Genomic DNA, 72,089 nt, shown 5'->3' with positions numbered 1-72,089 from the left:
CCTATCATTGCTACTCTACAGAGAGGGCAAGGTCCTGTAGAGGCCCACAAAATGGGCTATGATGGTGTTTCTGGGTGACCAGTAATGGTGGAGAGAGGGATCTATTAGAGGTATAGACCCATCATATCTATTTGGGAATCTGACTAGTGCCCCAGATGATGGGGTAGCCTGATATTGATGAAACTGTCCACCAAAGTTAGATTTAAAGTTATTGAGGGAAGTGAAGTTGAGGGTAGGAGAGGAAGATGTCTAGACCTAAGTAGTAAATATTTTATTGTGTACATTATGGTGTCTTATTCTGGTCTTTCTACTTGCGTGCTGAATTTATTGAGTCTAGGTCTGCTCACTGCAAACTACTGAGAAATTTTACTTTGAGGTATATAGTTTCCCCTAATTTATGGATACATGTGCACATTTACCCTGCCATTTATACCCTGGTCTATATCTAGGATCTGTAACTTTTTAGGGTATGTAACATTTGAAGTGGAACTTTGGAGTCCTATGTGTTAGGAAAAGTTTCACCAGATTCTTGGAATTGGGAGGGTTGAAATCTCAGGCTTGGCATATCTGGATACAGTCCAAAGTGAAACATGCTATGGTGGCACAGATTAAATTGATTTAGTTGAAGTCAGCAGAGGCAGTATCATAGGGTAGGGGATCAAGAGGAGAAACATGAAGAAATACAAGCAAGGTGCTAGAGATTCTAGGACTGGAAGAAATACATATTTTAAAGATAACAAGGGAGGTTCCTTGCTGTCTTATTAGAGCTTAAAAAGGCAATAGATACTTATTATGATCAAGTTATTTGGGAGATCGCTTTACGTGGGTTTACTCTGAAAATTTCATCACTGTGATTTACTGTAGCATACATGACCTCACCATGATTTATTTCATTTAATGCTATTTACAAATAACTGTAGCTTAGATACTGACAGGTCCAGTTGTTCTGATCTATCTGGCTTATTTTCTTTCTTTTTTTAAAAAATTATTTATTTATTATATGAAAACACTGGCAAGAGCATAGGATAAGAGGGGTATAATTCCCACCACTAGAGCTCCATATCCCATCCCTTCCCCTGATAGCTTCCCTATTCTTTAACCTCCTGGGAGTATGGAGCCAGGGTCACCATGGGGTGCAGGTCTGCCTTCTGTAATTGCTTCCCTGCTGAACATGGGCATTGACAGGTTGATCCATACTCCCAGCCTGTCTCTCTCTTTCCCTAGTGGGGCAGGGCTCTGAGGAAGTGGAGCTCCAGGACACATTAGTGAGGTTTTCTGTCCATGGAAGTCCGGTTGGCATCATGGTAGCATCTGGAGCCTGGTGGCTGAAGAAGTGTTAACATATAAAGCCATACAAATTGTTGATTAATCATGTTCCTAATGGCTGGAATATTGCAGATGAAGATTTGGGGTTTCCGTTTTGGAAATAGCTTTATTTTCTAATGTTGTTCAGTATGTAAATATATTTGAATTCAATATGTAAATATATTTGAATTTGAAAAGACTTATCCCAGATAACTGTCATTAAGTTTTGAGAGACACTGGTTGAAAAACCCTCCATCTAGTTTAAAAATTCAGAGCTAGTTTAGGGTCAATAATAATTTTTTTACTTTTATAACATTCTGCAATGAAGTCAAGGATTATTTATGTTTCCATATATGATAGTTACTATGGTAAATTAGCCATCTTATGCTAACACTAGGACATGGCTTATGACACTTGTCTGTAATTAATATAATTTCTTTATAAAAGATGGAAACAACTAAAGTAATCTGTTCATATCAGAGTATATAAGAGACTTAAAAGCTAAGGTTACTGAAGTCTTTCATTAAAAACTTCCATCATCATTTTCCAATGCTGAGTTTATGATATATATTTTATATATTGTTAAATAATGTCAAAGTATATTGCTAATTAAACATGAAAAGCAATTGACATGTAGTTATTTCTGAACTATATTGTCTATAGTTCAACAAATTCAGCTTCATGAATATAAGCTTTCACTGTCGTAGGTACTGTATTAAGTAATAACTTTATTAACCTAATGGAATAATGGTTTCCAGAGTTAACACACTAAGATTTGGGGAAAAAAGAAAAACCATATCAGGGAAAAAAATATTTTCACAATCTATATTTTCAAAATTTGCTTTCATGCACACTTAAAGATACTAAAATGTTTATTCTGCAACTTCTAGAAAAATGCACTAGTTTATTAATGATGTAGATAAACTTGCATCCCAAGTGGAGTACTCCATTAATTTTGAATTCAATTTTAATTCAACATTTGTTTTAGCCAAAGTGAAAAAGAAATTTGCTATACAGAATTTTCATTCTGAGAATTGTCAGCAGGTTTGTGAATCAACAAATTCATCTTTAAAGTGGACTCCCTATGCTAGATATCCTGGTAAACAGTTTTCTGTCACGTGAAAACAAAAATTAAGTGATTCATTTATGTTTAGAAATTTGGCTAGTTTTTCACAGCTTGAGCAACTGGACAGAGAAATGTACCACAGGCAGAGATGAAATACTATAATCCTGTGCAGAGAACTTGATCATGAATAAGTAAGCCAGGCATTTCCCTTTGTCTTGCATTCTGTTCTCACACACTATGCCAACCTGTCTTCTGAACACATTAGATAACTGCGCAGCCAAGTTATAAGACCATCTGGTGTATTTAGCATTCCACAAAATGGTGAGATTCTGGGAAACAGCAGTCTTTAAGTGCCTAAATGAAACACTCTAACCTCAGTTAAAAACTTGACAAAATTATATGTGCATCCAAGAATCTATCATTATATTTAATTTTTGACTTCAATGCCTTTATCTTTGTATGTGTAACTGCATGTATGTGTTCTATAGCTGAATGTGCTTATGTTTGAGACTTTAGTAAACCATCTTTGTATAACTTAAAATATTTGAATCATATGTCTAGCCTACAAATACATACTACTATATTCTACACATTGAGAAGCTCATTTCACCTCAGAAAACTTGTAATTTAAAAAATGAAAACCTGAAATTTTTGTTTTCCACCTCCAAATAATATCTTTACTTATGTCTTCTCTCTTTCAGTAAGTAGCAGCTTATCTTCAGCTGGCCATTTGGCCTAATCTTTGGTATTTTTCTTTATTTCTTCTCTTTTTCATATGTCCTACATCCAATTATCAGAAAAGTAAAATTTTTATTTCACTTTTTAACGTGTCTTTTTACTTTTACTGATGGAGTAAAATATTTTGTAGTGCAGTTATTGAGATGCGTATTAATTTCATTGTGTTCCAGGGTCTCAAAGTTCCTTCCCACCCTACTCTCCCCATCCTTCTCCACGGTCTTTTGCTTTGATTCAACACTCTGATCCTTGCCCTTGCAGCTGGTCTTTATGACCTTAACCTTTTTCTCCTACAGATTATTTTTGATAATAGAAACAGGAGATCCCTTTAATGTATCTGATCATGACACTGAGCTAAACTCTTCAGGAACCTACCATTCACAGTAAAAAGAGTACTAAATTATCCTACGACCACTAATTCTCTAGTCTTATTCTTCACACACACATACACCTTCTTCTTCTTTTTTTTAATCTTTCTTTTTCAAAAAGTTTATTTATTATTGGATGTAGACTGAAATAAATTGAGAGGAGAAGGGAGATAGAGAAGGAAAGAAACAGAGAGATACCTGCAGCCTTGATCCACACTCTTTAAACTTTTCTTCTGCAGATGGGGACTAAGGGCTTGAACCTAGGTCCTTGTACACTGTAATGCATGCACTTTACCAGGTATGCATTGCCTGGCTTCACATCCACCTTCAATAAGTCTATTTAGATATTTCTCTATTTATACCAAGTATGTCATTTACACATCTGGTCCAAAAATTGGTGGTGAATCCAGCTACTGAATTACTATTTTTGTATGTTTAGTATCATAGTATTAGGAAGTCTTCAACTATTCATCTAAAGTACTTATTTTAAACCTCTATAAAATACAACCTAATTATATTTTTCTCCATAGCACTTGCCAGTGTCAGATATATATATATATATTTTTTTTTCCCTTTTTGTTGCCCTGTTGTTTTTCATTGTTGTTATAGTTATTATTGTTGTTGTTGATAGGACAGAGAGAAATGGAGACAGGAGGGGAAGACAGAGAAGGGGAGAAAAAGACAGACACCTGCTGACCTGCAGACCTGCTTCACCGCCTGTGAAGCGACTCCCCTGCAGGTGGGGAGCTGGGGGCTCGAACCCGGGTCCTTACATCAGTCCTTGCGCTTTACGCCACCTGCACTTAACCCACAGCGCTACTGCCCAACCCCCTAGATATATATTTTTTTATCTAGTTCAATTACATAAGCCATCATTAATTATAGAAAATTCCTTTAAATTATATAGTAAATTTTGTTATTTTTCTTTGTCATAACTTAAGCATTCTATATTTTATTTTAAGAAAGAATTGTTCTATGCATAGATGTATTTTGAATAATTTATTTGCTCTTATTTATATATTCATACAAATTAAAATAAACTGGACAGGGAACTCCTTAAAATTTCTCATACTTAGATATATATATAACTGAAACATTTATTCATTTTAGCACTTTTCATGTTCAAGTTTTTCCATAGAATGGTATACAGTTTTTTATTGATTTAATAATGATTGACAAGATCATAGGATAAGAGGGGTGTAATTCCACACAGTTCCCACCACCAGAGTTCCATATCCCATCCCCTGCATTGGAAGCTTTCCTATTCTTTATCCCTCTGTGAGCATGGACCCAAGGTCATTATGGAGTGCAGAAGATGGAAAGTCTAGCTTCTGTAATCCCTTCTCTGCTGGACATGGACATTGGCAGTTCGAAACATACGCCCAGCCTGTTTCTATCTTACACAAGTGGAGCAGGGTCCTGGAGAGGTGAGATTTCAGGACACATTGGTGAGGTCATCTGTCCAGTGAAGTCAGGTTGACATCATGGTAGCATCTGCAACTCAGTGACTGAGAAAACATTAGATAAAAAGCAGAAAAAATTGTTTAATAATCAGGAATTTAAAGTTAATACTATAGCAGATGAGATTTGAGGTCTCCATTATAGAAAAGGCTAGTAGGTCTATTTTAGGTATATTCCGAGGGGCCTGTAACTTTATTAATTTTTGCCTGAGCCCAACAGCTAACATGCAGGTTGGCTAAAGGTATTGTCTAGGGAGATAGTGTCAGACTTGGAAATAGGTCTAGAATAACTCCAAAATCTGTGAAAAGTATATAAATACTATTAACTGTAAATACCATCAATTTGATTTGGGACCCATATTCAGCACAGGAGCCTGTATAATATCTGCATCTCTGTAGGTCTGAGCTCACATTTTGTAGTCAGAGCTAGGAACATTCTAAGCTGCACTCTTTGCAGGATCCATCTTTCTCTCCTCTACTGGCAGAGTATGTTGACCCAATCTTGGATGGAGCTAGAAGGAATTATGTTAAGTGAGGTAAGTCAGAAAGATAAAGCATGAAATTATCCCACTCATAAACAGAAGTTGAGAAAGAACAGACAGGTAGAAGAAAAGTAGAATTTGACTGAGTTTAGAGTATTGCACCAAAGTAAATATCTCTGGGTGGAGGGTGAGGGTGGATTTTCAGATTCACTATAGGGAGTGGGGTAGGGACATAGACCTTTGGTGGCACAAATGGTGTTAATAACACTCCTATTAACCTGTAGTCTTATAAACCACTATTTAATCAATCTGAGAAGGGGGAAATAGATTGAAAGTCTTAAACTTTTTGATGCATAGACTCAATTCCTTCAATCTAAGCACTCAAGGTTTCAAATTGGTAACCTGATTGAATTTTAAGAAAGGTAAACATTTTAACACCAAGAAATGTAGATATTGCATAATTTAAAAGAATACTCTTCAGTGGCTGGGAGGTGTCTCATGGGACTATGTGCATACAGTGGCATTCACAAAGACCCTGTTAGAGCCCCTGCTCCCAGCCTGCAGGAGGTACACTTCACAAGTGGTTTAGCAGATTTGCAGGTGTTTCTCTTTCTCTCTCCCTTTCTATCTCCCTCTCCCCTCTTAATTTCTCTCTGTTCTATCTAATAAAATGGAGTAAGGGGAGAGAATGCTCTCTCAGTCCCTGATAAAATTGACCAACATCCTGTATTTGTACAGCTGCATTTTAAAAATGCTATTTGATTGTGGGTAGTCCCAATCTTCACAAAACATTTTCTGCTAATCAGACATTATGAGTAGAAATAACCAAAATATCTCAGTGACATACAAAACTGGAATCACATACAAAGTTAGCACTAGTGAGATGGAGAAGTATGCTTTTCTTATAGAAGTCAGACACAGTGATAATAGTGTGGAATTAAAATGACCTGGGAAATATTATTCACAGTAATTATACTTACTCTCATAATAGTAGTACTTTTTTGGATCTTTCCCTTGAGCAATTCATATTCATCAAAGATTGTTCATTCACTTTTGTTAAAAAGCAAAGACCTGGTTTCCAGTGCTGTAGAGATAAATGCATAGAATGTTCCAAGTGTCGATATACAATTTATTTCTTTTCAATGAACAGTCAAGCTGTAATGTGGTCTCTGTACCCTTGCTCTTTAATCCAGAGATTCACTTTCACTCACTCTAGAGAATAAAACTAGAATTTGGATCACTTGTGAAGATGGTAAGATCTGAACATCTAACTGGTTTTTACATAGGTGTTTGGTCTTCCTTTATTCTACTTTTTTGTTTCATTGTTACAGGGGGGCCTAGTTGAATCACTTTAGATTTTTTACCCTGCTGTAACACATCCCCAAACTTAGTGATATGAAAATGATAAGCATTTATCTGTTTGTGTTTCCAGGCTTAGTACTTTAGGCAAAGCACCATTGCGATGGCTCATTTCTTATTCATGTAGTATTGCTGGCCCTTCTGTTTGTACCTTCATTGGAACAACTTTATATTTCTCTGTTCCTTTTTTAATATACTTTTACTAGGGGATTAATGGTTTACAATAAATACAGTTGTTGGTACATGTATAACATCTCTTAAATCACTGTGTCTCTTTCTCTCTTTCTTCCTATATTCCTTCCTTCCTTCCTTCCTTCCTTCCTTCCTTCCTTCCTTCCTTCCTTCCTTCCTTTCTTTCTTTCCAACCATGATATCATCTCCCCAGACAATAACTTGGATCCACCTGCATATCAGATTTCAGGCTCAGAGGAAAAAAGAAAAAGGAAAAGAAAAAAAACTAGTATAGCCACAGGCCCTTTGGAATATGCCTACTAGCAATCTACAAAATGGAGGAGGCCCCCCCCCCCCCCCCACACACACACACACTCTTCATCTGCACTATTCCAGCCTTTAGGTCCATGATTGGTCAACAATTTGTTTGGCTTTGTATGTTAACTCTCTTTTCAACCACCAGGTTCCAGATGCTAGCATGATGTTGACCAGACTTCCCTGGGCAGACAACCCCACCAATGTGTCCTGGAGTTCCACTCCCCAGAGCCCTTCACCACTAGGGAAAGTGAGAGGCAGGCTGGGAGTATGGATAGACCTGCCAACGACCATGTTCAGCGGGAAGCAATTACAAAAGCCAAACCTTCAACCTTCTGCATCCCACAATGACCCTGGGTCCATACTTCCACACGGTTAAAGAATAGGAAAGCTATCAGAGGAAGAGATAGGATATGGGATACGGAGTTCTGGTGGTGGGAACTGTGTGAAGTTGTACCCTTCTTATCCTATGATTTAGTCTACGTTTTCTTTTTATAAATAAAAAATTTAAAATTAAAAAAAGAACAACAGAATCACACATGTGAGGTCCTAGCTCTATAAAAATAGATAAATCATTTGATATTTCTATGTTGAAATCTGGACAATTATTTTCTCAAGGCAGGATCTAGAAGGCAGTAGAAATTACTTAACCTCTTGTAGTGAATTGTGCTGTCCAGAAAGAATGCATTTAACTATGTGTTGGCACAAATAAATAAATAAATAAAACTATAGGGAATGATGGGATTCTAAAGGCACTGAAACTCACAGATAACTGCAATGACATAATAAGTAAATAAATGCATATATATATGCACAAAAGTAAAAAAAAAAAAAAAGAGAGAGATCCTTATGCTGATCTTCATGCTTCGCGCCATGTGCACTTCACCTACTGCGCTACCGTGTGGTCCCTAAATTATTAATATGAAGTGACTTGTGTAAAAGAAATGAGGTGTTGTCCAGATTTCCCACACCAACAGAAAAAAAAATCAAAATTTTAGTTCTAACCTAGTTTCCACATGCTCATTGGAGTTTACAGTTTTCGTCAGATTTTTCTGTTGGTTTTTTTTTTTTTTGCAATTGTATTCATCTGGCTATATATCAATTCCTATGTCCCAAGGTAACAGAGCAGAAGATTTTGAGTGTCTCATTTATGTCAATAAACTGCAGGGAGAAAGCAGATTTAGTATGTGTCTCAAATCTCAACTTCATGATAGACAAGCTATATTGCCTTACCATATTTCCTAGGCTCTTAACACCTCCACTTCTCATAGAGTTTTTAAGAACTGAAAGAATTGATACATTTAAATTACTTAAAACAATGGCTAACACTTATGGAGAAGTCAGTAAGTCCAATTCATTTGTTTTATGTATTTGACTCTGAATGAAACCACAAGACAAATTAGTTAAGAGGCTCAGAACTTACTTTTTTTAAAAAAAAAATTCTATTTATAAAAAGGAAACACTGACAAAAAACATAGGATAAGAGGGGCTCAACTCCATGAAATTCCCACCACCAGAACTCCATATCCCATCCCCTCCTCTGATAGCCTTCCTATTTTTTATCCCTCTGGGAGTATGGACCCAGAGTCATCGTGGGGTGCAGAAGATGGAAGGTCTGGCTTCTGTAATTGCTTCCCTGCTGAACATGGGCTTTGTCAGGTTGATCCATACTTATTTTTATAAGCCAAATGGCTTGCAGTTTCATCACTCATTATTTCATATACCTCACAAAATCTTCCAGTTAACAATACTACAATCTGTTCTCTCAACTCATGACTGTTCTTGGATGCTTTGCTAATGAATACAAACTTGACACCCAACCCATCTTCCCTAATTCAAATCTATTTGTATGCAATAATTAAAGCTTACACTGTCTCTGTACCAAACTCTGATGATACAAAAGTATTATTCAGGACCTCAAAGTCAAAGCTATTTCTGGTTTCCCCTTAACTCTTTCACTCAGTAGGGTATAGTCACACTTCACTTTCAGACTGACTGTCAATGTATTCATATGTTTTAGCAGGTTAGCACGATTAAGATCAGACATCCATGGTGATGTCCACTGTTAAAAGATAAGACTTGCTGAAGCTGACAAGTAAAATTTGTTGTTAGGCCACATCTTATGTAAGAAAAACTGATTTTTCCTTTCTTTTTTTTTTTTGACAATTTCTTTTTGAACATTTGAGAAGTATCTTGTATTTTGTGAGGTACCAAGGGAACTACAATCCATCAGATGTGAGAATTTGTATGCACAGGAAGTTATCCATTAAATGCTGAATACATATGAACTGAGTACTTGGGTTTCATGTTCTGGTTTCTCTGTTTTTTATATCAAAAGCTTTTGTCAAACATTTTTTTAGTTTGTATGGACCTGTTTAAGGATTAAATTGTTTTCTGTCAAAATTCATATGTTGAAGTTGTGACAGCCATTCTGTCATGTTATCTTATTTTGAATATGGTCTCTACAGAGATAATCACGCTAAAATCAGGCCATTATAAAAGAAAACAAGATCAAACATTACAATCAGAAGAGCAGCATGCATAAAAGAAGACTGTGATAAAGTGCTGTCAAGCTTTGTTGGTTAATTGACTGCATAAAACAAAGCAAACAAACAAAAATCTTGGCTGCTCTAATGATTTTTCACCTCCTAAGATTTAAGATATTTAGAAAATCCCTTTTGAAATAAATTTTAGTTTTTTAAAATAATTACTACAGAGGAATATAGCTATATAAAAATATCTGTAATGTGCACTCTGTTCTATATTGCATTTATAGCATTGATTGCAATTTGTAGAAATTTTCACCTGTCATCTTCATTTAAGTGTACCAAGGGAAGCCATTTTTCATTAATATAAATGCATTAAGTCAAAATTCTCTCATTATATTGAAATTAAACCATGTATGCTCTTTTTTGTTCCTGTTGTTGTTGTTGGGGATTCATCACTGATTTTTTTTTTTTTTCAGAGAGAGAGGGAGAGGGAGACAGAGAACCAGAGAGAAGGGGTAGGAAACCCCTAGCAGTGAGACTTCACTTCATGCGGTGGCTCCAACCTGGGCCCCATATATGGCAAAGCACCACAATAGCAAATTAGCTATTTTGTTAGGTCAGATTATTTATTTTATTCTTTAATTTTACCAAGTGTATTAGAATAGTAAATTCAATAGGAAGTTTTTTCTAACCATATTTTTATAATTTTTAAAAATCAGTTGTTTTTTTTCCTTTACTTCTTATCAGGTTAAATTAGTTGCATTTGAAGTATGTAGTTATAATAAATATATACTGACTTATCTCTACAGTTCTAAATAAAATTAAGAATGCAGTTCATGGATGGTGAAAGTAAACTTAGAAACTATAACCATTTAACTGAAATAAATGCTTTGTCAACATAATTTTTCAAATACAATATATTGCAAAATTCTTATTTAAGATGACTTCTTAAATATTAAGCCATCTAATGGAGATTAAAATGATTAAAAATGATTTTAAAATCTTTTCACTAAAGTATGACAATTAAATATAAGCTAAAGATATTTTTGTTTTGTTTAAAGGATATCACTTATGATCCATAATACTGAATATTTATATCTCAACATATATCCAATTTTATTGGCTATTATGAATTTTACACATTAAACTATCCAGAATTTTTGTAATTAGAGATTTAATGATTGACAAGATTGTGGGATAAGAGAGGTATAATTCCATACAATTCCCATTACCAGAGTTCCAGATTCCATGTCCTCCATTGGAAGCTTCCCTATTCTTTTTCCCTCTGGGAGTATGAGCCAAAGATCTTTATGGGGTGCAGAAGGTGGACTGTCTGCCTTTTCCACTGGACATGGGCATTGGTAGGTCAATCCATACCCCCAACCTGTTTCTATTTTTCCTCAGTGGAATAGGACTCTGGGGAGGTGGAGTTTCACCACACATTGGTGAGGTCTTCTGCACAGAGAAGTCAGGTTGACCTCATGGTAACATCTGCAATTGGTGGCTGAAAAGCATCGAGATATACAGAAGAAAAATTGTTTAATAATCAGGAAACTAAAGGTAAGAATATAGCAGGTGAAATTTGGGGTTATTCATGTTGGAAGAAGCTAGGAAGTCTATTTTAGGTATATTCCAGGGGACCATGACTTTCCAAAATTTTGCCAGAGTCAGACAGCTAACAGGCAAGTCAGCTAAAAGTATTGTCTGGGAGATGGTGTCAGAGTTAAGGAATAGGACTAGAAAGCTGGATCAGGGCAGTGAGAAGCTCCCAAACTTGAAGAAAGTTTATAAATACAGTGAATTATCTACCTCATAGATATGACCCTGGGCCCATATACATTCATATTTAGCACAGGAGCCTGTATAACCTCTGCATCCCTGTCAGTCTGAGCTTGCAGTCTATAGTCGCAACTAGGAACATTCTAGGCTGCACTCATTTCAGAACCAGTCTTCCTCAAATGGCAGAATATGTTGACTCAACCTCCCTTTGAAGAGTGCGGCAGTTTCTACCATTGTTGTTATAAACTGAAGCAAGGTGCTGTACAGGCCCACAAGAGGGTTTATGATGTTCCTGAGGGAGTTGACCAATGATGGTGGAGAGAGGGATCTGTTAGAGATCTAGGCCCATCATATATATGTGGGAATCCAAGAAATCCCTAACTGGGACTCAGTTATCCAGAATTTTAGTTGGCTTATGTATGAGGAAAAAAAATTTACTATTTAAGTTTTAGTGATTCAGACTTGAAAGAACTGCATTTTCTTAGACTACCACTCTAGAGAGTCAGGCGGTGGTGTGCCTGGTTAAGAGCACATAGTACACAATTCCTTTGGCACACCTGTATGTTAGCTATCTAGCTCAGGTGAAAACCAAATATATATATTCTAGTCATGGGCCCCTTGGAATATACCTAAAATAGACCTACTAACTTTTTTCCAAAATGGTGAACTAAAATCTCACCTGCTATATCCATGCCTTTAGGTTCCAGATTATTGAGCAGTTTGTTCTTCTTTATATCTTAATGCTTCATTAGACACCAAGTTACAGATGCTACATAATGCCAACCTGATTTCCCTGGGCAGAGGACCTCACCAGTGTATCCTGGAATTCCATCTCTCTGGAGCCTTGCCCCACTAGGGAAAGATAGACACAGACTGGGAGTATGGATTGACCTGTCAACTCCAATGTTCAGCAGGGGAAGCAATTATAGAAGCCAGACCTTCCACCTTCTGCACCCCATAATGATTCTGGGTCCTACTCCCAGAAAGATAAAGAATAGGAAAGCTTCCAGTGGAGGCGATAGAATATGGAACTCTGGTGGTGGGAATGTTTGCAATTTTACCCCTCTTATCCTATGGTTTTGTCTATATTTGCTATTTTTTATTTTATATAAATTAAATTTTTAAAAAATCAGATAGAAAGCACAAGAACCCATGCAAGAATCCTGTTCAAGCCCTTGGCTCCCTACTTGCAGGGAGGGACATTTCACAAGTGGCAAAGCAGGTCTACAGGTACCTGTCCTTTTTTCCTCTGTATTGCCCCCTCCGCTTTCAATTTCTCTCTGCCTCTGTCCAATAAAATGAAAAAATAAAATAAAATAAAAGTCCTCCAGGAGCAGTGGACTGAAAGTGTCAGCACAGAGCCCCAGTGATAGCCCTGGATCCAAAAACAAGAACAACTGTGTGAGATACGAAGAGTTTGTGTTTTTACTATGCTCCTGAAGCACTTGAAGTACTAAAAGGAGTTAATATAACTTATGCGATCAAGTATCAGTATTGCTTTATAACTAGTTTTGTCTCCTATTGGTTTACTGCATGTTTCAAGAGCTATGAAAAAGTGCAAAAGTAAAGCCAAACTATAGTTTGATAGCTTTAAGAAATGAAAATATTCAACAGATAGTGCTTGTAAAAATCGAAGGTTGGCAAAACATTTTGTAGTTTACTTAGACAAATACTATCATAATAATGTCTTATTATTATTTATATATATATGCCTTTAGGGTTATCATTGGGGCTTGGAGCCTGCACTATTAATCCATTGTTCCTGGTGGCCATTTTCCCCACTTTCTTTGTTGTTGTTATTAATTGATGTTGTTGTTGGACAGGACAGGGAGAAATCAAAAAAGGTGGGGAGGACAGAGAGAGGGAAAGAAAGATAGACACGTGCAGACTTGCTTCACTACTTGTGAAGCAACCCCCTGCAGGTGGGGAGCTGGGGGCTCAAACAGGGATCTTTACCGTGGTCCTTTGCTTTGTGCCATGCATGCTTAATCCTCTGTGCTGTCACCGGGCTCCTCATAATAATATCTTTAAATACTATTTTCAGAGACCGGTGTTAGTTCACTTGGTGGAGTGCACACATTATCATGTAAAAGTAGCAGGTTTTAAGACTTCAGGTATCACCTACAGAAAGAATGCTTGAGCAGTGCTGCAGATAATCTTTCCTCTGTGCTCCTTTCCCTCTCTACCTCTGTTTCTCTCTCTTTTTTAAATAAGTATGTTTTATCTTTATTTATTTATTGAATAGAGACAGCCAGAAATTAAGAAGTTGGGGGTCACACACACACACACACACACACACACACACACACACACACACAGAGAGAGAGAGAGAGAAACCTGCAGCCCTACTTCACCAGTTGGAAAGCTTTCCCCCCTGCAGGTAGGTCCTTCGAATTGTAATGTGTGTCCTTAACCAGGTGCACCACCACCTGGCTCCCTCTCTGTTTCTCACCTTTATCAAAATACATATGTACATACATACATACATACATATGGCAGTTGTCATCAGCAGTGGTGGAGCTGTGCAATTATTGAGCCCCAGAAGTAACCCTGTTACAAAAGAAAAACAATCATTCACATTTCATTTATATTGGTTTTATTATGTGTGTGTGTGCTTTATAAAAGTTTTCATTATCTCAAAATCACATGAATAGTTCAGACTACCATGTCAGTCAAACAAAACAAAATTTAAATAAATTTCCTATCCCATTAATCCTCCCACTCCCTTCTGAGCAAACCAGGGCATATTCAGTACACTAATTTCTAAATGTCAAGTCAGTTCTAGATGTTCTCACATAAGATAATACTAACTATGCTGCCCCAGCCAAACTAAAATTCTCTATTTTTTTTCTTTGTTATTCTAACACTTCTGATATCTTATACAAGTTTCCTGCTTCTCAGTCCAAGAGACACTCTTCACTTCATAAAGTTTTAAATGAATACTAACTTAATTTTTAATGATTTTATAACAGTTATTTTAGCCAAGAAAATTAGCTCTGGGGCTGGGGGTTAGCTCAGACTATTAGAGCATTTCTGAGGCCCTGTGGCCGCAGATTATATCGAAGAGCTAAGAACTATTATATTTTTTTTAAATATAAATAAATATGCAAAAATAATTTTTGTTTGTTTTTACTTTTTTTTTCTTTTTTTGTTTCTCTTTTTAAACCAGAGCTTTGCTCAATTCTGACTTATATTAATTTTAGGGATTGAACCCAAGTGCTCTGAACCTCAGGCATGAATGTCTTTTGCATAACCACTATGCTGTTTTCCTGGCCAGTAAATAAATCCTTAAAAAAATGTTGTTAGAAAGAAAAATGAGACCTAAAGCTGACATGCCCCTGGGACAAGGAAATACACAAGCTAAATGAATTCCTGTATCTATGGGATTGCACAGTACTACCAAGAATATTTACTTCTCAACGCAGTTGAAATCTAACAAAATATTTGAAAGAATTTATTTGACTGACTATATGGCCAGATAACTCACTGAACTGGGATCTGATATTCTAAGAGTGATGAAACATTTTCTGGGATTCTTTTACCCTACGTTTAAATGAAGCAATATTGGGGCCAATAAGTGGTGTACCTGGCTAAGCGCTCTGGTTACAGTGTACAAGGACCCAGGTTCAAGACCCTGGTCAGTCCCCACCTGCAGAGTTTCCTCTACAAGCTGTGAAGCAGGGCTGCAGGTGTCTCTCTGTCTCTCTTCCTCTCTATCTCCCCCTCACAATTTCTCTCTGTCTCTATCTAATAAATAAGTAAATACATTTTTAAAAGGTGAAAATATCACAGAGGAAAAGCATCTCAAAAATTACCAGTGCTCAGGTCTAAATCTAACACATAAGAATTTTTTTGATTTCCATCTTAGTTGAAGTGTTCCTTCCTAATGTCAGAAACACATACAGCACAATATAGTGGGACAGGCTGTCCACACCATTGGTATAATTCATACTGTAATTCAATTATTTAAAGGTTTAAAAACAAGAGTCCTTCAGAGTTAACTAGTATATCATGCCGAAAGAAAGAAAGGTCTTTCCCAAAACAGAAAAAAAAAAATCCACCTATAATTTTTATCAATCTCCAGGTCTCCATTTTTTATCTAAAAATATTTACAAACAAGATTTCTGGATTGAGAAACAGACTTGTCCTTGTATTTCTTCTGTGCTTTCTCCAGTATCTAAGGGCCATTTCCATGAAATGCAAACTTCAGGAGGGTAATTCTTTTTTTTTTAAATCAATTTATTAAGGGTTAATGATTTATAGTAAAGTAGTTGACACATGGGTATAATTTCCCATCTCCACATGATAGGTATCTTCATAACACTCTTACCTCCAGCTTTGGTCTTTTTTCATTCTCATGCACAAGGACCCCAATACCTTCTTCAATACTCCATTCTTTTCTTCCCCCACATCCTTTACTTTGGAGCAAAATGCCATACCAATCCTAGTTACTTTGTGTTTTCCCTTTCTGTCCTCATTTATTAAGTTTATGGTAGAACTTCTTATGAGAAGCAAAAGGAAGACTATCTTTATCTTTCTCTATGCAATGGCATCTTCATTATTTAGCTAGTGAAATGGCCTTTTCCCGGTCTTCTTCCTTCTTAATATTTTGGTGTGCTCATATTTCCATTGAAAAATTGGATATGAGAAAAAGTGATGTGTGTATGTTTTTGATTTGTATTTGAAATTATTCTTGCCTTCTGTTGTCTAACTTTTCACATGACAATCTGTTGAAGCAGTAATGCATTTATTTGAGAAGGCCAAACAATGAGAATGACAGCTAAGCATTAGGGAGCAAAGCCAGATAGTACAAAAAAGGGAATCTAAAGCCATGTGATTTTGTGGATTACAGCTAACATTTAGCGTTCAGCTTTGCACTGTATTTAGACAATTAAGTAAGAGATAAATAGGCTTCTATCCTATTTGAGCCTTTTAAAAAAATATTATTTTAAAAGAAACACAAATCTTAATATATTTATTGGTATCTGAAACTAGATACTACCACAAGAGAAACTAAACAATATAACTTCACTTGTTCTCAAGTTATAGCTAGCACAGAAACAGACATTTCTGGCCAGAAAAAAAGTTGATCATTATGCCATGGCAAAATCTTTTAATAATACTGTTACAATTTGGAAGATGCATCATCTGTCATTATTACGTAGTTATGTGCTGTTTGTTTTTACCCGTGTATTGTGGAAGTAGAAAAGTCTTAGGAAAGAATCAATATGTGACTGAAGGAGTGACTGAAGAGAGTTACTTTCTGCTAAGTGCATTTTCCCCTTAAATGGCAGTCTAAACCAATGGGATAATACAGCTAAATAAACAGTTTCCAAATCAAGAAAAGATTTCTATGAAGCATCTATCTAGCCACATTTCCATTAGCCATTCTTGGGTCATATGATGAGGATCAACTCAACATTAAGACAATTACTTCCAAGCTCATAATTTTGATTCCCTTAGAGTTGCCACAATTCAGATAAAAGATAATGGATAAAATACAGAAATCACTAACCAGAGAAGAGTCAGTGGGCTTAAAAATTTATATCCATATATATGGGTATAAATGGGGTTTTGAGGGAGTTAGTAGAATCTACAGGACTCTGGAGGGCTTTGCAGAAAAAAAAAATCCATATCTAAAATAAATCTTTAAGTGTGTTATTTTTTTGCACATGGGAATCAAATGAAATTAATAGATAGACTCATTTTTCTTATAAACATATCTCCTCCTCCCCTTCTTCCTCCTGCTCCTCCTTCTCCTCTTGCTTCTATTGAGAAAAATGTTGATTTACAGGGCTGTTGTTTACAGAAGGGTGAAATTCCACATCTTCCCAGGGTAGGTTCCAGCAAGCCTCAGGCCTCTACCAGATCATCCTTCTCTAATATAGGACACTGATTTGCAAACCTTCTTAGCATCCACCCCTCTCTAGTAGCTAGATCTGCTGTGATAACACAATTCATTAAGGCTTTAAATCAAATTTACTTTTGAAAAATATACTATTAAAACAGTACAAATATTGAAAGAAAAAAAAATACAGTAGTTTTCTACTACCCAAAGAAAACACGTTCCCAAACATAATTTAGCACTCTGAGGAAGCTATTGACTACCAAAAAAGACAGTATTTGAGAACAACTTTATGTATGATAATAAGGGCATGGAACAAGCAGGAATCTCTCAGTGTTCAAAGCCAAAAACCATGAAAATCAGATACCAGGAATCAACATAAACCAATTAAAGACTTGCTTCTTCTTCTTCTTCTTCTTCTTCTTCTTCTTCTTCTTCTTCTTCTTCTTCTTCTTCTTCTTCTTCTTCTTCTTCTCCTTCTCCTTCTCCTTCTCCTTCTCCTTCTCCTTCTTCTTCTTCTTCTTCTTCTTCTTCTTCTTCTTCTTCTTCTTCTAGCGTTTGCCAAAGACTTGCTAAGATAAAGAAATAGATCTATTTGATATATAGGTATAGAGCTAGCAATATAATCTAAATTTAAATTGACTGTATGTCTTAAGAATAATGAAAACAATAAGTGTTAGCTATGATAATAAGTGATTCAGCATATAAGTATTGATTAAATACTAATAAAATGTAAGGAAAGATACCTTAGTTATATCGCTTCTCGGCCTTTTGGCTAAAATCAAGTGTAGATACCTTAGTTATATCTTTAAACCCTAAACTATTCTTTAATGTAACATTTGTTGTTGTTGTTAATTCTCAATTGAAAATTGTGAAATAGTTTTCCATAGTGAAGATAGAAGCTAATAGTTATAGAATTTGAAATCATTTATAATCTCTAGAACAGAATTTTTCAGTCTTTACATTGTTACCACTTTGAACTGAATTACTCTTGTGGCAGGGGGCACTATGTACCATAGAATGCTTAGGAGGATCATTGTCTTTTATACACCAGATGCCAGTAAAGTCTCCCACTGTTTTGACAGCCCAAAATGTTTCCAGACATTGGCAAATGCCTCACAGGGTTTAAGTTACCTCCTGTCAAAAGTGAGTGTTCTAAAACATTTTAATCGCTATAATAGTTCTTCCATAGAAGTTATATTCATGCAAACAGACTTCCAGAATGTAGGCAATAGTTTATTTTTTGGTTTTCTAAGTGGATTTCTAACTGCATCCTATGTAGTGTTTTATTTTATTTACCTGATAGTAAAAAGAAATTCTTTTTTTTAAAACAAATTTATAATGTTTAAAATTTTCTTTGCCACATTTGAAATAGAGATATCTGAAATACAAAGGCTGAATTCTAAATATTTTCTACCTTGTCAGTTCTCACTTCACTGTCCACTGAAATATATGAGTTTAAAAACTATATGCATCATGGCGCAAAGCTCAAACAGCGGAGGAAGGATCCTGATTCAAGGCACCGTCTCCCCACCTGCAGGGGTCGCTTCACAAGTGGTGAAGCATGTCTGCAGCTGTCTCTCTCTTCCCCTCCTCTCTCCATTTCTCTGTCCTATGCAACAATGACGACATCAACAACAAGAACAATAATAACTACAACAATAAAACAAGGAGGGAACAATAATAACTACAACAATAAAACGAGGGCAACAAAAGGGAATAAATAAAAAGAAAAAAGAAAAGTTTAAAAATAATTTTAAAAACTATATGCATAAATGAGGTAAAAATAAAAAGGAAAAGAAAAAAATTAACTTGTGAATGCATGCTCCACTGTTTGTAGTAATAGCATCAATTATATAACAACCTTCTAGATGTATCTATATATTGGTTTGGCTTTGTTTTCCTGTACACATATTTCAAAAACACAGATTGAACTTTGAGAACCCAAATTATCTGCATTAAATATTCTGTGTTTGTTCTTATAGTAGAATAACAGAACCTTCACATTTCATATTTTAGGTATATAAGTTAGCAAATTTCATAACACTAGTCTTTGCTCATATAAATTAAAATAACAGGAACTAAATTTATACCAGCATATCATGATTTTTAAAATTTATCAATTATATACACTTGAAATAATTGTGCTGTGTCAGTTTTTATAGAGTTTACAGGTGAAAATTTAGACCTAGGAAGTGAGAAACTGACACGTTTTATTTTTTATTGTTATACAATGTGAAAAACACAGATAAAAACGTTTTGATTTCTTAGTATTAGTGACTAAATATTAGTAAAGACAAAAAGAAAACAGTGTTATACTATTTTAATTTACTTTAATCAATAATTACCAAAAATACTTAGATTTTAGAAATAAAGTCATTGATAACTGCATTTTCATTCTTATGATTAATTTTTATGCTTTTCAGGAATCAATCAATGACACATTACTTTTAACTGTTCTCAATGTTTCATTCAATTTTTATATCATGTTTAAAATACAAAAGGCTATAAAACAAATAGTAGCTCTTCCTTCCTTGATTACTTATATCCTCTCTAGTTCTTAACAGAAGTTAATCTTTTAGACTTTGGCAATAAAAATGAATTAAATGTAAAGATTTATTATCAACAGACACTTGAGAATGATATTCTCTATAATTTTAAAGTCTGTCAGAGTCTATGCTACTTACCAACTTACACAGGTAAGAGTTTCAAAGGTACTTTAGGGAAGAAGTTTCAAAAGGATCGATAAGTTATTTTAACTTTAAAGTTTGGAAAAACATTATTTGTTTTATGAATTTTTAAACATTTGAGCATCTAATAGGGTATACACAGACCCATTGTGATAAATTATATGAGAAAATAAATAGAACATGTAATGGAGAGCGACATGAGTATTATTTGTATAAAGTAGTCAGAAAACTCATGACAAGCAGGGTGGGGATTGGAGGATCAAGGTTGTCTTGTCCCTTTTACTCCCTAATTCTTCAGACTGACCAAAATTAACTGTTATTGCTTTTTCCATTGCTAGGTTACTGGGTGTCCTATCTATTGTGAGAGGAATTTGTTTCACTCTACCTCTTCCCTCCACTCTCCTTTCCTTTATCTCTCCTCCTAACTAATTTAAAAAAAAAAAAAAAACCTCTTTCCTTTCACTGATATTCTTTTTCCTTGTTCATGTCTTCTTTTCTTTTTCCTACTGCTTCTGCTTTCTGAATTCACTGATACTTGTTTGTAAATTATTTGGGTAAGAAATCTGACTCCAAGTATACTCTTCTGTGTGTGTGTCTCTCTCTTCTCTACTTCCCTTTCTCATCTTGCTATCCCAAGAATATCCAGTGAATAGTAGATTTGCATAATTGTCTATTCTTGATTTCCTTTTTTTCCTTTCTCTTTCTTTTTCCTTTGAATTTGGTTGCTATTTTTTCTCGGACTGGAGGCATTGTTTGGCTAACTGGTATTGGTTAAACTGTTTCAATCCTTGCTTCAGTTACTATTGTTATAATTTCCGAGGTTGGTGACTGCATTTGTCATACAGGCATTTAGTATAGCATGGCTTGTACTCAAAAAACAACAACTGAAGAATGACAGAACAGAAAAATAAAAAGCACATCAATAAAAAAAAGTTAAATCAAGAGAAAATAAAGCTGCTACCGCAATGAATCAAGACAGGAGCCCAGAAGAAACTCCAAATCAGTCAGAAGTAACCATAGATAAGAAAAGTATGCAAGCAGTAGTAAACTTAATAATCACAGAAATGAAGACAACTATGGAGGAAAGGGCTATCAGAAATAGGGAAACCACAAAAGAGACACTCAAGGAAAATACTAGCTACCTCGTGGTAATTACAGAACTGAAATCTGAAATAGGTGAAATAAAAGGTAATTAGCAGAACAAGCTAATAATATATCTGAACTAAAGAAAGAAGCTGAGGGAAGGGAAAGTAGGCTAAGAGAAGCAGAAAACAAATTAGCCAGACTAAGGATGAGCTAGAGAAAACTAAGAAATAAAAGAGCTCAAAAAGAGATTGAGAGACACTGCAAACAACAACAGAGGCATATGGGATAATCTCAAAAGAAATAACATTTGCATAATTGGCCTGCCAGAGGAAGAAAGAGAGGAAGGGGAAGCAAACATTCTACAGGAAATAAAAGAAAACTTCCCTGACCTGAACAACAGAAATGACATTTAGATTCGAGAGGCCCAGAGAGTCCCAAACAGAATCAACCCATACCTGAAGACACATCATAGTTACAATGAAAAGAAGTAAGGATAAAGAAAGAATCCAAAAGGGTGCAAGAGAAAAACAAAAAGTCACATACAGGGGAAAACCCATAAGATTATCAGCAGATTTCTCCACTCAAACTCTAAAAGCCAGAAGAGAATGGCGAGATATCTATCGAGCCCTGAATGAAAAAGGGTTTCAACCAAGGATAATATATCCTGCTAGACTTTCATTCAAACTAGATGGAGGGATCAAAACCTTCTCAGATAGACAATAACTAAAGGAGGCAACCATCACCAAACCGGCCCTGAAAGACGTTCTAAAATACCTCTTATAAACAACAACATCATGATAATACTTGCCATATATCAGAGCAAATAAAAAATTGTTGAATAATGGCACTACAATATATTCAATCCATAATATCAATAAATCTCAATAGATTAAATTCACCCATTAAGAGGCACAGAGTGGGAGGATGTATCAGAAAACCCAACCCAACCGTATGCTGCTTCTAAGAATCCCACACAGCAAGATAAACACAGACTTAAGAATGGAAAACTATCGTACAGGCTAATGGACCACACAAAAAGGCAGGAACAGCCATTCTCATCTTTGACACCATAGTCTTTAAATTAAATAAAGTATTAAAAGATAGGCAAGGACATTACATAATGATAAGAGGATAAATCAACCAAGGAGACTTAACAATTATTAACATCTATGCACCCAGTGAGGGACCATCAAAATACATCAAGCACCTAGTGAAAGAACTTCAAAAATACATCAATAGTAATACAATAATATTGAGAGACTTTAACACCCCACTCTTACACTTAGACAGATCAACAAAACAGAGAATCAAAAAAGAAACAAGAGAATTAAGTGAAGAGATGGTCAGACTAAACCTCCTGGACATTTTCAGAGGACTTCATCCTAAAAAACTGGAATATCCATTCTTTTCAAATCCACACAGCACATAATCATGGATAGAGCACATGTTAGGCCAAAAAGACAGTATCAATAAATTCAAGAGCATTGAAATCATCCCAAGTATCTTCTCAGACCACAATGGGGGTAAAGCTAACATTCAACAACAAACAGAAAATTACTAAAAATCACAGGATTTAGAAACTAAACAACATACAGCTTAAGAACTGCTGGGGCAGAGAGACAGTCAAGCAAGAAATTCAGGTGTTCCTGGAAACAAATGAAAATGAAGACACAAGCTATCAAAATATTTGGGACACAGCTAAAGCAGTACTGAGAGAGAAACTCATAGCCATACATAACATACTAAAAAAGAAGAAAAATATTAAATAAATGATCTTACTGCACACCTTAAGGACTTAGAGGAGGTGTGATAAAGGAACTGTGAAGCAACCAGAAGGGCAGAAATCACTAAAATTAGAGAAGAAATATACAACATCGAAAATAAGAGAACCATACAAAAGATCAGTGAAGCCAAATGTTGGTTCTTTGAAAAATTACACAAGAATGACAAACACACTAAAGAAGAAAAAAATGGGGGAAAAGACTCAAATAAATAGAGTTATAAACGATAGAAGAGATATCACAACCAACACCACAGAAATCCAGAAAATCATGCAAAACTTCTAAGAAGGAAGAACTATATGCCACCAAGCTAGATAATATGGAAGAAATGGAAGAATTCCTAGAAACATATGCCCTTCAAAACTGAACGAAGAAGAACTACAAAACCGAAATACACCAATCACAGACAAAGAAATCCAAACAGTTATTAAGAATCTCCTCAACAACAAAAGTCCTGGACCAGATGGCTTCACAAATGAATTCTACAAAAATTTCAATAAACAGTTAATACCTGTACTTCTAAAGTTTTTCCACAAGATCGGAGAAACAGAACACTCCCTTCCACCTTCTATGAAACCAGCATCATCCTGATACCAAGTAGATAGGGACACAACAAAAACGGAAAACTACAGAGCAATATCTCTGATAAATTATATTATAAGGCCATCATCATCAAAACATTCAGGTAATAGAACAAAAATAGGCACATAAACCAGTGGAATAGAATTGAAAGCCCAGAACTAAACCCCCACACCTATGGACATCTGATCTTTTATAAAGTGGCCCAAAATATTAAATTGAGGAAGGAAGCTCTCTTCAATAAATGGTGCTGGGAAAACTGGGTTGAAACATGCAGAAGAATGTAACTGAACCACCTTATCTCACCAGAAACAAAAATCCACTCTAAATGGACCAAGGACAGGGATGTTATACCAGAAACTATCAAATACTCAGAGGAAAACACTGATGGAACATTTTCCCACCGAAACCTCAAAGACATCTTTGATGAAACAAACCCAACTGCAAGGAAGACTAAAGCAGAAACATACCAGTGAGACTACATCAAAGTGAAAAGCTTCTACACAGCCAAAGAAATTATCATGCAAACAAGGAGATCCCTCACAGAATGGGAGATCTTCACATATCATATATCAGACAAGAGACTAATAAACAAAATATAGAAAGAGCTCATCAAACCTAGCACCAAAAAAGCAAATGACCCCATCCAAAAATGGGCAGAAGATATGAATAAAACATTCACTTCAGAGATCCAAAAGGCTAACAAACATGAAAAAATTGCTCCAGTTTGCTGATTATCAGAGAAATGCAAATAAAGACATCATTGAGATATAACCTCAATCTTGTGAGAATGGCATACATCAAAAATGACAGCAGCAACAAATGCTGGAGAGGCTCTGGAGACAGAGCAACCCTTCTGCACTGCTGGTGAGAATATAAATTGTTCCAGCCTTTCTGGAGAGCAGTCTGGAGAACTCTCACAAGGCTAGACATGGACCTTCCATATGACCAGTAATTCCTCTCCTGGTTTATACCCTGAGGACTACATAACACCCAACAAAAAATATGTGTACACCTATGTTCATAGCAGCACAATTCATTATAGCTAAAACCTGGAAGCAATCCAGGTGTCCAACAACAGATGAGTGGCTGAGAAAGCTGTGGTGTATATATACACAATGGAATACTACGCAGCTATTAAGAGCAATGAACCCACTTCTCTGACCTATCTTGGATGAAGTAGAAGGAATTATGTTAAGTGAGCTAAGTCAGAAAGATAAAGACAAGTATGGGATGATCCCACTCATAAACAGAATCTGAGAAAGTTTAAAAGAAAGGGAAACTCAAAGCAGGATCTGACTAAATTTGTAGTAGGGCACCAAAGTTAAAACCCTGGGTTGAGGATGAGGATGGATGTTCAGCTTCATGGGGCAGAGGGGAAGGGGTAAATGGAATGGGACACAGTCTTTTGGTGGTGGGAATGGTGTTTATGTACACTCCTATTAATTTGTAGTCATATAAATCACTATATTAGTAATATGAGAGGGGAAAAACTGATTGAATGTCTCAAACTTTTTAAAGCACAGACTGAGTATTTTCAATACATAGCCTGAGTCTTTGCTCTGTTGACTCTCTTAAAAGCTTAGTCCAGGGAGAACAGAAGCAACCGGTGGCATAACTATATACAAATAATGTCAAGGACATAAAATATGGTGATGTTGTGAATGATACAGAAAATCCTAACAGAGATTTTTCAGAGTTAACCCAATTTCCAAACAATGTGATAATAGCAGTATATATCTATTGTCTTCTTAAACCCAAAGATAGCAGGAACCTCTCCCCTCCTCTATAGAGTCTATATTTCCCCCAATCCTGGAACCTTTGGGGTGGGGCTCAATTTCCTGCATGCTTCTCTCAAGTCATACCAAATGATATTGCATCCCTTGATCCCAACTTTATCAATGCAACAAGTACTACCTCAGCATGCTTCACTTCAGACTGTCCAGAGACATCAGACATGAAATGCCAACCCTTCACACTCATCAGTCAGGTGAGACCTTTCCTTTCATGGTATTCTCCAATTCCATTCCAGGAGGTTCACTTCCTAACAAAGTCCCAAAACCTAGATATAGACCAGGTCCCATAAAATAGAGCATATGTTCACATGTATCTGTAAATTAGGGCAAAATATATACCTGAATGCAAAAATACACAATAGTCTGTAGTGAGTCAGTATCAAGTTCATAATGAAATAATATCTACTGAGACTTAGATACCCTGCTTACCTACTTCCTATTATAATTCTTTCACTCAATCCAAAGCTAACTTTATCAAAGCAAGGACTGCAAAAGCTGAATAAGGGCAAGAGACTGGCATACTATAATGATGACTCTTCAGTTGCTATCAGGCCATTCCATTACCTGGCGCCCTATTTGGGGAGTCCTGAGATTCCCAAACAGACTTGATGGACCTAGAACTCGAATAAATCCCTCTCTCCATTGTTACTGGTCATTTTATATCAGGAATAACAAAATAGGCCCCTTTGTTGGCCCCCATAGGACCTTTCCCTCAACTTGGATCAGCAATGGTCGAGAATGTTACATCCTCTGAAGGGAGGCTGGACAACATACTCTATGCTACATGTGAGGAAAGTGGGTCAATATTGGGGCAGCATGGAATGTTCCTACTCATGACCACAGAATGTGATCTCAGATCTAGAGGGATGCAGAGGTCACACAGGCTCTTAAACTAATTATGGGCCCCAGATCACATCAAATCGATGGGGTTTACAGTGAACAATATTTATACCCCTTTCTCATATTAGGGAGCTACTCTCTTCCCTGATCCAGCTTTCTGGTCCTTTTCCCAGCCATGACATCATCTCCCCATACAATAATTTGGATCCAATGGCATATCATATTTCAGGCTAAGGGGCAAACAGAAAAAGGAAAAAAAAAAAACAGCAACAAAAAACCTAGTATAGCCACAGGCCCTTTGGAATTTACCTAAAATATGCCTACTAGCTATCTACAAAATGGAGGACCCCCCCAACTCTTCACCTGCACTATTTCAGCCCTTAGGACCATAATTGTTCAACAATTTGTTTGGCTTTGTATTTTTTTTCCTAAATATTTTTTTATTTTCTCTTTTGTTGCCCTTGTTGTTTATTGTTGTAGTTATTATTGCTGTTGTTGTTGTCATCGTTGTTGGATAGGACAGACAGAAATGGAGAGAGGAGGGGAAGACAGAGAGGGGGAGAGAAAAATAAACACCTGAAGACTCACTTCACCACCTGTGAAGCGACTCCCCTGCAGGTGGGGAGCCTGGGGCAAGAACCTTACGCCGGTCCTTGAGCATCATGCCATGTGCACTTAACCCACTGCGCTACCACCAGACTCCCTGGCTTTGTATGCTAACTCTTTTGTCAACCACCAACTTCCAGATGTTAGCATGATGCCGACCAGACTTCCCTGGACAGACAACCCCGCCAGTGTGTCCTGGAATTCTGCTTCCCCAGAGCCCTTACCAATAGGGAAAGAGAGAGACAGGCTGGGAGTATGGATCGACCTGTCGATGCCCATGTTCAGTGGGGAAGCAATTACAGAAGCAAGACCTTCAACCTCTACATCCCACAATGACCTTGGGTCCATACTCCCACAGGGTTAAAGAATAGGAAACCTATCGGGGGGGGGGATGGGATACAGAGTTCTGGTGATGGGAACTGTGTGAAGTTGTACCCCTCTTTTCCTATGGTTTTGTCAGTGTTTCCTTTTTATAAATAAAAACTTAAAAAAAAAAAGGAAGCTTCTCAAGTAGTGAAGCAGTGCTATAGATGTCTCTCATTTTCTCCATCCCTCTCTCTCCCCTATCCTTCACAAATTTTCTTTGTCTTATCAAATAACATAATAACAATTATTGACTACAATTTCTGATATTTGATGGAGCAGGTAATTTGAAATTCTTTGATCACAAATTCCATAAGATTTTGGCTCAGCATTTATTTCACCTATCGAGATATTTGTGACTACTGTTATAAGATTGGGGGGAAAATGGTCAGAAATGAGGAAAGAATCAAATACAAATATTTAGTTTCAGTAGTATTGTCAAGTTTTTATCCAAATGACCACATAGAGAAATACAAACAAATTTTATGTGAATACTAAAAAAGATACCTGAGAGTTAGGCCTCATGTTAAAAGAAATTGAGCAAATTATGTAATAAATTTTTTAAAAAAGGTATTTCCTAATAAAGTAGGCAGTAAGAGAGGACCAGAATCACCCATTTGAGCATGAGGACCTGGTTTGAGTCCCCACTACCCATATGCAGGGGAGTGGGGGGAGCAGTAACAGATCTGTAGGTCTCCTCTTTCCTTCCTTACCCTAACCCTCTCAATTTCTTTCTGTCATATCAAATAAAATATATTTATTTTAAAAAGAAATAATGGCCTCCCAGGAGTGGTGGATTCATAGTGCTAGCACTGAACCCCAGTAATAACTGGGCAATAAATTTTTAAAAAATTAAAAAGGCAATAAAGGTGTTTGTTAACATCAAGTTAGATCCTGGTAAAGTTGGGAGGAATGAAAACTTCATAGTAGAATGGGTTGGCTTTCAGATGGTATTGACCTTAGCTTTTATGGGTTCTAGAAATTCATAAAAAGACAAAAAACTTAAATTATCTCAATTTTCCTAGGCATAGGGGGGAAGAAAAAGGAGATCCATTTAGAAAAAAAAAAAAAAAACAACCTCTAAGTTCATAACTTAATTGCTATTTCCATTGACCATAACAAGTACCAGCTTTAGCAAAACATAATGGTGATGCAAAAACCCTTTTATGCCTAAGGTACAAAGAGCCCAGGTTTAGCACCTTTAACCTACCACCATAAGCCACAGCTGAGCCATCCTTTGACCATGAAATATAAGAAGAATTAAATATGACAGGGATATTTGAAAAAGGCTAAAAAAAATCCAAATTCCCAAAGTCAGATAATAATGTCAATAATTATAGCAATTAAACTCAGAGGACTAATGGGGAAGATTTGACCAAGCTCATGAAGAGAGTGGATGAAGGATAAAAAATAGACCTAACAAAATTAGTCAAATCCAAAACAAAAAACAGTGAATTGGAAATATGAAGTTAGGATGAAGTATGTGATAGACCAAAGTAAGAGTAGTGAGCAAAAATTCAAGAAGAATGTAGAGACAACAATAAAGTGAAACAATTCTTCTATCAGTTTGGATATATTTTTGTATTTTTAAATTATCTTTATTTATTTATTAGAAATAGATAGCCAGATATCAAAAGGAAAGGGGGTGATAGGGATAGAGACAGGAAGACACCTGCAACACTGCTTCACCACCCACAAAGCTTTCCCCTGAAGGTGGGCTAGAGGTTTGAACTCCTGCCCTTTTGCATTATAGTATGTGCTTGCAATTAGCTGCACCACCACCCAGCCCCCTCATTTTGAATATTTTCGTAGTGACAAGTGCCAAGAGTTCAAAAAAAAATTAAGATCAACAATAACAGAAACTGAAGTCAGTGGAAAATACTTTCAGGGGAAAAAAAGTATAAAGATCTACCTAGAATTCCATAAACATATGTGAAATCAAATTTCAGGGGAAAAAAGGACAAATAATTCTGTTATCAGATTATAGGGAAATTGAGCTATTCATTAGGAACTTCTGTTGAAGGAAATTATTCTAAGAGAGAAGTTATGGATGCATGAAGAAATGGAGAACTAAGATATAAAGTATGCAAATACAAGTTTACCTAAACAAAAAGCATCAGAAAAAATGTAGAGCTTAGATATTAGACAATAAGTATATGTAAATTGAAGGATTAAAATTGAGCCCTTTAATAGTGCTTTACTTTATTATTATTTTGTTATCACCAAGATACACTTCTCCCAGTGAAACTATTTTCAAATAGAAAGAAACAGAAATAGTGTTGGAGTGAGAGTAAAAAATACATCACCAAAGCTTCCTTTAGTGTGGTAGAAGTCAGGCTTGAACATGTCTCATGTATATGACAAAAAAATTGGTACTCTTCAGGTGAGTTGTCTTGTCAGACTTAGTCCTTAAATAATGTTTTAAAGCTCTATGTAGAGAGATAGTTCATTGTGTAGATTGTGTACCTAGCCATATCTAAGAGGCTTATAGGGGAAGATTAAGTGCTATGACGTCTGTTCCTATATCTCTCTACTGCTGCAGGGTCTTAAAATTGTGCATGCAGAAAGTCCCATCTCTGTCAGAAAAAAAAAAAAAAGAAAGAAAGAAAGAAAAGAAAAGAAAAGAAAAGAAAAGAAAAGAAAAGAAAAGAAAAGAAAAGAAAAGAAAAGAAGAAAAATGTTATTGGCTTTTTAAAAAATTTTTGGTCACTGTGGTTTCACCTCTTCTGAATGTCTCTTTCAGTCAGAAAGATCAGAGTCAAAGACACCACAGCGCCAGACTCAGATCTACATCCTAGGCTATAAATATGACAGACAAGTGCACTACCCAATCAACCTCTCTTGCCTGCCCAAGAATTAGCTATTCCACTAATTAGCAGAGCTCCAGTGTGTGATTAATTTTGTTTCAAATTTACACTTAGATATAAGCATGTCATTTTCTTTTATACAGATTATAATGAAATATTAAGTATTTCAGCGGTGACTTGAACAAGTAAGTTTCTGTAAATATTTGTAGTCATTTTTCCTAAATGTGTCCTCCACCAACATCCTTTCTCTTTGATCACAAATAAATGAGCTCTCCAGTGCAAGTGTCACTACAATAAGCAAAGCATAGAAGAAAAGCTGTTTACTTGTGTGTGGCTCTTAGGGACTGCATATTTGTCTTCCACAAAACTCATGTATGGAGATACTAACTCCTGATCTGAGTATTAAGATGTTTTCTTTCTATTTTTTTAACGTGTGTGTGTGTGTGTGTGTGTGTGTGTGTGTGTGTGTGTGTGTGTGTGTGTGAAATGGTTAGCTATCCTTATATTAGGTACTTTCATGAGGGGAATTCATGCCCATTGTGGGGAGGGGAGAAAGCTTGCTTTCTGCTGTCTTCTACATAAGAATACAAGAAGTCTGCTGAACAGGATACTTACTAAGTAACAAATCTGTCTGTTATTTAATCTTGTTAGATGTCACACTTTCCAGGATTGTGACAAATAAACCTATTGCCTAAGCCATCCAATGTATGATAGTTTATTAGAATAGTCCAAATTGACTGAGACAGAAGCCTGATGATTCCTAAAGAAAATCAGTGATAAAAATGTTTTCTGTTCTTTTGGGTATTTTTCTCATGTTACATTTAATTCTTTTATACATAAGAGAAATTCTTTCCCCTTAAGACTTTTCTACTGTGGCACAAATATTTGTAAAGCTCTTCCATTTGTTTTCTCCAAAGATGATTCAAATAAGATCAGGTAAAGCAAAAATACTTCTTGCTATAATTATTGTTTATTGCCTCTGCATATGTATTTTTTTTCATAATATAATAACTGTGCACTGAATGTCCCAGCACACAATGCATACTTTCTGAATTATTAGGCTTGGTTATATTTAGAGTGTTCTTGATTTTAGTTTCTGTTTTTCTCTTTTTGTGTGTGTTATATGTATCATAATTGTATATATGTTTCTACAAATGCAACCATCCCAGAATTTCCTTCATATAACTCTTCATTTAACTCTTTATCTTTTCTCTCTTTTTGGTTCCTTAGTCTCCCACTTTTGCTCTCACTCTCATCTCTCCTTATACCACTTCATACTTAACATATCCTTTATAGTTTCTTATAATGTTACTTAACACCTTAGATTTCTACAAATAAATCTTGTTACTCCTTTCCTTCATATAGAAGGAATGAAACTGTTATCTAATACACATTAGAAGTGGCAGTATAGACTTTTTTGTCCTTCATATGCATTTTCAAATTCTAATATAATTTCTACATTTTCTTTAAAGGTTTTTACTTATAAATCATACTAGCTGATGCTTCAGGGTATGTAAAATGAAATTTAATTTTAGAGATGAAAGAATAGGATATTACAGATGAAGAAATGGGTCTAGAAATAGTATAGGAAAGTATTAAAATATTTATATAGTTATCAATTCTGTCTTCAAATAATGTCCATACAGTTAATTTTATCTCTTCAGTTTTGAATAATTTGATTTTGGAAAATACATGCTCTTCTAATACAGTGATGTTGAATCAAATAGTTCTCAAAAGTTTGGTTGTTAAACTATCTTAAATATTGAGATTATCTGGTTAAGAAATAAGTATAATGCTCTATACTATATAAGACATGATCTGTAGGTGTATTTTTATATAAAAATAGAACCAGAGTGTCACTCTGACATGTGAAATACTGGGAATCAAAATTGATACCTCATGTATGTATGTTCAGTAGCTATTGTTTCACCTCCTGGACTGCAACTCGTATCTTTGAAGTATGATCAAGGAAATAAGTCTATATAATAGAAGAAAACACTGACAAAGCTCTTCTTAATGTTTATTTGGCAAATTTCCTTGAAGATTCAAACAAGTAAAACTAAAATAAAACAAAGCAATGGGGCTATATCAAACCAAAAAGCTTCTGGACAGACATCATAGGGAACCAACACCAAAATGGAAAGAGAAAATGGAAAGTCTTTATGTGCCATATATCATACAAAGGTCTGATAATCAAAATATATGAAGCACTCGCTAAACTCAGCCATAAAATAAGCCCAAAAGTCACTGTGGGAAATAAAAACAATGAGATAACACTTCATACCTGTGAGTATGTCATATATTAGAAAGGATAGAAACAACAGGTGTTGGTCAGTATGTAGAGATAGCGTGTAGGGAGAGAAGAACCCTTCTGTACTGCTGATGGGAATGTAGATTGGTCCAACCCTAGTAAAAACAGTCTGGAGATTTCTCAGAAAATTATAAATGAATCTTTCCTTTGACCCAGCAATTTTTCTCCTGAGGATTTATCCAAAGGAAGAAAAAAAAACTACTCAAAGAGATCTATAAACATTTATGTTCATAGCAGCATAATTTGTAATAGCCCAGTTTTGGAAACAATACCCAAATATAGATGAAAAACTAAGAATTTGGAATAGATATACAACTGAGTGCTACTCAGCTATTCAAAATGATGAAGCCATCATCTTTGCCTTATCTTGGATGGATCTTAAAGGAATCTTGTTTAAGTGATAGAAGAGAAGGACAGGGGCTGGGCAATGGAGCACCCTGTTGAGTGCACATGTTACAACGCATCAAGACCCAGGTTCAAGTTTCCAGTCCCCACCTTTCCCCTGAAAAGCTTTATGAATCAATGAAGCAGGTCTCCAGGTGTCTCCCTGTCACTTTGTTCTCTATCTCCCCCTTCCCTCTCTATTTCTGGATGTTTCTATCCAATAGATGAATAAAGATAATAAAAGATTAAAGAGAGGGAGAGAAGAAAAAATTCCAGATGATCTCACTTATAGATAAAGCTTAAGAAACAAAGAAAGAGAAAACATCAGATGAAACTTGGACGGCATATAGTGTATCGCATCAAAGAAAGACCCTGAGGGAGGAGAGTCTGGGAGGAGTTGGAAAGGGTGATAGGGTCTTGGTGCATGATGGTGGGATGAAAGTATTCTTTAAGACACCTATTGTAGGGAGAGGAGAAATTGTACCTGTGTGTCAACAGCTTTACTGCAAATCACCCCCCCAATAATACAATTTTTAAAAAAGGAATATAATTTTTCTGAAGATTAACAGAAAAGTTTGTCTGGATATAAGATACTGCTACTTTTTTCCTGAGGAAATACACCTGTTAATTTGAACACCCTAGAAAATACTCAAGGCTTTTCTTTTTAAATCCGTATTTTAATGTTTATGGTTGCTTGTTTTGAGCTACTGTGGGTTTTTGAGGATTTCTTCATTAGAATATTATTCCTAGTCTATAAGAATATTAACCTATCACAGATTTAAAATTTATGAAGACTACATTATTGAAAAGTAATTGCAATGATTTCAGTAGTATAGCCAATATATCTCTAGTTACATTTGGGAGTACGTTTTATCACATTTTTCTACGAAATGCCTTAGTATATTATTGTGGTAAGTTTATTAAGTTTGGTGATTTCAGAAAATACTTTTGGATTTTTTAGAATTTCTATTTTTATTATCTTTCTTTATTGGATAAAGATAGCCAGAAATCAAGTGGATAGGGGATAATAAAGAGGGGAAGAGAAGAGACACCTGCTTCACCACTTGTACAATTTTCCCCCTTCAGGTGGGAACTGGAGGCTTGAACCTGTGTCCTTCTCATTGTGACATGTGTGCTCAAGTAGGTGTGCCACCACCGGGCCCCTAGAATTTCTATATTGTAATATCTAAATAAGGGAAAAAAGTTTCTTAGAGATTTCTTATATACAGAATGAAAAGATCAAACTTTGGAGTTTTCAACAGTACATATGCTAATGTATTCAGATGAAATTTTAAAGATTATAAAACTAATACAAATTTATGGTTTTATCTGATATGATTTTGGCATACAAAAACTAATACTTTGTATATGAGATAATTGTTCTATTTTATATTTATTGACAGTTTGTTAAAGATTTATTGAAGTCAAGTAGTCATTTTACAGGCATACTTATTACTTGCTGTGCAAAAAAAAAAACACCTTTACCTGTTTTACCAGTAGTATTTTAAAGATAGATATTTAGGGAGTCAGGCTGTAACACAGTGGGTTAAGTGCACGTGGCGCAAATTGCAAGGTCCTGTGTAAGGATCCCAGTTCGAGCCCCTGGCTCCCCATCTGCAGGGGAGTCGCCTAACAGGCAGTGAAGCAGGTCTGCAGGTGTCTGTCTTTCTCTCCCCTCCTCTCTCCATTTCTGTCTGTCCTATTCAACAATAATAACTACAACAATAAAACAAGGGCAACAAAAGGGAATAAATAAATAAAATAAATTTTAAAAATTAAAAAAGATAGATATTTATACTGTGCTTAAAAGTACCTAGAAATCAATATTGTTATCTTCTTAAATTGAGACCGGTTTTCTTGGAAAGAATTGCAATGGAATATATCTAATTTATTTTATTTCCATTGACCTGGATTCTTAAAACTATTGCCTATCTGGTATTGAAAAATCTTATTTTCTAGTAAAGAAATAGGAAACTGGGGGTTCTCGGAAGATGGCAGACTGAGAAGCTGCTAATGGCTTGAGCTCTGACCACATCTTCTGGAAACAGTAGGATTTTCTGCCTTTAGTAGGCCAGTCAATAAGGGATCCTAGCGGTAACACCAAGGAGGTGACTATAACTTAATTTGGGTTAAAAAAATAGAGTAAAAGGAAAGGGGAAATTTTTTTTTCTTTTAAGTTATTATTCCCAAAGCACACCTCCTCCTCCTTCCCCCCCCATAACCAGTCACTGGGGACCAGCTCCTAGCAGGCTCCACTGCTGAGCTTCTTTCTTTAACAAGATTCCTGTCCCACCAGGGAGTATCATTCATTCTAAGTCTAAGTTTCCCTTCTGAAACCTCTGGCCTTTTTTCTTTCTAAGTAGCCAACCCCCCCCACCCCGCAAGGCTAATTAAATAATAAAAAATAAATAAAAAACCCTTTCCTTTTACCGCTCTTTTATTACTGTTCTTTTTCTTATCTTTTTCTTTTTTCTCTCTTTTTCTTTTTTTTTCTTTTTCTCATTCTTGTCATCCTTCTTCCTTAATCCTACAGCTTCCAAAGCCACAGGCCCCATCACCCACACCACCAAACAGTGTGCTTTCACTGAATTCACTGATACACGTTTGGGAATTATTTTGGGGAAGAATTCTGACTCAGAGTGGACTCTCACTGCGAGTATCTCTGCTCAACTTCCCTTCCTCCTTTAGCTACCCCCTAGAATATACAGTGGATAATAGATTTGCATAACTGTTTATTTCAGCTATCCTTGTCTAGTCCTGAGGTTTTATTTATTTATTTATTTATTTATTTATTTATTTTTTCTTTCTTAAAAATCAGCTGCCTCTGCTCAAAAGGTTTGAGGTAATCTGGGACAGAGTTTTTTTTTACCCTGCTCTATTTTATTATTAATATTATATAAAGGCATATATCTTTCCCCCCTTTAGGTTGATCAGAATTAACTCTTAAGGTATCTTTCATTGCTACGGTAGTGGGCATCTTATCTATTGTGGGAGGAACTTGTCTCGTTACTCCTACCTCCTCTACAAACTCTCCCCTTCCTCCTCCTAGCTAATAAAAAAAAAATTAAATTAAATTAAAAATAAAAGAATAAAAAAAAGTTCATTTCACTGCTCTTTAATTACAGCTCTTTTTCTTATCTTTTCTTTTTCTCTCTCTTGTTTCTTTTTTTATTTTTTAATCTTGTCATACACTTCTTCCTTCCTTCTTCTTTGCCTTTCTGAATTAGTGTATTATTTTGGGGAAGAAATCTGACTCAGAGTGGACTCTCTATGTGTGTATCTCTGCTCTACATCCCTTTCCCCTGTTGTTACCCCTAAAATATACAGTGGATAGTAGATTTTCATAAATGTCTATTCTTGCTATGCCTTCTTTCTTTTCTCTTTATTCTTAACTGGGATGTGGTTACTATTCATTCACGGACTGGAGAAATTATTTGGCTAACTGGTAGTGATTAAACAGCTTCAATACTTGCTTCAGTTGCTATTGTAATTCCTGAGTGCAATTGGTGAGTGCAGTTGTCATAAAGGTATTTAGTACAGTGTTGCTTGTACTCAAGACACAACAACTGAGGAACAACAGAGCATAAAAAAGAGAAACACATAAATCAAAAAATGGGAAGATCAAAAATAAATAAAACTGCTAATCCAATGAATGAAGACAAGAGCCCAGAAGAAACTACAAATCAGCCAGAAGTAACCATAGATAAGAAAAGTATGCAAGCAATAATAAACTTATCAATCACAGAAATGAAAACAACATTGGAGGAAAGGAATGGCAGTACTAGGGAAACAACAGTTGAGACCCCCCAAGGAAAATACTGATTATCTTGAGGCAATTAGAGAACTGAAAGCTGAAATAGCTGTAATGAAGAAAGAAGCTGAGGCAAGGGAAAGCAGACTAACAGAAGCAGAAAACAGAATTAGTCAGACAGAGGACGAGTTAGAAAAAACTAAGAAAGAGGTGAAAGCTCAAAAAATGATTGGGAGACACTGAAAACAACAACAGAGACATATGGGATTATCTCAAAAGAAATAACATTCATATAATTGGCCTGCCAGAGGAAGAAAGAGAGGAAGGGGAAGCAAACATTCTGGAAGAAATAATAGAAGAAAATTTCCCAGACCTGAATAACAGAAAGGACATCAAGATTCAAGAGGCCCAGAGAGTACCAAACAGAATCATCCCAGACCTGAGGACACCAAGACACATCATAGTCACAATGAAAAGGAGTAAGGATAAAGAAAGGATACTAAAGGCTGCAAGAGAGAAACAAAAAGTCACAAACAGGCGAAAACCCATAAGATTATCTACAGACTTCTCCACTCAAACTTTAAAAGACAGAAGAGAATGAGAAGATATCTATCGAGCCCTGAATGAAAAAGGGTTTCAACCAAGGACAATATATCCTGCTAGACTTTCATTCAAACTAGATGGAGGGATCAATCAAAACCTTCTTAGACAAACAACAGTAAAAGGAGGCAACCATCACCAAACTGGCCCTGAAATAGGTTCTAAAAGACTTCTTATAAACAAGAACATCACTATAATACTTGCAATATATCAGAGCAAACAATTTTTTTTGATGAATGGCACTAAAATACATTAAATCCATAATATCAATAAATTTCAAGGCTTAAACTCACCCATCAAAAGGCACAGAGTGGGGGGATGGATCAGAAAACATAACCCATCCATATGCTGCTTGCAAGAATCCCATCTGTCACAACAAGATAAAGAGACTTAATGTGAAAGGATGGAAAACTATCATACAGGCTAAAAGACAACAAAAACGGGCAGGAACAGCCATTCTCATCACAGAAATAATAGATTTTAAATTAAATAAAGTTATAAAAGATAGGAAAGGACATTAATAATGATTAGAGGATCAATCAGCCAAGAAGACTTAACAATTATTAACATCTATGCACCCAATGAGGGACCTTCTAAATACCTCAAGCACATACTGAAAGAATTTCAAAAATACATCAATAGTAATACAATAATAGTGGGAGACTTCAATACCCCACTCTCACACTTAGACAGACCAACAAAGCAGAGAACCAACAAAAATACAATAGAATTGAATGAAGAGATTGACAGACTAGACCTCTTGGACATTTTCAGAGTCCTTCACCACAAAAAACTGGAATACACTTTCTTTTCAAGTCCACATAACACATACTCAAGGACTAACCACATGTTAGGCCACAAAGACAGCATCAATAAATTCAAGAGCATCAAAATTATCCCTAGTATCTTCTCAGACAACAGTGGAGTAAAACTAACATTTAACAACAAACAGAAAATTATTAAAAGTCACAGAATTTTGAAACTAAACAACAATCCTTAAGAACCACTGGGTCAGAGACTCACTCAAGCAGGAAATTCAAATGTTCCTGGAAACAAATGAAAATGAAAACACAATCTATCAAAATATTTGGGACACAGCTAAAGTACTACTGAGAGGGAAACTTATTGCCACACAATCACATATTAAACAAGAAAAAGCTCAAATGAACAACCTCACTGTACACCTCAAGGACTTAGAGGAAGAGGAGCAAAGGAACCCTAAAGCAACCAGAAGGACAAAAATCACTAAAATTAGAGCAGAAATAAACAACATCGAAAATAAAAGAACCATACAAATGATCAATGAAGCCAAATGTTGGTTCTATGAAAGATTAAACAAAATTGACAAACCCCTAGCCAGACTCACCAAACAAAAAAGAGAGAAGACTCAAATTAATAGAATTGTGAATGATGGAGGAGATATCACAACTGACACTACAGAAATCCAGAGAATCCTGCGAAACTTCGATAAAGAACTATATTCCACCAAGCTAGAGAATCTGGAAGAAATGGAACAATTCCTAGAAGCATATGTCCTTCCAAAACTGAACCAAGAAGAACTACAAAATCTAAATGCACCAATCACAGACAAAGGAATTGAAACCGTTATTAAGAATCTCCCTAACAAGAAAAGTCCTGAACCAGATCGCTTCACACACGAATTCTACAAAACTTTCAAGAAACAGCTAGTACCCATACTTCTTAAGCTTTTCCATAAGATTGAAGAAACAGGAATACTCCCTTCCACCTTCTATGAAACCAACAACACCCTGATACCAAAAGTTGATAGGGACAGAACAAAAAAGGAAAACTATAGACCAGTATCTCTGATGAACATAGATGCCAAAATATTAAACAAGTTCTTGGCCAACCGGATATAGCAACATATCAAAAAGATTGTTCATCACGACCAAGTGGGATTCATCCCAGGAATGCAAGGCTGGTTCAACATCCATAAGTCAGTCAATGTCATTCACCACATCAATACACGCAAAGCCAAAAACCACATGATTATCTCAATAGATGCAGAGAAAGCCTTTGACAAAATCCAACACCCATTCTTGCTCAAAACTCTACAAAAAATGGGAATAGATGGGAAATTTCTCAAGATAGTGGAGTCTATATATAGCAAACCTACAGCCAACATCATACTCAATGGACAGAAGCTGAAAGCATTCCCCCTCAGATCGGGGACTAGACAGGGCTGTACACTGTCACCGTTACTCTTCAACATAGTATTGGAAGTTCTTGCCATAGCAATCAGGCAAGAGAAAGGAATCAAAGGAATACAGATTGGAAGGGAAGAAGTCAAGCTCTCACTATTTGCAGATGATATGATATTATACATAGAAAAACCTAAAGAATCCAACAGAAAACTATTGGAAGTTACTAGGCAATATAGGAAGGTATCAGGCTATAAAATCAATGTACAAAAATCAGTGGCATTTCTTTATGCAAACACTAAATCTGAAGAAGAAGACATCCAGAAATCACTCCCATTTACTGTTTCAGAAAAATAAATCAAATACCTAGGAATAAAGTTGACCAAAGAAGTGAAAGACTTGTATGCTGAAAACTATGAGTCGCTACTCAAGGAAATAGAAACTGATACCAAGAAATGGAAAGATATCCCATGCTCATGGATTGGAAGAATAAATGTCATCAAAATGAATATTTTCCCCAGAGCCATATACAAATTTAATGCAATACCCATCAAAGGTCCACCAAGCTTCTTTAAGAGAATAGAACAAACACTACAATCATTTATCTGGAACCTGAAAACACCTAGAATTCCCAAAACCATCTTGAGGAAAAGAAACAGAAATGGAGGCATCACACTCCCAGACCTTAAACTATATTATAAAGCCATCAACATCAAAACAGCATGGTACTGGAACAAAAATAGGCACACAGACCAGTGGAACAGAATTGAAAGCCCAGAAATAAATCCCCACACCTATGGACATCTAATCTTTGATAAGGGGGCCCAACGGATTAAGTGGAAAATGGAGGTTCTCTTCAATAAATGGTGCTGGGAAAACTGGGTTGTAACATGCAGAAGAATGAAATTGAACCACCACTTTATCTCACCAGAAACAAAGACCAACTCCAAATGGATAAAAGACCTAGATATCAGACCAGAAACAATCAAACACTTAGAGGAAAACATTGGTAAAACACTTTCCCACCTACACCTCAAGGACATCTTTGATGAATCAAACCCAATTGCAAGGAAGACTAAAGCAGAAACAAACCAATGGGACTACATCAAATTGAAAAGCTTCTGCACATCCAAAGAAACTACTAAACAAACAGAGAGACCCCTCACAGAATGGGAGATCTTCACATGCCAGACATCAGACAAGAAACTAATCACCAAAATATATAAAGAGCTCAGCAAACTTAGCACCAAAAAAGCAAATGACCCCATCCAAAAATGGGCAGAGGATATGAACTAAACATTCACCTCAGAGGAGATCCAAAAGGCTAACAAACATATGAAAAACTGCTCTAGGTCACTGATTGTCAAAAAATGCAAATTAAGACATTGAGCTACCACCTCACTCCTGTAAGAATGGCATACATCAAAAAGAACAGCAGCAACAAATGCTGGAGAGGATGTTGGGACAGACGAACCCTTTTAAATTGCCGGTGGGAATGTAAATTGGTACAGCCTCTGTGGAGAGTAGTCTGGAAAAGTCTCAGAAGGCTAGACATGGCCCTTCCATATGATCCAGTAATTCCTCTCCTGGGTTTATACCCCAAGGACTCTATCACACCCAACCAAAATTAGGTGTGTACTCCTGTGTTATAACAGCACAATTTATAATAGCTAAAACCTGGAAGCAACCCAGGTGCCTAACAACAGATGAGTGGCTGAGAAAGCGGTGGTATATATACACAATGGAATACTATGCAGCTATCAAGAACAATGAACCCACGTTCTCTAACCCATCTTGGACAGAGCTAGAAGGAATTCTGTTAAGTGAGCTAAGTCAGAAAGATAAAGATGAGTATGGGATGATCCCACTCATCGACAGAAGTTGAGTAAGAAGATCTGAAAGGGAAACTAAAAGCATGACCTGACCAAATTGTAAGTAGGGCACCAAAGTAAAAACCCTGTGGTGAGGGGTAGACATTCAGCTTCCTGGGCTAGTGCGGGGTGGGAATGGGTGGGTGGGATGGGTCACAGTCTTTTGGTGGTTGGAATGGTGTTTATGTACACTCCTAGTAAAATGTAGTCATATAAATCACTAGTTAATTAATATGAGAGGGGGAAAATTAATTGTATGTCTCAAAGTTTTTTTTAAAACACAGACTGAATCTCTTTAATATATAGGCTGTGTATTTGATATGTGGAGTCTCTCAAAAGCCTAGACCAAGTAGATCCGAAGCAACCAATAGCACAGCTATACACAAGATACTGGATACTATACAGCAAACCCTAACAAAAGGACTTTTCAAACTTAACCCAATTACCAAATAATGTGATGATAACATTAACTATCGATTGTCTTTTTGAACCCTAAGACAGCAGGAACCTCATATCTCCACTGCAGAGCCTCTACTTCCCCCGTCCTGGAACCTTTTATAGGGCCCACTTTCCTGTATGCCTCTCCTTATCCATATCAAATAATATTGCATCTGCCGATCACAACCTAATCAACACAACGATTGCCACCTCAACATGCTTCACTTCAGACTGTGTCCAGAGACTTCTGAAAACCCTTCAGCTTCATTACTCGGGTGAGACCTTTCCTTTCATAGTATACTCTAATTCCATCTCAGGTGGTTCACTTTCTAACAAAGTCCCCAAACCTGGATATACTCCAGTTTCTGTGAGAGAGCTCATATGTTCACACGTATCCATAAACTACTGCAAATTATATACCTGAAAGCAGAAGTACACTAGAGTTTGCAGTGAGTACCCCCCTAACACTTCCTCTCCATTATTCCAACCTTTGGGTCCATGATTGCTCAACAATTTGTTTGGCTTTGTATATTAACTCTCTTTTTAGCCACCAGGTTCCAGATACCATCAGGATGCTGGACAGGCTTCCCTGGACTGAAGACTCCACCAATGTGCCCTGGAGCTCTGTTTCCCCAGAGACCCACCCTACTAGGCAAAGAGTAAAACTGGGATTATGAACCGACCAGTCAACGTCCATGTTCAGCGGGGCAGCAATTACAGAAGCCAGACCTTCCACCTTCTACAACCCACAATGACCCTGGGTCCATGCTCCCAGAGGGATAGAGAGTGTGAAAGCTATCAGGGGAGGGGGTGGGGGTGGGATATGGAGATTTGGTGGTGGGAATTGTGGTATTGTACCCCTCCTACCCTATGGTTTTGTTAATTAATCCTTTCTTAAATAAAAAATAAATAAATAAGTAAATAAATTATGCTTCATCTTCTAGCCAAAAAAAAAAAAAATTCGTGTAGTGCACCAAAGTAAAAGACTATGGGGTGGGGATGGGGGGTAGTACAGGTCCAAAAAGATGACAGAGGACCTGGTGGGAGTTGTAGTGTTATATGTGGAAAACAGATAAATGTTATGCATGTACAAATTATTGTATTTACTGTCAAATGTATAACATTTATTCCCCCAATAAAGGAATTAAAAAAATTAAAAAAGATAGAAAGAAAATTCAGCTTATAGAAATCTCAAAAAAAAAAAAAAAAGAAATAGGAAACTAACAAAAAGTCCAAGATTCTCTAAGCCCATCTAAAATAAGGACTCACTCACATTATAATTTATTTCTCATTAAGTATCTTTTTTATTTCATTAAGTATCTTTGTCAGAAAAACAAGGAAAAAGGGTAATGATTCTGTTTAAATACTTTGGATATATTTTATTTAGTTCAAATTCCAATCATATATAAAGAAGTGGAGTACTTAGCTTTGTGTTTTTTTAAGTGCACCAAACAAATACAGCTAGTTTGAATGCACCCATAGTAAGAGTTTTTATTATGAATTTAAACTAAAATTACACAGAAGTGGGAGGCCACAGCTGCTAATCAGCTGCTCAGGTGTTTGTTAAAAACTGTGTACTGTTCCAAGTGGTGCAACTGATTTCACAGTGTAAGAACCACAGGCAGATATTAAGATACTAAGGGGAAATATTAGGCCAGAAGATTTAATCACATAAATCAGTTTCAAATTAACAGCAGTTATAAAACTGTTATGATTCATTTTAGAAGTCTTTCACTTCTGTATGTTTCTTTCTTTTTACTTCCCCACACCCCAAAGTAATGTTACTTGCTTAAATACATATATTTTAGGAATGCAATTTCACCTGTCTTTAAATTATGGGCTATCACAGCTCACACACCACCCAGGTACCCATTGCCATCCTCCACAGTGTGTCCAATGCATCCTCTTTACTCCCTCCTCCTCCCCACTTAGTAAACTCAATTCTGCAGCAGAATCCACTTATTTATTTTGCCTGTTCCCTTATTTCATTTTTCATATCCTCAGTATGAGTGAAACCATCTTATTATGAATGAATAATCACTCTTTTTTTCTGACCTATTTTGCTTAGCCTGACTTTCTACAGTTTCATGCATGTTGTAGCAAAAGATCTTATGTCTTTCTTATATCTAGCCTTGTTTTTGTTGTTGTTACTTAAAAGACTGAAATAAAATTTTTAAAAGACTGAAATGTATGTAGTGGTGATATGTCTAATAGATATGTAAGAAAACTGAAACTCAAACCTGAGGAATATAGTATATTGAAGGAAATGCACTAAGAACATATCATAAAAATTCAAAATGGAATATGTGACCAGTGAGAAATTAGGAAAATTATAGGAATAATTTGTTCACCTCCAAGTTTATTGCTGGGGCTAGGTGCCTGCATTAAAAATCCACTGCTCCTGGCAGCCATTTTTTCCCCATTTTATGGGATAGGACAGAGAGAAATTGAGATGGGAGGGGAGATAGATAGATAGATAGAGAGAGAGAGATACAAACCTGCTTCACCACTTGTGAAACGATGCCCTCCGCCCCAGCAGGTGGGGATCAGGAGGTTCAAACTGGGATCCTTGAGTGGGTCTGTGAGCTTTGTACAGGAATAAAAAATAAGTATTTAAGGTAAATTAAGTATTTGTTTATCATATTCTGAAGTTAGTGTTTTCTTATCAAGTACTGATTCTACTGTGGATGTTTTTTTTTTCTTTTAGTATGTTCTCATGCTATCTTTCTCATTTTAAAACATTTTATTTTATTGGATAGAGAAAGAAAAACATTGAGAAGGAAGGGGGAGATAGATAAGTAGACCAACAGACAGACAGACACCTGTAGCTCTGCTTCACCACTCTTGAGGCTTCCCTCCTGCAGGTGAGGACTAGTGGCTTGAACTGGAGCTCTTGTATGTAGTAATATGTGCACTCAACCAGGTGTAGTAACATTTGCCCCTCATGCTATTTTTCCTATCATTTTATAATTAGTATTTTGATTGATTGATGATTTAAATGTGATTTTTAAAAAGCATTTAGATTTGTGCATTTTTAAATAACTCAGTAACTCTTTTTCATTTAACAAACCCACTAGTTGATATATATTTTCATAATGACATATGTGGTATATGCTCTTGTTTGCGATTGAGCTCATTATATGCCTGCAATTATGAGATGTAATAACAAGTATTAAAGTGGCAATTAATAAATAATTTAATTCATTATGAGCGCAAACTAACAAGAGCAACACTCTGGTATGTGTGATGCTGGGTATTGATCTCAGGATGGCATTCCCACAAGTCACACACTCTGTACTCATTGTGTGTTTACTTTTCAAGCTCTTTTATTTGAATATACATTTATAAAGCAGCCTCTATCATCTTTCCCCAGTGTTACCTGTTAATTTAGATCGAGTAACTTGACAAGGTAAATTGTGTTGAGCTGTTAAACTCTGTAGATCTGGCACTAAAACATTTAGCTATATTTAACTATGATGAGTAGTCATCATAATACTTATGAACTGTTTATGTTGTTCTTATTTGTTTTTAGCAGAGAACTTTTCAGTTATGGTTTACGGTAGTGCCAGGAACTGAACCTGGGGCTTTGGAGCCTCAGGCATGATAGTCTATTCTTTGCAATAACCACTAGACTATCTACCCCTGCCCTTAATGGTACTTTTGTATGTAAAAATTTAAAGTATTGAGTTTGGGCTTGAAGTAATGCGCCCAGGGGCAGTTTCTCTGAGTTAAACAGACATTTCTTATTTAAATGCTGGCAACATGTAGTGACAGAAGTACTGAATAGAAATCTGTTTAAAAATTGAAGGCATACATTTTGTAACTTATAGCTATTATTTTTCCATTTTAGTTTTTAGTATTTTGCTAGTTTATATATACCTCAGTTAACAAAGTATTTTGAGTTTTACAGGGGTCTTTTTATTCTTATTTTTGCTTTTATTTTGTTTCAAATTTTTAATGAAACTAGACAGAGCTCACATTCTCCATAATATTTGACTTAAGGAGAAATGTAAAAGCACTGGTAGGCTTGAAAGCTTAAAGAGTAACAATGGATAGGGGTCAGGTGGTGGGACACCTGGTGAGCACACATGCTACAATGCTCAAAGACCTGGGTATGAGGCCCTGGTCCCTCCCTGCAGGGGGAAAGTCTTGTGAGTGGTGAAGCAGTGTTGCAGGTGCTTTTTTGTCTCTCTCCATCTCTATTTCCCCCTTCCCTCTTCATTTCTGACAGTCTCTACCCAATAAATAAATAAAGATAATTAAAAAATTAAAAAAAAAAACAGTAAGAATGGAGCCACCAAAACTGAAATTGTGGTCTTAACCATGTTCAGGAAAAAAATACTGCTCATTGTGATGTATCAGAATTCCAGATAATGTGAGATCCTCAGAAAAATATTCCCTGTTCATAAAATATGATTTTATCTAAATTTAAAGATATAAATATTAGAGAAGTATGCATTGTTTATATTCCAGATTCCTGAACTATTTCAAGTGCTTTTGTGAAGTTCTTATGGCTGAGATGTCAACAGAACATAGTAATTATTAGTGAAGTTACAAATACAGATATCAAAATATTTACTATGCAAGCTTAGTTAATCTGTTACAAAGATAGACTGCTAAGATCTATAGAAAGATGATTGGGAGACTATATATGTATTTGTTATTGGCAATTTTATGATAATTACCGTCACTTGTGTTATTCTACAAAAACACTGAAAGATTAATAAAAATACTAAACACTACATAAAAATTAAAAATATATACCTGTTATAGTCATATATTTAACAGATAATTGTTCATCTCCTACTCTAAACCATACACTGTTCTATTTTTCAAACATTTCCCAATAGCCATATGAAGTAATGAAGAGATTATTCAATTGTTTTATAAAATTATAAAATTAACTTTTTCCAAAAATAATATTTTGAGTCAGTGTTCCTTAAAGTTTACTATCTGACATGTTATAATCTTAAGAATATATTAAAGGGGGGAGTCGGGTGGTAGCACAGCAGGTTAAGTGCATGTGGCACAAAGTGCAAGGACCAGCCTAAGGATCCTGGTTTGAGCCCCCAGCTCCCCACCTGCAAGGGAGTCGCTTCACTGACAGTGAAGCAGGTCTGCAGGTGTCTGTCTTTCTCTCCCCCTCTCTGTCTTCCCCGTCTCTCTCCATTTCTCTCTGTTCTATCCAACAATGACAACAATAATAACTACAACAATAAAACAAGGGCAAACAAAAGAGAATAAATAAATAAATATTTTTTAAAAAGAATATATTAAAGGAGGAAAATATGCCAGAAAAAATAACCCTTTCATGGGGCATAAAGCAAAGGAAAGGGAATAAAAGGAAGTAAAAATCTTAGAAGCTAGAAAATAAGCAAACCTCAATCTATATTGTTTACAGTCTGTGATATTGTTACCATCTTAATATAATGTGAAAATTCACACACGTACATGTATATGTAATTACAGACATGTGGCCTTAAAATATACCCTGAGCAGAATGTGAAAATATAGAACTGTATATCAATGAATGTGACAATCTAAGGGAAAATATATAGACTTCAACAGCCTTTAGTCCAAATAATGGTGGAGAGCTTGCTTTACTTAGGGAATTTCTTTTCATTCATGAAATGAACAAGAACCATGTGGTTTGAGAAGGTTAAAGACAATTCTAATGAAAAGTTATTCTTTCTGCTAGGCTGTGAAGTTAAGAGCTACATTCACAGAGAACCATTGATTTCACCTGAGCCATAGTCAGATAATATTAGTAGAATGGAGTGAAACAGAGGGTAACGTTAGTGTTCTTGCCAACAAATAAAAAAGGCCCAAGTGTCTAGGTGCCAGTCCACATTCCAGAGCATAGTAACAGCTTGGTTGGGAGATCCAGTTTTCATGGAAATAATAATGGTAGCAACCATCCAAATTTCCCATCAACTGGCTTATAGTTATAATTGCATGACTTCCCCCTGATTTACACTCCTTTCTTAGGTTTGCTGTGATACACTGAATGATTATCATAGTTCTACTACAATTTCATTTAGGCAAATAACTTTTGACAAGTCTGAGAGTTGCTAAATTGTCATTGGCATTGGTGGTTTAAATTAATTTACTTCAGATACTTGGGTTTTCTTCATTCTCCACTGTATCAGATTTTAAGCAGACATTTTCCCTAACCTAGACAATTTTCTCACATTCATTTCTTACATAAGGATGATAAGAAAGATAAGAACTAAAACTCTAAATATTTACATGTTTAATTTGCTCAAACATTTTAGGGAGTTGTATTTTACTTTAGCATCAGACATCTTTAAGCTTTATTTGGCAAATAGGAACGCTGAGTGAATAGACCCATCTGTTGTCCCAGCAATTAGTTGGCTTGAATATAGATGAACAAGGCAGATATCCAATGTGAGAAGAGTCTTCTCTGGGAGACCTTCATTATGAAAATAAGGCTTGGCTTCCAAGAGAAATGCCAAATGAATCTAGGCTATAAGCCTGTGCATTCATTCATGGCAATTTGGGGCTTTTCTAAGACACATATTTATTCAAAATATTAATTGAAAAAAGTTAATTTGTTAGAATGAAATTGGCTTCAGCTTTTCTTTCTGTGATTTCATAGTGTTTTAAAATACCAAAATCTCAATTGATATAGAGAACATCATTTATAGATCATTAGATTTAATTCTACTGAAACTGAACAAATTAATATTTGCATAGTTTACAAGTATTTTAGCAGGATATTTTTCACATATAAGATCAAATTTAAAAATCAGTGTATTGCTTTTTCATATTTTATTTATTATATATAAACAGAGTGAAATTTAGAGAGAAGGGGAAGATAGAGAGTGAGAGAGAAAGAGAGACACCTGTACCACTACTTCACCATTTGTGAAGTTTCCTTCCTGTAGATGGAGACCAGGGGCTTGAACTCAGATCCTTGTGCATAATGTGTACACTCAAATGGGTGCACTACTGCCTGATCATGATCTACTACTTTCATGTTATAAAAGTGGAAAATTAATTTTTTCACCAATATCCCTGTTAAATTAGAGTATTAAATTCTTATTTTGTTTTTCTTATTCAGATGTAAATTCAAATGCTACTTCTCCTTATTGGGATGTATTTTAACTAGTATATATTCAATATATAAGCACCAACTTATTTAATACGTTTTTCTTGAAAGCTAACCTTGTGCTAGCAACTTAGATCAGGATGGTACACAGATAAACACTAGTGAAGGAAAGAAGAAGGGAAGGAAGGAAGGAAGAAAGGAAGGAAGGAAGGAAAAGTGAGCTGTGTCAGATAGACAGGGAGGGACACCACAGCACAGGAGTTTCTCTTAGAGCCATTGCAGCATTCCCCAAGTAGTATATTGGGGCTCAAATATGGGCCAAGCAAATGGAAAGGCAGGCATCCAACCAGGTGAACTATTTTTCCAACCCTCCTTCTATTTCTTTATACACAGTAAATATATATATATATATATTCACAAAAAGTTTTCCACTGTGGTTCCTTTTATTTATTCCCTTTTGTTGCCATTGTTTTATTGTTGTAATTGTTGTTGTTATTGATGTCGTCGTTGGATAGGACAGAGAAAAATGGAGAGAGGAGGGGAAGACAGAGAGGGGGAGAGAAAAATAGACACCTGTAGACATGCTTCATTCACCACCTGTGAAGCGACTCCCCTGCAGGTGGGGAGTTGGGGGCTTGAACCGGAATCCTTATGCTGATCCCTGAGCTTTGCGCCACCTGAGCTTAACTCACTGCACTACCACCCGACTCCCTGTGGTTCCCTTTTAACTCCTCCTTTATAGTTTATGTCCCATAGACCTGAAAATCCTGTTTCTGCTTAGAATTTCCAGGGTTTGAATCATTTTTTGGGGAAGAGTCTGTCTCCTTGCTGCTTTTAGTTCTCCATTTTAACTCTGCCACCCACAAAAACTTTTAATGAATAATCAAACAGTACACTTACTGAATTAAATCATAATAAAACAATTTAGTAAGAAAAATTAATTACATCAATAATATTTTATTACATGTAAGTATTTTAGGGAAAACAAATCAGAGACCAAAAAAAAAAAAAGGAATGTTGAGTGAATGTTCCACTCTTAAATAAAAGACAGAGTTTTAATTTGAAAGGTTATATCTGAGTGAGCATGAGGACACAAGTATCTGTACCATGTACATCTGAGAAGAGCATATTTGGCAAAGAGACTGGCAGATGCACATTGACACAGCAATATGAAAAAGAAATTAGGAAGAGTCAAGAGTCAGTTTGATTACAGCAGTTAGTGATTAGGGAAGGAACACATGGAAATGTGGGAAGATGGAATGGACTTTGTAATTGCTTCCAAATATTTTTACACAAAAGAGAATCAATGGAAGACTTTGAGAAGAAAACTGTAAGCTTTATTTTAAAAGTACAACTGTGTTTGAGGTAGGGAGAATTATTATTGAGCATGATGGTGGAAACCAATTAGCAAATAATAGTAGCTCAAATAATGAATGATTTTGTTGGATAGGACAGAGGAAACTAGAGAGAGGAGGGGAAGACAGAGGGGGAGAGAAAGAGAGACACCTGCAGACCTGCTTCACCACCTGTGAAGAGACTCCCCTGTAGGTGGGGAGTCGGGGGCTTGAACCGGGATCCTTACGCTGGTTTTGCCTGAAGTGGTAGAAGAAGAAGTAGTTCATATAAATAAAAGGCCAGTGTACACAACTGTTTTTAGATAGTAGAAGCAATTTGTTGGAAATTGCATAGAGTCTAAAGAGAGTTTTTAATAATAATTTTGAGATTTTTCAGTTTTATAACTCAATATTCTATACAAGAAACTATATTACATCTATCCATGTTATCAACTGTCTTTGTAGCATTTATTCTGGTCCCTTAAAAAGTTCAACTGGACTTCGATAAGGACTGCAGTATGTTTCTCGAGTTAAAATGGTCATATTAATAATATTAATTTTCCAAACTATAAATATGTACTATTTTTACTTTAAAAATTATTATTCAATAGCTCATTATTTCTGATATTATTATAAATCGGATTGACTTCTTTTTCCTTTATTCTCTTTCTTTTCTTCCTTCTCTCTCTTTCTTTTCTTTTTTTTATACAAGGTTTATCACTGAGCCTCAGTGCCTGCATGATTTTAAAAAAAAAAAAACCTGTTGGTATGCATGAGACCCCTTCTGTTTCATTTGGTTTAAATCCCCCTTGCTTAACACTATCCTATTTACATAACCACTTCATTCTATTTACATAACCGCTGTTAACAAGCACCACCCTCCCTCCAGGGCATTAGTGGTTCAGTGATAGAATTCTCGCCTGCTCCACCCCCTCTCCTTGTCACACCCTGATCCTCTCCTTGTCACACTCTGATTTTCACCTGTCACTTTTCTCTCCACCCTCTCTATGTCACATCCTGTTTCCACCCTACTTGGCAAGTATATATAAAGACAGCATTGTGAGTTTTACGGTACCGTTTAGCTTAGCTCGGTTTAGATTGTGCTGTGTCCTGCATGAATAAAGAGATACTGCGTACAGCTCAACCATGAGTCCCTGCTCGTCTGTTACCCGCCCATGAAGCCAGTCCAGTGAAAACAACATAGCCCAGTGAAAACAACAAAAACCTAGCAACAGAGAAACTGAGAGGGAAGGGTGAGATAGAGAAGGAGAAAGGGAGAAAGGAAGAGAGATAACAGCAACACTGCTTCACCACTCATGAAGTATCCCCATTGCAAAAGATGGCTAGGGGTTTAAACCTGGGTCCTTGCATATGGTAACATAAACACCTTACTGGGTACATCACCACCTGGTCCTCTATTTCTTCTATTTGTAATAGAAAAGGACAGATAAATGGTTAATGAATATGTGAATATATATAGTGGAATACTATTCAACTGTAAGGAATGATGGAATCTCCTCTGCTAAAACTTGGATAGAACTTGAGAAACTTGTGTTAAATGAAATAAGCCAGAAGGAGAATAACAGATATGGGGCCAGGTGGTGGTGCAGCTGGTTGATGTTACCTTGTGCAAGAACTTGGGTTTGAGCTCCAGGTCCCCACTTGCATGCAGAAACCACTGAGAGTGGTGAAGTGGTGTTGCAGGTGTCTCTCTATCTCTCTCCCTTTCTATTACACCCATCTCTCTAGATTTCTGGCTGTCTCTATCCAATAAATAAGTAAAGATAAAAACATTTAAAAAGAGAGTAACAGATACCAAATATCCTTACCGATGGTAGGATTTAAGAAATAAAGTCATGCTCTGAGTGGTGCCTTACCCAATAGAGTACATACATACATGTGTGAATTCCTGAGTTCAAACCCCAGCTTCCACCTGAGGCGGGGGATCTTCAAGAGTGGTGGAACAATGCTATAAGTGTCTTTCCTTTCTGTCTTTATATCCCTGTCACTCACTCTTTATTTTTAAAAGGTCACTAGGAATGATAGAGGTGTGCTAACACCAAGCCCCAGCAATAATTCTGCTGGAGAAGTAACATAATAACAGAAAGAAGTATAGCACAGGAAAATACAGGATGAAACCTCAAATAGCTATTATATATTAGAATTGATCTGAGGACTTTAAAAGGATGAATCTGGAGGGGGTTGAAAGGTGTTTGAGAAGGAAAATGACAAGGTGATAGAGGATGTGAAGTGCTGACAAGCATTATGGACAGATAAGCAACAATGCACATGTGATGACAACAGCCTTGTAAATAATTATTTCCTCCAGTAAAGTGATTTAATTGAAAAAAACTTCCTCAAATTGTGTTCTTTTTCCTGTTTTATTCAGTCAAATATCTTGCTGCACAAATGTTTCAACCACATTAAAATTCTAACATATAGACCTACACAACTCCTTCACTTGTACTACTCAGCTAAAGTTAACTGGTATAAACATTTTAATATCAATATAGTTATCTCATATCATTTTGCTGGTGAAATTATAATAATGCTTCTGTTCAAATGTCAGTATTCTCACTTTTGTTAGATATGTAATCAATTGCAGACTTCATAGGGGGGATTATATAACCCAGTGGATTGTATTTATTTAAAATTCATATTCAGATAGAGTACTACTACTAAGCCAAGAATTACTCTGTCAAAATGTTTGCCCTCCTTCTTTCCAGGAAAAAATACTTCTAGACACACTCAATTTTTTTTAAACTTACTATCTAAGATACCTAATTAACTATACATTCATTTATTTAACTGAACTTTCTCCTTAAATGATATTGATTTGTTTCTGTTGTTTGGATACCATTTACTTGCTGTGCATATAAAAAAATCTATTTTTTTCTCTCTTTATTGTAGGGTTAATAGTTTGCAGTGTAATTCTTGACATATAGGTATAACCTCTCATCTCCCATAATAGGTGTTCACAAGACATTTTCCCCACAACTTAAGTCCTTTTCCATCATCAAAATCCAGAATCCTGCTACATTATCTCTTTTCCTCGTTCCCTAGAGTCTTGTACTTTAGTGCAGTATACCACAGCCAGTCCAGGTTTCACTTTATATTTTCTCTTACTGATCTTGGTTCTTGTTTCCATATATTTGTTCTTCTTTTTCTGACTTATCCTGTTCAATATGGTCCCTTGGAGGTTTGCCCAAGATATGGTAAAGGAAATGAGTTCATCATTTTTAACTGCTGCACACTGTTCCACCTTGTATTTATTTATTTTATCTGTAGATACTCTTTTTGTGTTAAGATATTTACAAGCAATTACAAATTCCATTTCATCTCCCCAAAACTCCATGTGTTCCTTCCTTAGTCACTGTCTGCTGTAACCAAACTGACACCTGACTCTTCCTATTTTTTTCTGCCTATTGCTGTGTCAATCTGCATCTGCTAGTTTCTTTGCCAAATATGCTCTTTGTTCATGAGAGAGATGGGAGAAGAGACAGAAAGAGAACCAGATATTACTCTGGTACATGCACCCTGGGGATTGAACATGGGACATCATGCTTGATATTCCAACACTTTATTCACTATGCCACCTTCCAGGCCTCACCATAACGTTTTTAGCCTCTCATCTGTTGTTGAGCATTTGGGTTGCTTCCAAGTTTGGTCTATAGAAAATCATGCTATGAACATAGCTGTACATACATAGATCTCTTCAGATAGGTATCTTTGTTTCCTTTGCATATATCCCCAGGAAAGGAATTGCCAGATCATAGGGTATATCCGTGATGCTCCAGATTGTCTGCATAGGGTTTGGATCAATTTACATTCCCACCAGCAATGCAGCAAAGTTTTTCCCACTCTAGCCTCCCCAACAGTTGATGCTTCTATATTTTTTTTCAGGTATGCTATTCTCATAGGTGTAAAGTGGTATCTCGTAGTTGCTTTTATTTGCAATTCCCTGATCATTAATAAATTTGATACAAAAAATATATCTTTAATTCAGACATTTTTAGCTTTCAATTAATATATCAAATTATCTGAACCATTTATGTGTGCCACATTTGAGACAAACTTATTTTTAAATTAATTAAATTTAATTAATTATGAGCAAACAAGTCCACTGGATAAGAGGAATACAGTTCCACACAGTTCTCACCACTAGAGTTCTGCATCCCATCACCTCTATACAAACTTAATTCTCAAGGCAATATTACAGTGTAACATTAAATCTATTTTCCTTCCCTCTATACCATTATTTGTTCAAGAAATGATTTCTGATATCTAAGACTCATCATTGATCTCTCCATTTTCCTCATCATCTGTTTTCTGATTTATAACAGATTATAAGAGATATGATTATTATATTTAGAAAAGTGTGTGGCTATAACTGAATTCATGTATTATGTGATATGTATGTTTATAAGGTGTATTAAAATCTTCTTATAAGCTGGGCTAGCATGGGGGTGCCTCTTCCCGGGTGCGTACTCTATAGGTTGGAGAGAATGCGACAGGAGCCAGCCTGGGCTGCTACTCACTCAGCAACGGGAGGGAGATGACTCAGGAACAGACTTGTGGTGGCAAAATAATTTGATTCTTTATTGATCAGGGAGTCAAGGCTTTTAAAAGACAGACCTGGAAGTGGCAAGTCAGAAACATAAATGGCTAGGAAAGGGGCAGAGAAAAGCAAAAAAGCACTGTAATGGTAGGAAGTTCCTTAGCAACTGTTGCAAGGGTTTTAGCTAGTGGATTAATAATACCCTGGAGGCAGGGAGGGTCTTGAGGGTAGAAAGAAGATAGATCAAAGGAATGGAATGGGTGTGGATCTTTCAGACCAAACAATAATTATGTAGATAATAAGTCTGATAAGATGAGAGGATGTCCCCTCAAGTCAAGCCCTGCCAAGCTCAACCACATCATCACAATTTCCTGACATCCCCCCTTTATTTTTATCTAATGGCCATAGTATCAGGAATTCAGGGTGCTTTCTGAGATAGGGAGTCTGATAAGACGGGGAAAACCTTTGGGGTTACTCCTGTCCCTCCTTGCTCAACCTCTCGGTAGAGAGAGAGACTGACAGGATAGAGGTACTCCTCAGGTCAAGCCCTGCCAGGCTCTACCACAGCCTAACAATTTCCCGAAGCTTATATATGTTCCACATTTATGTAATACTGTCATAATCATTTTTATTATTATTTTTACTAGAGAACTTCTCAGTTCTGGCTTATGGTAGCATTGGGTATCAAATTTGGGACATTAGGTGCCTCAGACATGAAAGTCTTTTTGAATAACTGCTGTGCTATTTCCCCAGGCCATCACTTTTATTGCATAATTTTTATATCTCTTTCCCTATCTTTACTTATTTATAATCATTATGAACATATTTTGTGGTTTTAATGTCCTTTAAATCATTTTATAGTAAGGAGTCACTAAGTTGGCAGCACTATTCAAATAATTATATTTAAAATCACAGTTATCAAATATGAATGTACTACTAATACAAATACTTAAATGAATGTAGAATAGTATTCTATTCTGTTTATCCCCAAATTTTCATACTGCTATGTAATACCATTGTATAGTTCTCCTGTCTAAGCTTTCTACAGTGGTATGAACTTTCAAGATAAAATATCAGTACACTACTTGATAATTCAGCCATATATTCTCTCCATAGAATATTTTTCATTTGTGAAGTTTACTGTTTTCATACTGAGAATGCAGTGGGAGTTGGAAATTTCCTTCTAATCTGGTATGTGTGCGCGTGTGTGTGTGTGTGTGTGTGTGTGTGTGCGCTACTGTGTGTGCGTTTCACTGGGATTATCATTGGGGCCCTGTGAGTACACAAAGGAACAAAGTATCCACCATTCCCAGTGGTCACCCCCCCTTTATTAGATAGAATAGAGAGAAATTAAGAGGGGAAGTGTTGTTTTCGACGGGTTAGGTTGTTTTCGCCAGGCTGGCTTCACGGGCAGGTAACAGACGACCAGGGACTCATAGTTGAGCTGTAGGCAGTATCTCTTTATTCATGCAGGACGCAGCACAATCTAAGACGAGCTAAGCTAAACTCAAGGTAAAGTACTCTAAAACTCACAATGCTGTCTTTATATATACTTGCCAAGTAGGGTGGAAACAGGATGTGACATAGAGAGGGTGGAGAGAAAAGTGACTGGTAAAAATCAGAGTGTGACAAGGAGGGGATCAGGGTGTGACAAAGAGGGGGGGTGGAGCAAAAACATATCATGAAACAGTGGGGATTGAACCAATGCCCTGGAGGGAGGTGCTTGTTAACAGCGGTTATATAAATAGAATGAAGTGGTTATGTAAATAGAATAGTGTTAAGCAGGGGGGATTTAAACCAAATGAAACAGAAGGGGTCTCATGCATACCAACAGGGAAGGAAGGGGATAGATAGATAAATGAGAGGGAGATGAAAGAGAGAGAGACTTTCAGATGTGTTTTACTGTTCAAGAAACCCACTTTCTGCAGGTGGGGAGTGGGAACTTGAACCTGGATACTTGTGCCTGGTTATGTCTCCAGTTTCTAAATTTAAGTATCCCATGGTTTGTCAGACAAATGTTATTGCCAAGTATCAGAACCTTAAAGAAATTATAAAAAGTCAGAGAGGAGTTAAAAAGGTATCAGGAATGAAAAGCAGTATGGAGTCTAGAAGTATAGAGTGCTGGTAGTTTTACAGCTACTTAATCCTTGGTTGTTGAGGCTCACGTGGGGTGACTCTCAGCCAGGAAGGTAAGCTTATCGGTTCCTCCTCGCTAGCTCGAAGGCTCAGCAGTATAGACAAGAGACACTGGGGAGAATTCTAGTATGAACACTCTCATTTATTTGGGGATGGGATTAGGTTTATATAGAAATTTAAACAAAGAACATTTTTCAAATATGTCAGAAATTACACGTTTCTTAAAGGCCAGCTTGCCCCTATAGAGGGGGATAGTATGATAAGAATTGATGCAATACATAAAGGTCAAGACAATTATTCTCCATGATGCAAACAGGTTAATTATCTAAAGGCATTTGAGAGAAGCATAGCCATTAAGCCAGTAGGGTGAGATAGAGAAAAGATAAACAAGGTTTGATGCAAATTAAGGACACCAAAAAGCACTGTTAGGAGTGTGTGATAAGGTGTGTTCTCCTTTGTGATCAGAAGGTGAGGTGAACTTTGAGTAAATGAACCTTAAAGCAGGTAGCCATGTGGACTGCTGCTAGCAGGGAGAAACTGAACTGCTGCTAGCTTGTAAGCTGTGGGCTTGAGAGTATTACAAGGGAAAACTGAGTCTGGGAGCCTTTTTCCCCTTTTCTCATCTCTATGAGAGAGGCTAACAAGGGGGTGTCTTTTCCAGACCTCCATCCAAGGATGGGGGGAGTTTTCCCTAAGCTCTACCAAGCATTCACATAGTCCCACACTTGGTTTGTTCTATGAAATCAATTCTTTAGCCTTCCCTTTGAGTGTGTGAAAATTTCAGATATAAATCCCAGTTACCTTATCTCTGTTATGGTTAACCAAAGCTTATTTCTGTACTTCCAGCTGAAAAGCATGACTGACAAAATCTTACGGCATAAACATAAAAAAAAATAAAGTTGTATTGAAAATAAATAAATAATTTAATTAATTAATTAATTAATGTAGTGGTTCCATTAAAAAAAATAACACCTTACTACATATAATAAATAACAAGGTATGTGAATGTATATTGTGAAATGTCCTACCAGATTCCCTATTTTTATCATCAGGGTTGTTTTGGTGCCAGTATAATTTCATGGTTTTTTTTTTTAGCTTTTATTTTTTGAATAGAGATGAGAGACATACTTAGAGAAGGAAAGAGAGAAATATGGAGAGACAACTATAGCACTTCATGAAGCTTCTTCCTGCAGGTGGAGACTAGGAACTTGAAGCTGGGTCTTTGTACATTGTGATTTGTGCACTTTACTGGGTGAGCCACTGATTCAACCTCCATTCCAAACTTTTATTTGTTATTTTAATTAAAATGGTTCTAATGTTTATCCAATAAAGAGAGAAATAAAGAAAGGTAGAAATAAAGAAGAGAGAAAGAAAGTAAGAGAGGAAGCAAGGTAGGTAGGAAGGTAGATAGCCAAGGACAGCTTAGTTTGGCTTATGTTGGTGCTGGAGATTAAACCTGGGCACTTGATGCTTCAGGCATATTAATGCTGTAACAAATGGAGCTGCTTCATACATTGGTTCTACCTTATAAAAAATAATAGATGCATTAACTACATACTCAGCATAAAACAATGTAGAGATAATTTAAAAATTATGATGTTGCTTACTTGTACTAAAAATGGATCCAACTCTTAAAAATACTACAAAGTTGATTTACTCTACTATTTCATTAAAACAAATCAAACTGTGAATATAATACTATAGATATATTTCCAATTAATACATATAGAATATACCAACTACTATGCATGTAAAAAAAAAAAAGTAGAAACGCAAAGCAGAAATTGACTGAGTTTGGAGTATGGCACCAAAGTAAGAAAGCAGAAGTATACTAGAGTTTGCAGTGAGTACCTCCCTAATACTTCCTCTCCACTTTTCCAAGCTTTGGGTCCATGATTGCTCAACAATTTGTTTGGCTTTGTATGTTAACTCTCTTTTCAGTCACCAGGTTCCAGGTGTCATCAGGATGCTGGCCAGACTTCCCTGGATTGAAGACACCACCAATGTGTCCTGGAGCTCAGCTTCCCCAGAGACCCATCCTACTAGGGAAAGAGAGAGGCAGACTGGGAGTATGGACCGACCAGTCAACGCCCATGTTCAGCGAGGAAGCAATTACAGAAGCCAGACCTTCTACCTTCTGCAACCCTCAATGACCCTGGGTCCATGCTCCCAGAGGGATAGAGAATGGGAAAGCTATCGGGGGAGGGGGTGGGATATGGAGATTGGGCGGTGGGAATTGTGTGGAGTTGTACCCCTCCTACCCTATGGTTTTGTTAATTAATCCTTTCTTTAATTAAAAAAAAAAAGAATATACCAACTACTTATAATTAAATAGCATCACTGTTTTTTTATATTTTATTTATTAATGAGAGGGATGAGAGGAGAGAAATAACCAGCATTACTCTGGTACATGTGCTGACAGGGACTGAACTCAGGACCTCAGGTGTGAGAGTCCAACACTTTATTCTTTGTGCTACTTCCCAGACCACATTAGCATTGTTATTTAACATAGTAAATGAGTACTTATGCACCAGTATATTTTCATCTTTTCCAATTTTCTTGGTTATAATTTACATTCTGAAAAGCATTTCTAATTGTGTATTCTACATGTTTGTTATTACAAATACATAAAAATATATGCCTTGTAATGAAAACAATTGCTAGTTAGTAAATAGAACTGACCCAAGAAAAAAATCTTGTGTTTATTATTTTATTTATTTATTTATTTATTTATTTTAATGAGTGAGATACAGAGAGAAAGATACACAAAGAGACAAAGACCAGAGCACTGCTCAACTCTGGCTTAAGGTGATGCTGGGGATTGAATCTTTGGCTCCTCAGGTATGAAAATCATTTTGCATGGTCATTAGGCTGTCTCACCACCTGCATGTATTTGTTAGGAAGTCAGTTGCATTCATGACTTAGAAAGCATAAATCAATAAATATTATTAGATAAATAGAAATATTCACATAGCATCCTCTCCATATAGATGTTACTCATTAATATTAAAAACTACATATAATGATCAAGAAATAAAGTTAAAGGTATGTTTAATTAATATATATTTATGCATAAAAGTAAAATATTCATAACTTATCAATTTGCATATTGAATTAAAAACTTAGCTTTGCAGATTTTCACTTTTAGTCATGGTAAAAGTCCAACTGTGTTATAATCATGAGTATTATACAACTACTGAAAATATACTATAAAAGATAATATGGACACATATAAAGTATATCAACCAATTAACTGTGGAAAATCTGAAAAAAATCATAATTCCAAATTTTTGATATTGAGAGGAGCACATGTAAAATCAATAGAAATGAGGTATTTTATTATTTTTAAATTTCAATTAAAATAGCAGTAGATAAGTCTCAAAGTTCATGTTTTTATTTATAATAAAGACAACTCTGCTTCTCTCTCCATCTGTTACTGTGTGTGATAGAACACAGATATATTTGATATGCTGAAGGTTCTCTAGCTTAAAGACACCCATCTGTTGGGTCCAAACCATCTTTTTTGTGAAGATTTCTGACTAGCATTTTAGATAAGAGCTTTTAATAGATAGCTCCTTTTGACACTGGCTTCTTAGCTAAAATTATGTACTTTTTATCAAAATAATACATTGCTATTATTTTATATTTATTTATTTTATATTATTTTATTCTGAAATTTCTTAAAACTCAAAAGGGAATGTTGAAACCAAAACCAGTCAGTATTATAAATTTCCAAGCCATTTGTACTTGTTTAAATAATTTAGTCCTAGTACATCAATCAGAGTAGCAGTTTGAAACATAAATCTAGTCTAATTGCCCATAAGTTTAAAATTCTTGAAAGGCTTCTTCCTCATCTTTGATATATGCAATGCCAGGAATCAGTCCCATAGCTTCATACTTGCAAGCCAAGTACCCTACCTGCTGAGTCTTCAGGAAGCCAGTTTTTCCTTTTAAAATTTCTTCCATTATAATTATGGAGTTCAGTTAATTCCATAGTTTACCTCTAAATGTGTTTATCACCTGTCTTTTGCAACCTATTCTGAAATTCAAATTCTAGAAAGTAAAAAATTATATAAAATTATTGTTCACTAATACATTCCATATACCAAAAAACATCTATAACAAATCTATAACAGAATAACATGGGCTGTAAATAATTTTTAGTAATTCAATTTTTCCCTTCTATAATATTCTTAAAATAATTTTCTCACTTTATTATTTTTACTGCTAAGCACATTGCCTTTCTTTTGTTCATGCAGGCATAAATAATAGATTTCAGTTATAGGTTATGACTCTGAGAGTTTGCAGGTGAAACCATTTTACAATAGTGTTTGTCTAACTATAGAACTTTTCATTAATATGTGCAGTTTTTGTCAATACAAAATTAATTACACTTTAATCTCTCAGTAGAATTTCTTGATTTACTATAATAAATGACATTTCCTTTGTCTCTCTTTTACGTCACTGGAGGGGTTAATGATTTTTTAAAACCTTCTACTTCCCTCTTTTTAATATTTTTTTAATTAATTAATGAGAAGGCTAGAAGGAGAGAAAGAACCAGATATCACTCTGGTAGATGTACTGCTGGGGATTGAACTCAGGACCTCATGCTTGAGAGTCTAACACGTTATCCATTATGCCACCTCCTGGACAGTGGGGCTAATGGTTTTACAGTACAGTTGTTGACATGTGTTCATTTTTTTCCTTTTAAAAAATTTTTTATTTATAAAAAGGAAACGCTGACAAAACCATAGGATAAAAGGGGTGCAACTCCACACAATTCCCACCACTAGAACTCTGTATCCCATTGTCTCCCCTTACAGCTTTCCTATTCTTTATTCCTCTGGGAGTATGGACCCAGGGCCATTCTTGGATGCAGAAGGAGGAAGGTCTGGCTTCTGTAATTGCTTCCCTGCTGAACATGGGTGTTGGCAGGTAGATCCATGCTCCCAGCCTGTCTCTCTCTTTCCCTAGTGGGGTGGGCCTATGGGGAACTTGGCTGTGTTCATTTGTCTTTTATTTTATTTTGTGACAAGTGTATGCAGAACACTCTTACCCCAAACTCATATCCATTACCACACCATATACCAGGGCTCCAAAGGACCCCCGTGTCACCCCTTTTCTCTTCTTCTTTAAGTCTAATATTTTGGTGCAATACACTAAATCCAGGCCAAGATTTACTTTGTGATTTTCCTTTCTGTCTTTTTCTTAAACTCTACCTATAGTGAGATCATTTGATATTCATCATTCTCATTTTGGTGTGTCTCATTTATTATGAAGCCTTCAAACTCCAGCCAAGATCAGGTGAAATAAATTTCCTCATCATTTTTAATAGCTGAGTAGTATTCTATTGTTTATATAGAAGTATCATTTTTATCTGTATCTGCCCTATATATCTGAGATTGGATCAAGATATAGTTCCAATAAATTTTAGCCAGGTCTTTATAATCAGATGGTCTAAATAATCAGGATTAAAAATCATGGTTAAGAGAAAGGGAAATGACCAAATCCTGACATACATTAATAATCTCTGAGGCTTAGAGGGAACAAATAAGAATGTACAATTTTTCTGTTATTGTTAAATTATTTAGTTTAATTGAAACTTGTATGGTCATATACTTTAATATTTCCAGATCTCTTTTCTCTTTGTTGAAATCATTATGAATTTAAAAGTATTTTTGTTTTTGTAAATTATTTAATTTACTTCATATAATAGAGCCACATACCCTTCTCTGTTTTCTTTAAACTATCACTCATATTTTTGTTCATGGTCTCAACATTAATCTGGTGTTGATATATATAAGAAAGAATAAGATCATTAATCTAGCATATTCAGTGCTAGGCGTAGATTGGCCTATACGTCTGATTCAGATTCATTATGGCTGTGCAAACTTATGTATAACAGGCTTGTTTCTTTGATACATAAACAAGTACACACACACACACACACACACACACATCAAAACTAGGATTATTGGAAAACAGAAAATGAAGAGATTTGTGGAAAGCAATACAAATATAATAAAAGTGAGATTATTTGTACATTCAATTATTCTAGACATTTTAGCCATGAAGAGAGTTAAAAAAGATCAGCTTAAGAATTATTGGAGTTGCTGGAGAAATAACAGTTTGTCTTGCTTCCACATGACAATACAATTCATGTTCATAAATACTTTCCAAAGATCAAAAGGTTTCTGATGCCAATACTAATGCCTTAATAATACATGTGTAAAATACAGGAAGTAAGTTTCTCAAAACTCATTGTTAACAAACTGGCCTTAGACTGTTTTGCAACATTTTACCTTAACATTTCTTTCTTGTTACACTGAAAAACATCTCAATGACAGAATATGATTCCTATTGTAAGATCGCACTGCTATTTAACCTGGGAAATGGAGTGTTACATTCACTCATTCTAACTATGGAAGGTACATGTGTGTGCGAGGAGCTAGGCAGTGGCTCACATGGTAGAGTGCACATATTTTAATCTGTGCTATGTACATTCTATGCATGACCTTTATACACTCATGAAATTACTTAACAATGCATATTCCCTTCATAAAGCTGTGGAGGCCGGTTCTCTGTGCCTCAGCCAGCAATCATAGAGGAGGGGGAGAATGGCCATCCAGGGCTCCTGTGGAGACTGCTAACAAGAGTGAAAGCTTGGGAAAAGCACACTTCTGGGAGAGTTTCAGGGAGACATCTCATTTATTGGGTGTACATGCAGGTAGATATACTCAAGGGTTAGGGAAGGGGCTAAGGTAATCATTAAGCCACACACACAATACACGGTTAAATCTTGACCTATCAGGTGTTTGATCATTACTGGGAAGTTACTGTATAAGGTCTGGTCATGAGCTCACCATGCATAGGCAGGCTTCTCGCTAAAGGTGAATCACAAACACCTCAGAGCATGGGGGGAAGGGGGCAGTCAGGAAAACCAGGGTATTTGCAATGGGTTTTAGCTGGCCATATATGGTAATTTATGGCTTTGTTCAAAAGGAATAAGGAAGTATGTGCAAGAAAGTTCCCAGTCTGGAAAATACCATTACCAGCCATGGGGTCAAGTGAAGACTTGCTTAATGCCCCTCCTGTGAGAAGGGGGCTCGGGATCAATCCTCTCAGAACTTCATGGAAATAATGGCTTGATTTTCTCAGAGAGTAGGCCTTTCCCCACAAAAGCTATGCTTAACTCTGCTTGTAAAGCAATACCAAGGGGCATATGAATATACAAATTATGATCTAAGAGATGGATAGATATAAAGTGGAAATGAATAATTTGTAGATACTAAAAATATAAGTACATTGTTTGGTTTTGCCATTACCAGATACCCTTAGGCCTGTGTACCCATTCTTCAGTTGACATTATAGATATGACCCCATTTTTTTCCTCATCAAGAACTAGTCTGTGCCCAATTTATCCACCTCCATCTCTGTGAACATTACTTATCACATAAGACTTTTATTTTTATTTCTTTAAGTTTCTGGTATACAGTCTCATATTTTGACATCTATATATAGTATATTATGATCAGCATCCAAAGTATAGTTTCCATGTTTTTTAAAGATTTATTTAGTAACGTAAGATACAGAAAGAGAGAGATCAAGAACTAGAAAATATCAGTCTGGAATATTCAGTGCTGGGGATTGAATTGCAAACTTTGTGTATTGAAGTCCAGCACTCTAGTCAATGTGGCACCTCTTAGGCCTCCATGTTCACATTAAAATGTTTGTTTATTTATTAGTTTATTATTTTTATTTTATTAATGATTTAATAATAATCAACAATATTGTGGGATAAGAGGGGTACAATTCCATACAATTCCCACCACCAGACTTCTGTACATCACCTACTCCACTGGAAGGTTCCCTACTACTTATCCCTCTGGGAGTAGAAGATGTAATCCATAAAATCTAGATATTTTTTCTTTTTAAACCAGAGAATTGCTCAGCTCTAGTATATGGTGGTGCTGTGGATTGAACCTGGGATATTAGAGATTCAGGCAAGAAAGATGTTCCTATAATCACTATGCTATCTTGCCCACCTAATCTAGTTTCCTGGTGGTGCTCACAGTGTTATTTATAGAGGTGTCAAACGATAATGCTACTATATACATGAGACCTATATATTGTGATAAGCCATGCTCCCTGGATAAAACTTAAAAAAATATATTAATCTGTTCATCAGGGAATTAATGCAGTACCACAGTGACAAGATCTATAAGATATCCCAAACGACCATAGTAATTTTTGTCCAAATCAGATTATATTTGAAACAATTATCTTGCTCACTTAATTTTGTTCTTAATTTTTCTACATTATTCCTCAGTTTGTTTTTTTTCTAGTTTTTATTTTGCCTCAAAGGTTATCGCTGGGGCTTGGTACCGGCACTACGAATTCACTGCTCCTGGAGGCCATTTATTTATTTACGTATTTACATTTTTATTGGATAGGAGAGCAAGAAATTGAGAAGGGAAGGAAAGATATATATATATATATATATATATATATATATATATATATAGAGAGAGAGAGAGAGAGAGAGAGAGAGAGAGAGAGAGAGAGAGAGAAAGAGAGAAAGACACCTGAAAACTTGCTTTACACTTGTGAAGTTACCCCCCTTCAGGTGAGGAGCCAGGGCACAAACTGGGATCCTCTCGAGGCACCTTGTACTTCATGTTATGTCCACTTAACCCAGTGTGCCACTGCTCGGCCACCTATTCCTTAGTTCTTAATATGATTTCCCTATAAACATTTTCTCAGTGAAACATGTTTATGTTAACGTTGTCTTACATACATAAAGCACACAAATGGGTGACAGAATACACCATGCTATTCTCATTTTCACACTGTGCTTCAAATTCAATTCACATTTCTAGTCTCATGGAAGGTGTATTTTGAATTGCTGAAAGAAGAGAAAATATTACAGGTTTAGTTATTCATATGTTACTTAGGGATGTAGGTGGAAAGATGAAATGACATGTTTCTGAAACACAACTCCACTCAGGGACTGTCCTGGGAGGCAGTTGTTAAAGGGAATCTGTGTTATCAGATTCTGAGACATTTCACCTGATCACTTATTTCTGTGGAGAGGGAAATGACTTGACTTTAAGCTATATGGAGTGTTATAAGTAGTGGCAAATGACTAAATTATCTGAAGTCTGAAAGAGTAAGGATGTAGAGACTGGGGACAGGAAGCCTAGGGAAGAGATAAATGGGCCATCCCACTGGAGGTGACACAATATCTGAAGATCTTTTTGTAACACCATAACTTATCAGAGAGCAGACACTAAAGAAAATAAATAAAACAGTACAGTAGTCATGGTGACTCGCCAAATTATACCAGTTAATTTGTGCCATTGAGTATTCTAAGAAAGAAAATGAAGAAAATTCTAGATTCTGATGCTCCTCTAATAGAAATGATCAACAAACTCACAGATTGCATTTCTGTTGAAAAATCTACTTTTGACATTGTAATGTGTATGCTTAACCAGGTGAGCCACTGCCTGACCCTTGACATTGTTTCTGTTCCTGTGAACTTTTAGTAGATGTGGGAATACTTGACAGTCTTTTGTATTGGATTCATTACTTTTCACATTTAATGAAGTACATATATTCATTGTGAAAGTTACATAGTCTATTTAAACCTTTTAATTTCTTTCTATTCTCAAGTGTTGAAATGTATTAAATGAGCAAGGATTTAATAAATAGTCCTATTTTTTTTAGTATTGAAATAATAATAGATATGAGGACAAGGATTTGGTAATTGCCAGGGAATCCAAAAAGGGGAGATATTACTTGTGATCCCTGGGATAAATAGAGAATAGGGTGTATAAGGATGAAACTACTGTAAGACAACATTGTAAAATAAAGCAAAGTGTTTTTGCTTTATTTATTATGTTATATTGCTGTTGGTATCTAAAAAAGATATTGACATTTTAAAAATATCAAGAAAGGGCTATAAAAACTTATCCCGTGTTCATAAATATCTGATAATTATAGAATCATTTAAATGTTCAAACTATTTCAGCATGAAATATACTACGCATACAGAAATCTCTGCAAACCAAAAATTCAAAGCTCAGTAGTATTGGACATAAAAGTTCTACTTATACAATCTTCACGCAAATCATAAAGCACTTTCCTTGGCTAGAACCCATTAGAAACATTTCTGGCCCCTTCTTTGTCACCATCTTCTTTATACTTTCAAAAATAAGAATATCCAAATTTTATAGTGATTCCTATTTTCTCTTATTTACATATTTAGAACATTTATTTCTTTCTATCATTTCATTGAGGGTTAGTGGTTTACAGTACAGTTGCTGATACCAGGGTGCAATTTCTCATCTCCCAATGATCAGTGTCTACAGACCAACCTCAGCTCCATTTTAACAACAACATTTAGACCTAAACAATGTTTTGTAGTATTATCTGAATAAAATTCTATAACATTACTTCCCTATCTTAACATTACTTTTTACTCATGTTCTATTTCTGGCTGTTTATTGTTGCATTACATTCTGTTTTAGAATGATCAGCAGTTTCATATCTATTACACAGAAGAGATGCATTTTTTCCACAATTTTTATTTGTATTGATAAGACTATGTATAAGTTTATTATTTTTTAATTATATATATTTATTTTAATGAGACAGATACAGAGAGAAAGGTAAAGAGAAAGAGACTAGCTGCTCAGATATGACAGATGGCGATATGAGGAACTAAATTTAAAGCTTCAGAGCTTTAGAATTGAAAGTGTTTCATCAGAACTATGGGGCTATCTCTCCCCCACTCAAAACTTTTTTTGCCTCCAGAGTTATTGCCAGGGCTCGGTGCCTACACTAGGAATCCACTGCTTCTGGAGCCCATTTTTCCCCCTTTTGTTGCCCTTATTGTTCCATTATTGTTGTGGTTATTATTATTGTTGTTGTTGTTGTTGCTGTCATTGAATAGGACAGAAGAAATGGAGACAGGAGGGGAAGAGAGAGGGGGAGAGAAAGATAGACACCTGCAGTCCTGCTTCACTGCCTGTGAAGCGATTCCCCTGCAGGTGGGAAGCCTGGTCCTTATGCCTGCCGGGATAGCCTGAGGGTGCTTCTTCCCTAGCAAGTGCTCTCTGGGTTGGAGAGAACTCAATTGGAGCCAACCTAGGCTGCTGCGTGGGAGAGGGATCAGGAACTCGTGTTGGGCTAGCGTCGCAGGAGAGAGACTCTGGGACTCTTGGAGCCAGAAGGCAATCCAATGTGTGTTTAGTCAGAAAAGAATCTGTATTTATACTTGCCAAGAAGGAAATAGTAGGGTAGAAAACAGGATGTGAGGAAGAGAGGGTGGAGCGAAAAGAGAGTGCAAACCAGTGGGGAATACAAGGTGGAAAACGGTGTGTCTAGGAGAGGGGGCAGAGTGAAAAGAGAGTGCGAACCAGAACCAATGGGATTAAACCAGTGCCCTGCAGGCAGGGAGGGTCTCAGGTAAAACAGTGATTATGTAAATAGACCACAGTGTTAATCAGGGGGGAGCTGGTGTACTGCACAACACATGTATCCTGTCCTTACGGATCCTTACACAGGTCCTTGCACTTGGCGCCATGTGCTCTTAACACCCCCCCGGACTCCCTCAACATGGTTTTTAACATTAACTCTATAAATGTTTACATAAATATATTTATAAACAATGTATAAAACAAGCATACTAATATATATAAATACATGTTTATATGGATATATGCATACTGTATAATGTTTTATATAGAATGATGTTTATATTAATAATATAAAAATTATTTTAATATAGTAACATGATCATTTAAATGTTTACATATTCCTTTATAAACTGACTATAGATTACTTTCATGGAGAAAATAGTCTAATATGTGTATATTAAACTGTAAACTCAATTTAAAACCTATTTGACTTTGAAACATGAGGCCTCCAAGCCATTTTTCTTCCCTATTGTGTATAAAATTTAAAATTTCTTATTGAAGAACATTCTTTCTTGTGTAGAGAGCTGAATGAATTCTTTCCATTGATTTTATAGACTGCAGAAACTATTGTCAGGGGGAGGTTATAAGATTTGTGACACTTATCTTGTACTTTTCTATTTATTTCTGGATTTACTTGCAGGGTGGACTGCAAAACTGTTTACTAAAAGTGGTTTTCATAAGTCCTGTGAGTTTACAATTTATTTATTTTGCATACAGGGTCAAAATAGTAATTTTTTTCTTTAAAAATTCCTCAATTTACCTTTAAATGACTCATTACTAAAAAAAAAAAATGACTGACATTGTTTCACAGGTCTCCTTGTTTTCAATGCAAGAAAATGTCATCATTGAGTAATGTGTTGATAGGAACTAACAATAAAAAAATATATACCATAGCTTTTCATTTAAACAATTTAAATTTTAGGGACCATGTTTTATAGTTTCAAGATTTTTTTAAAAGTAGTTTAAATTTCACATATCCTAGATGGTCCATGTAAATATAAGAAAATCTCCAAATAAAATAGTGAAATCATGGCAAACAGTTTTATATAAAACAATGACAAAAATAATACTAAAATTATTTTAAAGAAATAAAACAGTTCCTGTAATGGTATATTCTATCAAATCATAATTATATATGTAAGCATGTATGTCCATACCAAGGAGAATATATGCTAAGAATCATAAACCTCAATGCATACTTAAAGCTTTTACAAAATATACAGCAGATAAAAAAAAGGAAATAGTCATTATTATTTTCAGGTCTCCAGCAGGCTCCTTTTCTACGTTGAGGAATACCTAAGCTATAGATATATTCAAAGGATGCTTTAAAATATCACATTTTATTAATATGATTGACTGTTGAGGTACTGAGTCCATATTATATTTAATTTTATTTCTTACAGAATAATGTAATAGAGCATGCTCATAAGAAGTGCAAATTACTTGGCCTTTTAAAAACGTGTTATATCATTGTCTATGAAGTGCTACTTAATTGAATTAGGCACTTAATTTTGACTTGATTTGAAATTCTAATATGCAGCACATTATTTCATTTGCTTTAGCATATGTCTTTGTTGATTCATACAGCTCCATAATACAGAGATACATATAGCAGAAATTTAATTCATTAAACAGTGTGCATAGTATGTGTTAATAAATTTAATTGGAGTATACCAGGAGTTGTTTACACATGCATTAATAGATTATTAGCTACCAGAAAACAGATATGTTCCTTTACTTTTTAAGGAAGGGGATTAGATCAAGACTTTTCAATATATATGTATTTAGTCTTCATTTCCTTAAATGTTTATTTATTAAAAAACCTATAAATATTCTACATAAATATTTTATGCTTACTAGTACTTTGTGATAAATATTATAATAAAATATTAATTTCCATCATTAGAAATCTATAGTAATAAACAGAAGATGTCTTAACATTCTATCTTATAGCTAACTTAGTTTCTTTCAAGAGTTTGTGCTTATACAAACTAAAATAGAAGAAAATTAGTTTATTTACATCTGCTGGACATATATTCAAAGTTCTAACTTATTTGCATATATATGAACATATATGTGTATGCATGAGAGACTATATGTCTATGACTATATATCAGATTTGTATCCATATAGATCTGTGAGCTAATGTGGGGAGAGGTGCCAGCAAGGCCTGTGAGCTAAGGTATGTGTGGGTGGGGGTAGGCATCATGGTTCTGAATCTGCTGTGAGGCTGACTGCACCCTGTAGACAGGCAATGACTGTATTATAAAAAGTCTTGAAAGAAGAAAAAATAAGTAGAGAAACTAAAAATTCATTTAATACAGCAAGAAAGCTAGGGAGGCAGCTCAGCAGTCGAGCACAGATCAACCTGCCTGAGCCTGGGTCCCACCCCAGCAGGTCCTTTCCAGAGCTGAGCCAAAACACCAAGTAATGTTAAGGTACCCAAAATATTAGGAAGATTATTTCCCAACTGATTGCTGTATAACCAGGAAATTATTTCTATTTTTTCAATAATTCTTGAACTTTTCTGCATTCTTTTTCTAATTTTTGTATTAGTGGTTTAATAACGATTAGCAAGATTATGAGATAACAGGGGTTCAATTCTATCGAGTTCCCAGTACCAGAGTTCCATATCCCATTCCCTCCACTGGAAGCTTCCCTATTCTTTATTTCTCTGTGAGTATGGTCCAAAGTTTTTTATGGGATGCAGGTGGAATGTCTGGCTTCTCTAATTGATTCTCCACTAAACGTGGACATTAGCAGGTTGATCCATAACCCCAGCATGTTTCTATCTTTCCGTAGTAGGGTAGGACTCTGGGAAGATGTGGTTCTAGGTTGTCTGACCAGGGAGGTAAGGATAGTATCATGGTAACATGTGCAACTTGGTGACTGAAAGGTGGTAAAATATAAAACAGGACAAATTGTTTAATAAGCAGACACCTAAAGGTAAGAGTAGAGTAGATGAAACTAGTGGGTCTTTGGGAAGAAGGTAAGAAGTCTATATTAGGTATGTTCCAAAGAGTCCATGACTTTAGTAATGTTTGCCTGATCCTGTTAGCTAACATTCAGGTGAACTAAAAGTATTGTCTGGGAAGGTGGTGTCAAGAGAATAGGCTATAAAGCTGGATTAGGCCAGAGTAAATCCCAAATATGAGGAAAGTATATAAATACCATTATCTGTAAACCCCATCATCTGACGTAGGACCCGTATCTATTCATATTTAGGACCGGGAGCATGTGCAATCTCTGTGTCTCTGTCAGTCTGAGCTTGCAGTCCATGGTCACGACTAGGAACATTCTAGGCTGCAGTCATTTCAGAAAAAGTCTAGGCCTAGGTAATAAATATTTCATTAGGTACTTTATGATGTCTTCTTTAAGTCCTTGTTCTTGCTTGTGTTACTTATTGAGTCTAACTGTATGCACTACAGAATACTGAGCATTTTTACTTTGAGGTATATAGTTTCCCTTAACTTATGGATACATGTGCACATGTACACTGTCCCTTAGGCCCTGGCCTATATCTAGGTTCCACGATGTTACTAATGAATTAATTACCTGGAAAAATGTACCTATACATATAAGTAGCAAATACCATGCACTATTGCTTGATGGTTAGTGTTAAATGGTATCATGTAGTATTAAAACTCTCAAATAACGGAGTTGGGTGGTAGAGCAGTAGGGTAAGCCACGTGGTGCAAAGCGCAAGGACCAGCATAAGGACCCGGCTTCCCACTGGCAGGTGAGTGGTTTCACAGGTGGTGAAGCAGGTCTGCAGGTGTCTGTCTTTCTCTCCCCCCTCTGTGTTCCCTTCCTCTCTCCATTTCTCTCTGTGTATCCAGTAATGACGACATCAATAACAACAATAATAAGTACAACAACAATGAAAAAACAAGGGCAACAAAAGGGAAAATAAATAAATAAACATTTTTAAAAAAACACTCTCAAATACTAGTCCAGACACATCACTTTCTATTAATTAACAGACACTAGCACACAATAATTGATATTCACCTGAACCGGTATTTCTGGTTGCCTTTCAAAACATGGTGATGATAAAGCAGTATCTATTC

Source organism: Erinaceus europaeus, chromosome 3 (genome assembly GCF_950295315.1).
Source record: "Erinaceus europaeus chromosome 3, mEriEur2.1, whole genome shotgun sequence".
Taxonomy (NCBI): Eukaryota; Metazoa; Chordata; class Mammalia; order Eulipotyphla; family Erinaceidae; genus Erinaceus; species Erinaceus europaeus.
This window is presented reverse-complemented; position numbering follows the sequence as displayed.